Source organism: Equus quagga, chromosome 14, assembly GCF_021613505.1.
Source record: "Equus quagga isolate Etosha38 chromosome 14, UCLA_HA_Equagga_1.0, whole genome shotgun sequence".
Lineage (NCBI taxonomy): Eukaryota > Metazoa > Chordata > Mammalia > Perissodactyla > Equidae > Equus > Equus quagga.
Window position 1 is genome coordinate 22,954,381 of NC_060280.1, and position 70,336 is coordinate 23,024,716.

General features: G+C 43.8%; 4 protein-coding genes across 7 annotated transcripts; 1 reads left to right on the plus strand and 3 right to left on the minus strand.

Annotated features, from left to right (window-relative positions):
• Window positions 1–7,820: 7,820 nt before the first annotated feature.
• CNGA4 (cyclic nucleotide gated channel subunit alpha 4) lies at window positions 7,821–12,704 on the minus strand. Its single transcript, XM_046684797.1, is given in 7 exon segments — window positions 7,821–7,858; window positions 7,861–8,280; window positions 10,016–10,365; window positions 11,150–11,795; window positions 12,099–12,205; window positions 12,408–12,509; window positions 12,643–12,704. Coding segments are annotated over 7 exon segments (1,725 nt in total).
• A 4,018-nt stretch (window positions 12,705–16,722) lies between these two features.
• Window positions 16,723–40,566, plus strand: FHIP1B (FHF complex subunit HOOK interacting protein 1B). Of its 4 annotated transcripts, none has more exons than XM_046685394.1 (12): window positions 16,723–16,851; window positions 27,129–27,456; window positions 27,574–28,212; window positions 28,569–28,727; window positions 28,921–29,007; window positions 29,214–29,381; window positions 32,949–33,028; window positions 33,246–33,409; window positions 33,849–34,628; window positions 37,102–37,280; window positions 37,441–37,603; window positions 40,044–40,566. In XM_046685394.1, the coding sequence occupies exons 2-12, from the start codon at window positions 27,319–27,321 to the stop codon at window positions 40,403–40,405; spliced, it is 2,919 nt and encodes a 972-aa protein (XP_046541350.1). In that variant the 5' UTR covers window positions 16,723–16,851; window positions 27,129–27,318; the 3' UTR covers window positions 40,406–40,566. The 4 variants fall into 4 exon arrangements, with proteins under 4 accessions (XP_046541350.1, XP_046541351.1, XP_046541353.1 ...); XM_046685395.1 differs by having other exon boundaries at window positions 16,767–16,851; window positions 27,175–27,456; XM_046685397.1 differs by lacking the exon at window positions 16,723–16,851 and having other exon boundaries at window positions 27,133–27,456; window positions 33,849–34,046.
• A 137-nt stretch (window positions 40,567–40,703) lies between these two features.
• On the minus strand, window positions 40,704–49,035 carry C14H11orf42 (chromosome 14 C11orf42 homolog). Its single transcript, XM_046685400.1, has 3 exons — window positions 45,813–49,035; window positions 41,285–42,080; window positions 40,704–41,024 (listed from the first exon to the last, which is right to left on the minus strand). The coding sequence occupies exons 1-3, from the start codon at window positions 45,882–45,884 to the stop codon at window positions 40,894–40,896; spliced, it is 999 nt and encodes a 332-aa protein (XP_046541356.1). The 5' UTR covers window positions 45,885–49,035; the 3' UTR covers window positions 40,704–40,893.
• A 917-nt stretch (window positions 49,036–49,952) lies between these two features.
• Window positions 49,953–51,381, minus strand: LOC124252161 (olfactory receptor 52W1). Its single transcript, XM_046685399.1, has one exon. It carries the CDS (start codon window positions 51,364–51,366, stop codon window positions 50,404–50,406), a length of 963 nt encoding a protein of 320 aa, XP_046541355.1. The 5' UTR covers window positions 51,367–51,381; the 3' UTR covers window positions 49,953–50,403.
• Window positions 51,382–70,336: the final 18,955 nt, after the last annotated feature.

Sequence of the window (70,336 nt, forward strand, 5' to 3'; positions counted from 1 at the left end):
GAAGTCACCCTTTTCTGCAGACGATGTACCATCCTTATGGGAGTGCTGGTTTTAGTTAACACAGGAGTTAGGAGAGTGTTCAAAGAAGTTGAGGATTTAAGAGTTTGCAGATGTTGGAAAGGAGTTACAGAGGACAAAACTCCTCTGAGAAGCTTTCCTTAACTCCACAAGTCTGGGTTAGGTGCCTCTCCTGTGGACTTCTTTAACTCCTTGTACTTCTCATAGCAGTTCTTACAGTTACATGTCTTGCAATTGCCCTTTGTCTATATTTCAAGGGTCTGGCTCCTGCCCTTTTCCTCAACAGTTTCTCAAACCACTCTTCACACTTCTTTTATTACTTATTTTTTAGCTTTTCTTTTTGCCCAGAGAATCTTGAATTGCTTATAGCTTCAGGGTGCATTCCACATTACTCATCACCCTTGTCCCTTGCTCATATTTTCTTCTCTGACTAAATATAGATGGGTGATGGGAGGTGAGGGCAAGGAGATTGTGGGCATAGATTGTGGGCATAGATTGTTTCAAGGAGATGGTTTGTAAAGAGGAAAACACCAAGTGATAGGTGCAGTGGATAAGGGGGTGTGTACCACGAGCAGAGGAGGGGATGAAAATGCGGTGCTAAGACGGTCGAAGCTTATTTCTCAAAATCAGGAAATTCCATCTATGCCAGGGAGTAAGCCAGCATTTGGGAGGAATGGGATTGCTCAGAGCCAGGAAACAGGGGGACTTTAGATCAGAGCAAGGAGGAACTGGAAAGTCAGTGTGGGTAGCAAGAGGAAAGAGACCTGGACCCTTGTCCCAGAATAAACCAGAAACCTAAGAGGTCAAGGAAGCAAGGGTAAGGTGTCCCGAAGTAGGGCCAAGCTCAGTCCTGAGGGCAGCTGCCTTTCTGACTCAAAAAGGTTGTCAGGTTTTTGTTTTCTGTGTGTGTGTATTTGTGTGTGTGTGTGTGTGTGTGTTTTGAAGGAGGATGCAGGCCCACCCAGCTTGACTCTTGTAGCTCTAAAAATTTTCCCTTAGAGAAGTCTCAATCACCCAGCTACTGCCCCACAGGCCCAAATGTGGGCACATGATCCTTCTTTCAATATTCTATATCAGAGTTGAGATAAGAGGGGAAAGTTTAAACAACACTTCAGTAAATGTTCAGGGGAAACAACTAAGGGAGGAGAATGTAGTGCCTAATGCATAGCCAGACGACCTGCTGTATAAGGTAACACTTATTCTAGGTAGGTTGCAGGGCCACACCATGTCAGCACTTTACTCAGGACACACAGTGTTCACACACACAGTGGTATGAGGGTTGTGGAATAGGCTCTGCCTCCAGCATCCCTGGCTCTGACACACACATGCAGCTGGAATCCAGTCTAGGGGAGAAACTAGTCACAATTTAGTCTTTGGGGTGCCCACTTGCCCATTGGCTCAGCCCCTCCCTCTGTGTCTGATTAGGCTGCCTTCTTCCCACATCTCCCCACATCTTTCAAGGCCTTCTCTTCTCTGCATTTCTGCGATGTGCAGATATGCTTCTGTGCTGAGCTCCTGCCCACACACTCCCTGCCCACGTAGGAGGCCCTTCTCTTGGGACAATTAAACAAAGAGGGAGGGCACTGAGAAGACAGAAAGGCTGGAGCTGGAGCACCAGAGATGTTGCGCAGAGGAAAGAAACCAAGGAAAGGACTAGCTTTCCAGATCCTGGAGCTTGTGCTGGGGAGAGCAGAGGCACAAATCTTCGGGCTAGCTCCCAATGGGTGGTTACACATGACTTCAGATGTGGGCTCTCATGTCTGAGAGGTAGGTCAACAGGGGCCTGGATCCCCCAGGTCAGGGCATGACTTGAGGTCTAACAAAGCCACAGGAAGGCTCACGAGGGAAGTCACCCAGAGAGAAGGCTTCCATGAACACATCCAAGTTATCAGTCTCTGGGGACCTGTGGGACCTGCTGGTGAAGGGCAAGGGTGCGGACAACAGGCCAAGGTACTGAAACTGGAAAGGCAATGACAGACCTTAAGAGGGCCCATGCGTTCTGGGGTGAAAAGCACAAGGATTTTTCAAGGTGTTGGGGGAGACACTCCTGAATGTATCCAGCCATTTGATGGCACTGCCCCCAACAGTGCTGTCTCTGATTTGGCACAACTTCCTCTGTAATGTCTCTCAGCATCATCACTGCTGCATTTTAGTCTTTGTTAAAAAATCTGAAGAAAGGTTTTCACAAATCAGTAGAGACCACAATTCTGTCCCTGAGATTCCATTTCTCCCTGGATGAATCTCCCAGCTTTAAAAGGCAATGCCATCCTGAGGCCTGGGAGGGAGCCAGACAAGGGGAGGGACGGAGTGCCCTAGGCCCTCTGCTGGCCAGACCTGGTATTGCCAGCACAGCCCGGAGGCCCAGGGCCAAACAGAGCACCACAACCTGTGCTCCAGGGCCCTCAAAGGCACAACTGCTCCTAGAGAAATAGGAACAATGGTCATAGCTACCATTCATTATTAAGCAGGTACTGTCTGTCAGGCTCTAGTAGGCAGTTTGCACTCATTATCTCATTTACATTTTAATTCTCCAAGCATTTCTTTCAACAACCCTGAAAGATTTTGTAAGAGGCTGAGTCCCCCAGTTAGTAAGAGATGTTTCGGAACTAAAATCCTACTCCGATTGGCTCCAAGCATCTGACTGGCTCCAAGCTCTTTCCCCTCTCTTGTGCTTATAAGTCAGCCTAATACTTGCCCTGACTGGGCTGTGACTCTGACCCTGGCTCTAACCCAGCTAGATTATCCACTTTTGATCTGAGCCTCAAGCCAAACCCTCGCTTCAGCCTCAAACTAGAATCCACCCACCTTGCCTCCTGCTCCTGGCTCTTGATTCCTGGCTTCCAGTGTTTGCACTAGATCTTCCCTGGGGTTGGATGGCCCTTCTCCCTACTAATTTGATTTCCTTCCAAGCTCGATACTTTATTTCCATCTGTCTTCAGGGCTAGCAGCCAAATCCTCAGAAAGAAAAGGGTGAAGTGTGGAGGACCAAACAAGCTGTGAACACTGAGGAAGAGTGTATATCCCAAGTGTTAGCCGGGCGAGGTGTCCTGAGGTTAGTGACCCAAGGTGGGAAGTGGGTGAGGCCCTAGGTCCTGTGGGAGGGAAAAGAGCTAAGCCAGAGCAGCTGGGCTCTCAGCAGGAGGTCCCTTTGACATTCTTGACACCCATGTAGGAATCTAGCAGTGACTCCAAAACTCCTGCCCTCCTCTCACTGTATGTGTGCAGAAGGGAGAGCTGGCATTGGCAGCTCTTCTCCAGAGCAGTGGGTGGTCCCTTGTCTCTGGCTGCAGCCTTGAGATCACACTTCAGCACGTTGGGCAGGCTTGCTGGTGACTGGCTCCTTCTCCCCTGATTACCAGTGTTACTGCTTGCAACAGTCATTCTCAAGAAAGGAAGGAACTTGCCTGGCCTCAGCCTCAAGCTGAGGTAATCTCTTTCCTTATCTCTCTAAGAGAAGCAGTAAGACAGACCTAGGTTTTATGCCATCTGACTGAGGAGCCCTGTGATATTGGCCAAGTTATCTAACCTCCCAGAGCCTGGGTTTTCTCATTTCAAAATGGGGTAATAATAGAACTTTCACATTTGGTTGTAAGGGTTAATTGAGAGAATGCACTTAGCTCAAGGCCTGGCATGAAACAGCTTCTTAATAAATTGTATCTAATACTTTTAATTGTTTATGGGCTTCAGTTTCCTGATCTGGAAAAATGAGCATAATAATAATAATTTAAACTTCTTAATGTTTTTCTAAGAACCCAATGAGATAATGGATATAGAGCAGTTATGAATGATTCCATAACAGTGTAAAAAATTGGATATTTCCTTGATTCTCTAAATCAGACAATTCTCAGCTAACCTTTTAACCACCTACCTTATGGAAAATTTAATCTCACTTGTGTTTTGTGGCTTTCTTTCCAATCTGTTTTCCCCTAGTTGAGCATCTTGCAAAAGTCTCTGGGGGTTTTATGTTGGACAGAATAACTGGAGGTGGGGAGGGCCTCGGCCTTCAGACCATGCCTGTTATGCTGGTGTGCACCTTGTTCAGGCCTGTCCTCCCCCTTGAGGGTGCTGCTTTGAGGCTTCAGTGCCAGCTTGGACATGGTGATCTTTCCTGTTTCCATTCAATTCTTAATGTTCTCTATTCTGGGCCCCCTGTGAAAGTGGGGTCCAGGCTACTTTTCTCCCCAGAAACATTGTGATACGTAGAATTTTGGCTCCCATTACCTTTGTCCTCTGGTGTTATTCCTGGGATTTTGGCAAAAGGGGCTGCAGATTTAATTAAGATTAATAATCATCTGACCTTAAAATAGATTATCCTGGATTATCTCAATGGACCTAATCTAATCATATGAGCTTAAAAAACAGAGATCTTCCTTAGCCTTGTAATAGAAGGGAAAGTAAGAGATTTGAGGAAAGAGGAAGATTTAACTTGACTTTGTTGGCTCGAAGATGAAGGGCCCATATGTCAAGGAAATAAGGACCTCAGTCCTACAACCAAAAGGAATGGAATTCTTTCAATAACCTGAATGATCTTGGAATCAGATTCTTCCCCAGAGCTTCCAGAAAAGAGCCCAGTTGACACCTTGATTTTGGCCTTGGGAGGCCCTGAACAGAGGGCCCAGTTGAGCCACACTGTGCCTGGATTTCTGACTCACAGAACTGTAAGATAATAACGGGGTACTGTTTTAAGCTGTTAAATTTGTGGTAATATGTTACAGCAGCAAAAGAACACTAATACAGTGCTCAAGAATCCCATTCCTTTTCTTAGTCTTGGGGACTCTCCTCTCCTCAGGTCCTGAAGATTCTGTTTCTTCAACTCTAAGCCCTCACAGACGGTTGGGCACAATTCACCCCCTAGGTGAAGTGTTTGTAAAAGTCTAGGAGCCTTGCTTTTCACAAACAAAACCTAGGGCAGAGAGTTTCTGAAAATTTCTATTTTTGATGCTGCAATTTAAAAAGGTTTAAGTCTAGGGGATACAAAGATTTATGTAGTTTCTTATGATGGGAGGAGGGACAAAATGAACAAATTGGAAATGAACATCTCAATAAAAGTTCCTGACACGTATATAAGTACCCAGCCTAGTACTTAACATACAGTAACGAATATGCTTTGGAATTAAAAAAATTTGGATTTTTGTTGTTCCAGGAATTTAAAATTTGGGTTGCCTTCTGCTTATCCTGACCTAACTCTATCCAGTTTTACCCAAAATTATTAAAACATTATCTTCTGTGCCATGATGAAAAGCACTCCACAACTAAAGGACCCCAGCATGTGGAATTGCTGGTCTTCAAGGTGACTTCAGGTGTGGTGGCTCCACCATAAGGAATTTGATCTCTTCATCCTGGAACATCAGAAGCTGAGCAAGATGCACAGCTGTCCCCAGAAGAGTTTTGTTTCTGCATCCAAGATGAGCCAGATGGCCACTTATCACCCTCCTTGTGCTGTAGACCAGGATTCTATGGAGTGGCAGGGATCACCTGTTCTAAGAGACCTTTCTCTTGGGACAGGTGTGCATACTGTATTGTGTCAATGAAAAGCATATTCTCACCTCTCTAAATCCATCAGGTACTACTAAGATGGCCTTCATAACATACCCACCCATTCTAGCTCAACCTGATTTGAGGGCAGATATGGTAGGAAAACCTCTTGAGAAGCTGAACATATCTTCCTCCAAGTTTAGGCCTCTATCTGCTTCAACTCTCATCTCTTTGGTTGCCAAATATATATTTGAGTACCTGCTATGTGTCAGGTAAAGTTTTGGCCCTGAGGATACAGTGATGAACAAGACAGACTTTGGGCCAGCCCTATGGATCCCATATTTTGTAAGAAAGATAATCACAAAATAATCACATACTTTTAAGTGATTTAACATGCAATGACTCTGATAGTCTCTCCTGACACCTTGACTCCAGCCACAGCCTTAGTTTCTCTTAAAGAAAGTTTTGTTCCAAGTCCTTAATGTCTGAATGCATCTATGTCTCCTGCACCTACCATATGCAAAAGGTTGGTCAGCTTTGAGGAACCAACAGTTCTAGGGGAATGTCTCCATGACCACACATCAGCTGATGCTCCCACACATCCCGCCCTCACAGCACTGAGGGCCCTACCCTACATTCTCTCATACCACCTATAATAGTCATTTTTGATATTCTATAATTGCTGATTTGGCATCCTGAATTTATGGGCCAAGCTGATGACCAGAGTTGTTTACATCACCCCTGTGGTCTGGCTTTTGAAGGTGCTTGAAAATGATATTATGTACCTTCTAACCATAAGCTCCTAAAATGGTTTCACTTCCTGCCCAATAGGGGACATCCCCACCTAAAAACTTCCCACCACTATAGTAATAAAGGCTTTTTGTCCATGTTTTCCCCTTGCGTCTTCTGCCTCCTGATTAACCCTGGTGCGTTCCCATGTGGCCCTGTGTGGCGCAGTATGCCCCTCCTCTTGGGGACTATAAGTAATAAATTATTCTTTCAGTGGCATTGACCTGTGTCTTCACTCAGTCCTATTGATAAAGGAAATCCCAGGTACATTTTAAAACACCACCTGGCACAGCTCAGACCCAAGACTGGCTAGGCCCTGGAGGAGCTAACATTGTGATCAAGGTGAATATGATTCAGAGATGACATCAGACTCCTCCCCACAGACCCCACAACACCTTCCCTGCCCCAGACCTGCAGACCTCTTTCCAAGTATGCCAAAGTTACTCCAAAACTCCCCAAATACTAATCTTCAGTTCTCTTTAACCATGATATTCCACTCCACCCAATCTCTATTCTTTGGAATACCATATAGAGAAGGAGGGCTGGATTTCTGCTAGCATCAAGGCCAGCTTAAACAACTGGCATGGTAGGACAGGATCAGGTCAGTGGTTCTGGGAACTATTCTCCCCTTGGAATCAGTACTGAATGTGGCATAGCCCTGGTCCCAGGCTCCAGGGCTGGGCCAGAGGAAGGAAAAAGGAGCAGAGGTATCTGCTCTGGCTCACTAAGCTAGATCAAACTCCTCAGAGCTCACGAAGTTGGGGACACACACTTTGGTATGAGATGCAGTGGTCAGTGTGTGTACGTAAATAAGTCTATAAAAGCAGGTGCCCAATTACAGCAGTATGATGCATAAGCCTGTTTTGCCTTTGCTAAGTACTGATCCTCGATTCATCACGTACCCCATCCTCTTTGAATCCTACCCACCAGCTACTACACAGCCCATGCCCCTTGCCCGTGTGACCCAGAATTCAGACAGAATTCATCCTGGTCCACCAGGGCTTTGCCTTTTCCCATTAGGCCAATAAATGCTTAGTGAGGAGGCAAATACTTTATTGAAGTGCATCTTGCAGGGTATACTTGTGGACCTCCCATACGAGGGGCATTTAAAGATTGTCTTGGAAGAAGAGGGCTCTGGGTGTGGTTTTGTGTGTTCACAAGTGTGTGCAAACCTGTGGAGGGCATCTGTGTGTCTATTGGTGTATGATGCTCAGAATGTGTGTATTTATGAGGTGGACGACTGAATGTGTATATGTTACGAGGGTATAAGACATATCTATGTGTGTGAGAAAGCAAGTGTGCTCTGAGGAGAACTCCACAGCATTTTATATGGAATGCACAGTCTTGGGGCCAGAGTGTGTATGCTGGTGAGTGGGGAATGAATGTGTGCTATCCTCCTACACCCCTACGTGGGCAACTACAGACACAGTTTACTCCCATGTCTGTAACAGCAGACATGATGGCAGAGTTTCTGCAGGCAGGATTTCCTCTAACTCTGGATTTACTTGTAGGTGGGGGGCCTGAGGATAGAGATGGGGTCACTCTGGGCCTGGGGGACCCTCCTGGCCAGCCTGCCCTCTCTACTCTTGGACGTTCCCTCCTCAGTTTCACCCTCGTCATCAGCCTCGGCCAGTTCCTCAGGCATTGGCCACTCTCGAGTCTGCCACTCCAGCCGTTCGATGCGATAAGCAATCTTGAGTGCGCTGGACTCCAGCTCAGCCAGGAGGCGGGCAAACTTGGTCTGCAGATCATCCAGTTGCTGGTTGAGGCCTTGCAGACGGGACTCTGTGGCCTCCTGTAGGGCAATTTCAGCTGCTTCGGCATTTACGTCCAACTTGTTCATTTTGAGCAGGATCTCACGGCCCTTTTCCTCCATGACGGTCTGGGCCTGTGGATACTCGCTCAGTACTTCCCGCAGGTCCTCCTTGCTCAGGCAAAACAGGTCTGAATAACCTAGACTCTTGATGTTGGCTGTGCGGCGGTTCCCAGACATGTTCCCTGTGGCACATAGGCAGACATGTGAGAAGAATAATTAGTCAGGTTGGGTGTGAGGGGGCATTTCACTCCTGAACCAGGACCCCCACCTTCATATTTGCCCTTCTGAGTCTCTTTTTCTGCTTCATTAACTCTTTCATTCAGTAAAGAACTGGGGACTAGGCCATGTGCTGGGTGGATATCTGACTTGCCTCTAAGAATTCACAGTCTAGAGGAGGTAGACATTTAATCGGATAGTTACATAACAATATAGCTGGTGCAGTATAGACATATGCATCCGGTACTGTGGGAAGATAGGCAAAGAGCCCCTAACAAGCTGCAAGGTAGAGAATTTAGGGAAGCCTGGAGGAAGTGATGCCTGACTGAGTAGGAGGTAACTAGGGGAATAGAGGGAGGGAGGGAGGTATCTAGGCAGAGGGAGGAGCATGAGCAGAGGGATGGAGGTAGGAAAGTTAGGTGGATGCAGATAATAGTAAGTAGTCCAGAGTGGCTGAAGTGCAGGGTGTGAGGAGCGTGGAAAGAGGAGGAGAGAACCAAATCATGCCGAGTCTCATAAGGCATGGTAAAGAGTTCAGACGTTATGCTGAGGGCAGTGAGAAACTACTGAAATATTTTAATCAGGGGAGCTGTATGGTATCATTTGCATTTTAGAAAGATACTGGTGGGGGGCGGATGGGAAGAGAGGTTAGGCCAAATGCTGCAAAGTCTCATAGCTAGAAGGACCTTAGAAGGGGCAAGGGAGCCACTGTTTGTTGAACGCTTGCTGTGCACCAGGCACTGTGCTGGGTGCCTCACCCATACAGCTTATTTAATCCTCACAAATAACTCTTTGGGTTTTTAATATCAGCCCCATTGGATAGGTGAGGAAATGGAGGCCTAAAAAAGGGAAGTGACTTGTCTGAAGTCAGGTAGACAGTGGCCAACTCCATATAGGATGTGGAGCCTGAGGAGTCCTTAGGGGACAGATGTGAGGCCTTTAGAACAACTAGACAGTGGGATTCCCAGGCTGAGAGTATATCCAGCCTCAGTCAGTCACAGTGCACTCACCCCCTTTCATCTCCTGTAGCATCGGTTGAACAACTCCTACTGCACAGGGCTGATGAGAGGAAAAAATGAGCCAGTGTAGAGTACCTGGCCTGACCTAGCCTGGAGTTGATGGAGTACCTGGGGATTCCTTCCTTTCCACTTGGCTGTGAGAAAGTTGTTCCTTGTACTGACCCCAAGTGTGTGTACTTATTACCCATATGACCTAATTACCTGTGGACAAGTTCCCAAACTTCTCTGTGCTCCAATTTCCTTACCTTTAAAGTGCAGATAATAGTACGTACCTTATAGAGTTGCTGTGGGAATTTAATGATTTGGTACATGTGAAGCACTTTGAACAGGGCAGGTACTAAGCACACAATAAATATTAGCTGCTATTATTATTATTATTATTATTATTATTATTATCTCTGCTACCTTCCACCGGTCTGTTGGTGCTTCAGGTTGACACCTACAGAGCATGTGTCCTCTCTCTTCCAAGGACCCACCCTCCTCACTGACCTTGGATCAGCTTCTTCTCAGGGAAAAGACCCTCCATGTCCTGCCTCTCTCCTGAGCCCTCTGGTGACTCAGGCAAGTGCCAAGTTTCCTTAATCTGTAGGCCCTGATGTACCATCTGGTCTCAGTACTGGGGTCTGCTGTCCCCATACACCTCCCCTGGCCCTGTTCCCAGAACAAATGCTGGGGTACCCACCTTTGATGTTGATGATGCTGATCTCCCCAAAGTAGAGCCCTGCACCAAGCACAGCGTACTGTGTGATTCCATCATCTGCCACCACGGCAAGTTGACCTTCACGGATGATGTACATCTCTCGGCCAATGTCCCCCTTGCGGCAGACATATTCACCTGGTGAGTAGGTCTGGGGCTGCAGCTTCAGCACCAGCTCCTCTAACAGGCTGGCCTCACAGTTCTGGAAGATCTGCACCCGGCTCAGAGTAGACAGGTGTACAGACACGGCCACTTCTGCCCGCAACCGCTCGGGCAAGTGCTGTAAGATAGCTACCTCATTGGTCATCTTCTTGTTGATCTGCAGGTGCTGGTACCTGGGGACAAGGGCAGCACCAGTTCCTCACCAGCCCCCTACATGCCTGCCTCCACACCTTCCATCAGTGCTCAAGTTAGTTTCAACCAAGAGCCCAACCACACTGAGATCTCACAGGGGCATGAGAATACTTGACAGTTGGCTGATGAATACTTTCAGTCCGCAATTTCCTTTGCTGGTCACAGATAGGTTTTGACCTTTTCTTCCTCAGCCAGGGCGTGGAAGCCTCTACCAGCTGACAATGAATAAGATACTCTTTACCTCCTGTCAGGCTCTCCCCACCCACCAGTGAGTGATGTTTTGTGCCATCCCACTGACACCTACTTCAATCACCAAGCCCTGTCTTCTCTAGAGGCCCTCTGCTCTAGTCCCCAACTTGGTGTCGCTTCCTATTGTTCAGCCTACAGTATGGACTACCATAACATAGTCAACCATTTTGTTGTTGGCCATCCCCAGGGTGGGGAGGGATTGCCCTTCCCTGTTTACTGCTTCCAGGCCCTCTGAGCCCTACAGGCAGTGCCAGTTCCCATTCCCTGGTCTCCAGGTTATCCTTTCTCATGCATGAGTTCCTCTTCCTGTCAGTCTCTTACCCAACCCCTCCCTCTAAGGCCAGATCCAATTAGTGGAGGACATTCTTTTTCAAGCCTCACCCAGTGAACCCCCCAATGAATGCAACATCCTGACTGCCCTGCCTGGCCCCTCAGACAATAAGAAACCAGCCATCTTCCTCAGATTCTATCACATACACCTCTCCCTGTCCTGGGCTGGATCCCCATCATCCTCACCAGTCAATAACTCGCCGCTCCAACCGGCGGTTGACATGCTGCAGCTTCATGTACTTCTTCACAAGTGCATGGTCTGGGTAGAAAGCTGCATCTGCAGTGTTCATGTTGTAGATGACAGAGCTCATGCTACCCATGATGGTGGCAAAACCCATGACGGCCAGCAGGAAGTCTCCCACCATGAAGAGGTACTCCTCCTCCCGGGCTGGCAGTGGCGTATCGCCCACGGTGGTTAGGATCAGTGTGGAGAAGTAAAAGCTGTAGAGGTACTGGCGCCGCAGGCGCTCAAAGCCAGGCTGTGCGGGATCAGGGTACACCCAGGAGTCACGCCCGAAGCCCAGGTACCTGGACAGGGCAAAGTACAGGCAGCTGTTCCAATGGATGACAACAAAAATGTAAAGCATCAGCTTGGCAATGCGAAAGGCGTTTGGGTAAGCTGTGCGGGTCTCTGTGCGGTCAAAGGCCTCAAAGAGGCGGGGTGCCCTCAGAAAGCGGTTCAGCCTCAGTGTGGGTGTGTGCGGGCCCAGCTGCAAGTAGGCCACGTCTGTGGGCACCAGGGAAGCCAGGTCCACGAGGAAGCTCCAGGTGCGAGCATAGCGACTGGCGATCCTACTCTTGTCCACCACAAGGATGCCCTGTTCCAAGAAGCCTGGGGAGGAAGAGGGGAGGTCAGGCTGGGGTCAGCTGTAAGATGGAGTCAGGTATGTGGCTCAGTCAGGGTGCCTGCCTACTCCTGTAATAAGGGTGAGGGTGGGCAGGCCAGGCTGGGACAGAGGGACAGTCACGGGGACAGGGTAGTGGTGGGCATAACCTGTTCTAGGGTTTCTGTGGTGAGCATAAGGGTGTTGACAAGCATAGAGGCATGTGAAAGTGCCATCAAGGAGGGGGTCACTTTCTTGTTACTAAGAGGAAGGGAAGACAGAACAAAGGGTCAGTCCTGGGACTCACTGACCTGTGTGGAAGCGCACCACGATGTCCAGTAGGTACAGCAGGTCACTTATGTAGTCCAGCACTAACCAGGCTACCAGATAACCATGCTGCAAGTCAGGAAAGCAGGCTCTGCGTGGTGGGGAGAGAACGGATTTGTTTAAGGGCACTCTCCGAGTGTGAGGTCATCTGCCCAAGCCACACAGCACTCTGCCCTGGGCCCTCGCATAGGCCCTGCCCCTCCCCGGGGTCCCACCCAAAGGCCCGCCCTTCTCCTGGGTCTCAGTTTTTAGCTCTTTTCTCTGCTTAAGGCCCTCCCGTGGCCCCACCAAACCTGCTGACGATGATGAGGAGGTTATACATTACTGGGAAGACCATTGTGTTCAGCCACCAGTAGTAGTAATCCCCAGATGGGTCCAGGACAGGCAGCGACTTCCTGGGGACAACAGAGGAAGTCTGTTTCATTTATTCACCAGACATTCAATGTTGAGGGTCTGGGGGCACCAAGAGGAATTAGGCTTTATCTAGTGCAGTGGACAGATCTGACACCAGGGACCAGGATCTCTCACCTGGCCTTGGACGGAGCAGGGGGCCTGGACTCTGTTGTCTTCACTTTGATGTCCTGGTTCATGGTTCTGTGACCTGGTGCCTGGGTGTGAGATATCTAGGGCCTCTGCCTGTAGGTGGCTTCAGAAGGTGGGGGCTAGCGTCTGCCTGCCTGGAGGAGGCTGCCTTTGGTCTCCAGCTGCGACTTCTCTGTCTTTGGTGTCTGAAGCTCTTAGCAACACAACCAGGGCAAGCTGGTACTGAGGGGGTGGAGGCAGTGTGGCTCCAGCTCCCTGCCCTGTCTCCCAGGGCCTAGGCTTACACCTGCCCAGCTAAACATCACTAATGAGGTCCCTGGAGAAGGTGAGGGTGCATGCCTCAGGGGTAAGCCTGGGCAGTGTGTCACCTTCCCCGCCAACAAGGTGTAGTACATAGGGGCCCTCTAGGTCAGGAGATCTGGGTGCCAGTGTAGGCTCAGTCATTCATTCAGTTTTACATTGTGCAAGTTCCCTGCTTGGGCCTTATTCTTTATTCACTTAACAACTATTTACTGAATGGGTCTTTTGTGTCAGGTGCTGAACTAGTCTCTGGGGACGAAGAATGCGTGTCACATCAGATGTGAACTCTGCTTTTATTATATGCACCCTTATCTACATCCACATTAACCTTGCCTCTTTCCTGCTGGATGAGTGTGACAGGGGCCATCCTGTGGGGTTTTGCCCCTATTCCTTCCTGTTACCTCTAGGGCCTGATCCCACCAGCTATTCCACATGTTTCCTAGATCCTCAACCTCTTTCAATTTCCCTTTCTGTGAACATGCCTAAATCTCTCCCATACTAAAACAAACAAAAAATCTAAAAATTCTCCCTCAGCTTGATGTCCCTTTAACTACTATCATCTTTCTCAGTCAACAAGTCATAATCAGCACACCTGCTATGTGCCAGGTCAATATTGTGCTAAGCACTGGGGATAAAAGAAGAATGAAAAACATTCCCTGCCCTCCAGAAACTCACAGTCCTGTAGGGGAAATAGTCAGGTGTGCAGGCAATTACACGCCAGACTGGTGGGTACTCCTTTAGGTGGATACACAGAGGGCTATGACAGTACACAGGAAGGGAAAGGAAGGGTCCCAACTGAGCCTGGATTCTGTAGGAAGAATAGGAGTTAGTCAGGTATAGAGATGAGATGGTGAAGAGCACTAGAGGCAACATGCGTAGAATGTGCAAAGGAATAAAGATTTCCAAAAGCATGGGTGACAGGGAGAACATTAAGTGGTTTTTGTAGAGAACCTGAGGGGCCAGTGGTGAGAGATGAAGCTGAATGTTGGACAGACACCAGCTCAGGGAGAGTTTTGTCAGCCATGTTATAAATCTTGGATTTTATCTAAAGGCAATGGACAACTTGTGAAGTGTTTTGCACAGTTGAGTGATATGGTCAGATTTGTGTTTTTGGAGAGTTTCTTGGAAGAAACGTCTATAGTCCCCAACATTTTATCGAAATCCCCTTTTGCCATGGTTTCTGTGATACCATAATTTCTTGGTTTTCTGTTTATTTTTTCTTAGTGTCTTTCATAAGCTCCTCTGCCCATCCCTTCCGTGCTGATGTTTTTTAGGACTCTGTCCTAGGCCTTTTCTTTCCATCCTCCCAACTCTCTCTGGCCAATCTCAGTCACCCACAGGATTTCCTTTCCCATCTAATGACTCCCAAGAACTCTTTCTGAGCTGCAGACCTTTGTATACCACTAATTTCTCACTGGATGTCCCCACTTGGATACCCCACAGTCACCTTCAGCCCATTGGGTCTATAACTGAGCTCATTATCTTCCCCCATCTGCTCTTTCTTTTATAATATCTATCTTTGGCATTTCAGCCAAAATACCCAACACCAGTATTTATTATTATCGCTATCATTATTATTATTGTATGACATTTTGGCGGTTTTTAAAAATGGTCACAAATTCTTTGACGCTCCTCCCTTATGACTATTTCAACTAATAGAGTACAGCAGGAGTGATGTTGTGTGACTTCTGAGGCTAGATCATAGAAGGCCATGCAGCTTCCTTCTGGTTCTCTTGGAATGCCAGTTGTTTGGAAGCTCCCTCTCAGGATGCTCCCTCTTGGAATCTAGCTGCCACATTGTGAGAAGCCATAGCCACAAGCAGCAGTTGTGTGTCTGTACTCTGTTTGACAGCCCCACCTGAGCTCAGCCTTTGAGTTGTCCCAGCTCAGGCATCAGACATGTGAGTGAAGAAGCTTTCAGATGATTCCAGTCATCAGCCTCAAGTCACCCCCAGGTGTTCGAGCTTCTCAGATGAGTGTCTTGCTTGAATTTGCAGAATCTGTGAGCATAATAAAATGGCCATTGTTTTATACCACTAAGTTTGGGATGGTTTGTTACACAGCATAATAACCAGAACAAACATACATATAGAAAAGTGCACATTTTCTTAGTATACAGCTTGATAAATTTCACAGAGTGAACACACCTATGTAACCAGCACTCATGTAGAGAACCCCACTTTGCCTGCTTCCAGTCAATGCTTTTCCAAGGGTAATCACTCTCCTGACTTCTAATAGCATAGTTTAGTTTTGCCTGTGTTTGAACTTATATAAGCTAAGCATCAGTTTTTAGTCCTTCCTCTTTTTTCCCTCTTATATTCATCCAGTCATCAAGCCCAGTGACCTACCTTCTAATGTTCACATATCTATTTCTCTGCATCCGTACTACACTAATTTTGGCCCTATCAATCTGGCCATGTATAAAATTCTTTATAGTTCCCTATTATCCCAAGGATAAAATCTAAACTCTTTAACTTGACCTACAAAGCTCTCTAGTGTCTCACCTCTGTCCTTGTCTTCAGCCTTATCTCAGAATGTTTCCTCTGCATGTTCCCTAGGGTCCAGACATGCTGTACTGATTGTTGTTCCCAGCGCACCCCCTAAGAGTTGTCCATTCTTCCTTGCCTTGGTATGTGCTGATCCTTTGGGCCGAAACTTCTATTTCTTTTTCTTTCTAAATACTTTTTGTTTTGAACTAATTTTAGGCTTACAGAAAAGTGGCAAAAATAGTACAGAAAGTTCTTGTAAATTCCTTACCCATGTTCCCCTGTTATCATCTTATAGAACCAGAGTACAATGATCAAAACCAGGGGATTAACATTGGTACAACACTTCCAACTAAACTACAGACCTTATCTGAAACTTCCATTTCTCTTAGTGTATCTTACTCTTGTTTGTTTCTTAAGACTCTGCTCAGACATCATCTCCTCCTGGAATGCTTCCCTAAGCCCCTTCCCTCTCTTTCCCCTCACCCTCTGAACACACGTATGTTAAATCCTGCTCCTTAATGGTCCTGGAGGGCAGAGACCGGTTCTAATTCACCTGGAATCCCGCCTGACAAGGAGGCATTTATTCCGTGATCATTGAGTGACTGAATAAGACAGTATCCAAGAGATCACGGGGCAGCAGGTGTTGGGGGAAGGAAAGGGGGCAATCATCGCCCGGGTACTATGCAAGCTGTGCGGGCTGAGAAGGCAAAAATGAATTAGACTGTTGTCAATCAGCCCTCGCTAGAGCGCTTTTCCCCAGGCCCCGCCCACCTACTGACTCCGCCCTCAGGCCTACAGTTTCGTACTAGCCACGCCCCTTCCACGCCCAGTCTTCCACTCTAAGCACCTCCCAGGGTCCGTGGTCTCGTCTCTTCCCCTCTAGTCTCTTGCAGGCCCATCTTTCCCTAAGCCCCGCCCTCTAGTCTTTCCCTGTATCTTAATATCGCATCCCTCCTTAGAGCCCTCCTTCTGCCCTCTGGTTCGACCTTTCCTCTCCAGGCTCCGCCCCCCGCCCCGCGGGCCTCCGCCTCCCCAGAGGTCTTCCCCTATGACTCGCCTGAGTTCTTCTGGGGGGCGGGGTTTACAGCACGAAGGGGCGGAACCTTGGGAAGAGGCGGTACTCCTTGCTCCGAATACCGTCGGTGACACCGCCCCTGCGCCCGGCCGTTGCCAGGAAACAAGCATCGACGCTCCGTCTTTGGCCGGGCCCAGCCAATGAGCTGGCACGCTAGTGCCCAGTCGTGCGTCGCTGGGCGGTTACGTGTGGTGCGCGGGGGCGCGGGTTGCGTGTGGCGCGGGGCGGGGCGCGGCTGGTGCGCCTGAGGAGCGATGGCGGCGGCCTGAACTCACCTAGCCCCGCAGCAGTGTTCAGGCCTCGTCAGGGTCGGGGTCCTGGGAGTGAACAGTAAGCTTGGGTCGGAGGGCCGGAAAGGCGCGTGAGGGGATGAGGACAGGGGAATGACGGCACCGGTTTTGGTGACTGTACTGGATGTGAGGGGACAGGGTGAGGGGCTGGCGTGTGGTGAGGGGCCGAGTGTGAGTGTCTCAGGTGGCGGAGCGGAGTGAGAGCCTGGGGTGAGTGAGCAAGTAAGGAGCTGGGTTGTATGAGGGGCCGGGGCGCCTTCTGAGGGGTCAGGTGGAAGGGACTTGTGAACGCGATTTACTGAGGGGCTGGGGCTCCTGAGGGCAGGGCTGAGGAGCAGCCCTGGGACCAGACTGAGGGGGGAAGGCCTGTGCGGGGAGGGGGAGAGTGAAGGGCGAAGGCGGGAGCCTGCGGGCCGGTGGTGAATTGGTGAGGGAGTTGAGGGCAGAGCAGGGGAGGAAGGGATGAGGGTTATGAGACTGGGATAAGAGTGAGAGTTGCTCCTGAAGCCTCTTTCAGTGGACTGTCCTGCCCAGTGAGAGCAATAGTTCTAGACTGAGTAGGACAGCTTGGGTGGGAATGTCGTGCACTTGGCTCTTCTGCTCCCTTGGGCTCTACATATTTTGGAAGACAGAAAAATGAAGGCGTCATGAGAAATAGTAACTATGATAATGAAAATTATTTTCGAGGCTTAGTCTTCAACAGAATAGTCACTGGGACCTCTGTTCCCTCAAGTTCCTCCTTGGGACCGCAAACTCGAAGGTAGTCTCTCTCATGGAGGTTTTCTGGCTATGATTGCCTTTGCTTGTTTGCTCTCTGCCAGCTTCTGGGTAACCTTTCTCTGCTGCTGCTCCTCACCTGTGCTGAGCTGTGGGCCTTTGATGGTTGTCACCTAGTTGCTAATTCTACTTTCATGGAAGTCACATGGTTTGTTACATACAACGCTATATTTAGGCTCCCAAACAGGATGGGTTTGCTCTCATTTTCTTACAGTTAAGCCTTTTCAAAAACTACTTTATTGAGGTAAATTTGTGTACAATAAACTCATATTTAAAATGTACATTTGATTAATTTTGCCATGTTTACATCTCTGAAACCATCACCACTTCCAAGATACTGAACATTTCTACCTCCCTCAAAAGTTTTACCCATCCCTTTGTAATTTATTCCTTCCTCTATGACATGTTGTTGGGTTCACTTTATCAGTATTATGGAGGTGCCCTTTTCCCTGCCAACCCATATGCACATGAAAATTTTGAAAGTTCTGGAAAGCTGGGTTGGCACTCAGTGATAATGGCCACTTTCACACCACTAAATTTTCCTCTGTACTAACAGTCTGCCACAGAGCCTAGATAACTTCCCCAACCTCAGGAAAAGTTAGGCCTTTCCTATCTGGACCATTCTCTGAGAATTAGGGGCAGCTCAAGTCCCCATTCTGTTCCAGAGTCTAAGCCTTAGAATCAACTATTCTATCCCATGGTATTTTCTCTTTGCTTCTCTCTGGGGGCCAAACAGGTTTCCATCCTGATGGAACCCTTGGCAACCTGCCCAGATTATCAGAACTCCATAGAACCTACATGTATAATAACACAGTTTAGAGCAGTGATTCCTAAACACTGGGGTGAGGACCGTGTCAGTGCATGATAGTTTCCATTCATCCAAGGTGGAAGGAGAGAAAGACAACATATGAAACAAGAGTTTTCATAAAGATAAATTTATTCTAAGATCATCATTCCTATTCATTTTTTTGTTTTTTTGGCTGAGGAAGGTTCACCCTGAGCAACATCTGTGCCAGTCTTCCTTTATTTTACATGTGGGTTGCCCCCACAGCATGGCTGATGAGTGGTGTAGGTCTGTGCCCGAGATCTGAACCCGTGAACGTGGGACACTGAAGGGGAGTGCGTTAAACCCAATCACTATGCTATGGGGCAGGCCCCATCATTCCTATTCTTTTGGTGTTACAGTGCTCTCTCAGTGATGAAATAATGGTGATGGTAGATGATGGGTTTTAAAAAAACGGTTTATTTGCCAAAATAAAAAGTAATAATCCTTTTTTTAATTTTTAAGAAATTATTTGTACTGGTTCATGAAATCCTGAAATTTAGAGTGATGGTGGTGTGGCTGCTGTATTATCTTGAGAAAGCATGCATTTGTACAGTAATTCCATATAATTTCTGACATCTGAACAGCATTCATGCATTACATAGCAATTTCAAATTCTACTGGATTTACAAGGATACCTTGTGAAGTAGGCAAGAGCAAGAATTCTTATTTTATAGATGAAGAATCAAATTCAGAAGCCAGGGGTCACATGATAACGTGGCAAAACTGGACCCAAAATTTGGTCTCCTGAGAGTGAGAGTGACTTGGGAAAAGAAAGTTTGTAATAGAGAGTGAAGGTGATGTAGAGTAAAAAGCATATGATGTGTGGGAAGGGTTGTGATGACATGGAGGACATCATACTGGCAAAAAGCATCTTTTACGATTTGTAATTGTTATATTTCCAAAAGAGAATAAAGAGACTTTCAGGGGCCGGCCCCGTGGCTGAGTGGTTAAGTTCGCGTGCTCCGCTGTGGCGGCCCAGGGTCTTGCTGGTTTGGATCCTGGGCGCAGACATTGCACCACTCATCAGGCCACATTGAGGTGGCATCCCATGTGCCACAACTAGAAGGACCCACAACTAAAAAAAGTATATACAACTACATACTTGGGGGATTTGGGAAGAAAAAGCAGAAAGAAAAGAAAAAAAATGATTTGCAACAGTTGCTAAAAAAAAAAAAGAGACTTTCAGAGTGACAGGGATAAGGGTTCTGTTTAATAATGTGGCAATGACATAGGAACAGGTATACATAATACCTGGGTCACATTGTGTTAGTGATAGGATGAGTCAAGTCATCAGAGGATTCTTAGGGACTGTCCAGTTCTTGGTTATTCTGGAGAAAGCACTGGGTTTGGTAAGCTTCATGTTGCTGTATTGAACACTTTGTTGAAATAGTAGTACATTAAATGTAATGGATTTTGACTTATGACTTATAGCTGAGTGGTAGATCTGAGAAGATGAAACATAGATGAGGATGATGATGTAGAGATGGAAACATGTTTGGGTTGCTATGTGTTTATTTTTTCCATATCTGCCATGCGCCAGGCACTCTGCTAAGAGCTGGGAGAACAAATTCATTCATTCATTTATTAATTAATTTATTTATTCAGCAAATACTTCTTTAGCATATAGTCTGTGCTTGTGATGCTCACATTTTATGAGATAACAAGATAAATAAGACATGGTCCTCTGAGGTCTCAAGGAATTCTCAGTCTGATTGGGAGAGAGAGACACACATGAAAAGATAATTTTAATTTAGTGAAATAATATAAAATATAAAAATATATCATAAGAGGTGATTACTTTTCTAGTCTCACTCTCTTCCTATGTTCCAATCATGTATAGTGTTCAGTGATCTACTATATATCACTAGCAGTATCTCAAAATTAGCCAGTCCTGGTGGGCTAGTGGTTAAGATTTCGTGCTGTCACTACTGCAGCCTGGGTTTGTTTCCTGGTCAGGGAACCATACCACCCATCTGTCGGTTGTTATACTGTGGTAGCTACATGTTGCCATGATGCTGAAAGCTATGCCACCTGTATTTCAAATACCAGTAGGGACACCCATGGTTGGCAGGTTTCACACAGCTTCCAGACTAGACGCTAGGAAGAAGGACCTGGTCCCCCACTTCTGAAAAAACTGGCAATGGAGACCCTGTGAATAGCAGCGGAGCATTGTGTGATATAGCACTGGACAGTGAGAGGATGGTGAAAAAAGACTGCTTAGGGTTCAGCTCTTCTGTATATGGTTCCAATTCATTGCACTAACAACAAATCTCAAAATTAACATGTCCAAAACGGAACTCATTGTCCTTGCTCTGAAAGCCTGCTTTTGCACCATATGCTGTATCTTAATCCAGGCAAGGATTTCAGTTTCATCTTCCATTCTTTTCATTTCTTCACCTCCTGCTTTTAACCAGTCACTAAAATCTTAATACATTTCCCTCTCTATTGTCTCTCTTCTCTTCATCTCTACTGCTACATCTTCTCTGTTAAAGCTTTAGTTTACTTCCTCCTCATCTCTCATCTGGATTTTTTTTTCCCGACAGTCTTCTGCCTTCAAACTTACTCTTTTCTAGTCTGTCCCTAGAATGATTTTTCTAAAAATACAAATCTGGTCATGGAACTCCTCTGCTTAAATACTCTTGGCTCTTTGTGTTCCGTAGGACAACATCCAAATTCCTTAATATAGCATCGTTTGGCCTCAACTCACCTCTCCAACCTCATCTCCTGCCCTGCCACTCCCTATTCTGTATTCTAGCTTGGATAAATTGGTCAGTTCCCTAACAAACATGTTACTTTTTTGAGCCTTGAAATCTTTGTAGTAGCTGCTTCCTCTTCCAGGAATGCCTTTTGTTCTCTGTCCTGTGAACTTTCCTCATCCTTTAGAATCTAGTTCATTCTCACTTTTTCTTTGACATTTTCTTTGTCACCTTCACCCAACGGGTTGAGATAACCATGTGTGACAGGGGGATTCACTGTTGTAAAGGGGAGTCACCATGTGATTGAGGTTCATGTTGTGAATTATAAGGGCTCTGCTGGAGTTAAGTGAGGAGCTCTCTGAAAGAAACAGAGGTGGTGCTGGGGGGAGAGGAGGGAGTGAGTTGAGACCATACACTGATATCCCACTTATCTTATACTTAGAGGCTGAGGAATAGATAAGCGGGGAGGATATGCGTAAGCTGAACTCTAGATTCATAGGCTCCTATGAGGTGGTTTTTCTTTTTTTTCCCTTTTGTATTCCTTTGAGGTTTTAATCAGATCTTTTTACTTTCAGTATTTAGGATAACAGTCCACCCATACATGTTAGTAATCAGGCATCTTGTCTAGGTAGAGCCATTGTAGGGAGAGAGAAGCCTCAGGACTTTACTAACCAGTTCTTGGAAGGTCATTTTGCTGTCTCCCTGTCTGCTGTAGGTCTTGCAGGTGTATCCCTGCCCCCAGCTCCCTCCCTATCTTTGCCTCTCCTAGGGCAAAGGTTCATAAGGAGGCTGAGCCACTTCCTGCCCTGTGCCTGCTGTTCTGAGGTTAGTGGACACCCTTGCTGAGTGTACCTATAAGGTGTATTTTGGGCCCTAAGGTGAGTGCCTGAGCTTGGGCTTTAGAGGGTCTGAAAGATCAGCTCCTTCTTCCCCATTTTGCCCTGTAGCTGAGCCTGAAGTTAAATCTGGGAGGAGGAGTCTGCTTTTTTCTAGACTTTGCTATGGGAGGAAAGGGCAGAGTAATAGTGTGGTGATTCCATTCTCTTTGTCTTGTTCTGAACTCTGCAGGGTTAACAGGAAATGGGGGAGTCTAAGGTGAAAGGAACACCAAATTATAGCCACCTTTTATGTTTTTGCAGTATCTGAAGAGGTCCCAGGTTAAGTCTTGGCTTTTGAGTTCTGAGACACTGATTCCAATGTGGCCCTTGTCTTTGAGGTCTTTGAAAAGAGATGGGGTGGGTGTGAAGAAAGGCCCTGGAGGCCAGTCCCCTCTTGGGTCTGTGAGCAGGGCTGGTTGTTGGTCAAGCAGTGGAGCAGAAGTGGGCACTCCAGGTATATTGCAAGGTAAGAGCTGTTTGTTAATCTTTGGAATTGAGTTTTAGAAGCTGGAGGCAGTTTAGTTTTGGATATGTTAAGGCTTTGCTTTGCTGAGACTGTATGTTTGGCCCTTCAGCTCACCGGGGTATGTATGTGAGTTGGTAAAAATGGACATGTCAGAGCAGGTTAGATGTCTCCTCAGCAAGGGGTGAGGGCGCCTTGGTCAAACAGGATCAGGAGAGGGAAGGGGGAAAGGAAAATGTCATTTACAGAGCACCTGCTTTATGCTTGGAGTGCTACATAGGTTATCTTATTTAGTTCTTAAAACAGTAACAGTAGTTATTTTGTCAGGAATTTCTAGATGAGGAAACTGAGGCTCTGACGTGTGAAGTGATTTTTTTAAGGTCAGATCGCTGGAAGAAAATGGTGGACTGAGATTCAAACCTTTGTTTGAGGGACTGCAGAGCTCATGCTTTACCAACTGCTTTGTGTTACTCTTGCTTGACCTTAGGCCTCTGTTTGTTTTCAGTCCTCAAATAAGATATGATTGAGAATGTGTCTATAATCAGTAAGACTCTTGTATCATTCAGGGTCCTTGCAGGTAGCAGATGGCACAAATTAGGTTTGGGAAGAATTTAATAAAGGGACTGCATGCACAAAGGTATGGGCAGAGTTTAAGCAAACCAGCAAGGGATGATGCAGTATCCCAGGGCCAATAACAGTGAGAGGGGCTAGTAACAGGGAAGACTTCTTACCAGTATTCTCAGCTGTTGGCTTTGTCTTCCTGAGCCCATGCCTACTTGGGACCATAAGTACTTGGGCAGACAGGTAAGTAGCTTTTCCAATGCATCCTTGCTGCTGATAGCTATTAGTTTGTGTGACTGTGTTTGATGGTTTATAGGAAACTGTGTATGAAAGACTCAGCATCCATTCTGTGGCTCTAGCACCTTGTCATCTCCACACCTACTCTCTTGGGCGAGTGAGGGAGGGAAGGTTGAGTGGGGATGGGGTGGTAGATATGAACTTCCCTCTTTCAGATTTACCTGAAGAGGCACCCATCCTTTATCTATTACTGTTTTCCTCCTTTCTCAGAGAAAATGGTATACCTCTTTTTCTGAGACTGATCTTATACCTGGTTTTTCTGTCAGTTATCCCCATCTTTTTATCCGTAATATTACTTTCTTTAGACTTCTTTTCATCACTTGACAAACACCCTTGAAGCTCCGCATCTTAAAACTAACCCAAACAATAAAAACTTTCTCTTGACTATGCTGTCCCCATAGTTCTTTAAGCTATTGCCCTATTTTCATCCTTCCCCTTATTACTGAATTTCTTGAAAGTCTTAGACTTCTTTGGTTTCTAGTCATTCTTTAACAAGTGACTTCCTAAGTTTATCTAAAACTTAATTGCTAAAACTGACTGATCATTTTCAGTCTTCATTCTACTTAATCTCTCTGTAGACTATACACAATGAGCAACGTCCAGTTTCTTGAAACTAACTTTCCTTGGTTTCTTGATTATCATTATTCATTGGATTTCTTCTTCCATTTCTGGCTACCTTCACAGTCTTTAAAGACGCCTCCTCCTTTGCTTTTCTACATCCTGGTTTTCCTCAGGATGTCACCCTTGGCTCCTTTCATGATCTGCTGATCTCTTTGGTTAATTCCATCTACTTCCATAGCTTTATCTACCACCTATAAACTGGTGACTCCTGGATTTATATCTCTAGTCATGATTTTTCTCTTGAGCTCAAGTAGAATATTTCTACTTGCTTTCTGGACATCATGGATATCCTATAGGTGTCTGAAGACTTAACATTTCCCAAACTGTACTCATCCTCTTTTCTAAAACACCATTCCTTTTGTTTTGTGTTCCTAGTCAGTCTGTTAATGGCATTATCTTTTACTGAGTCTCCTATACTTCATATCTGGGTCTTCTCTTATCCTCCTTTCATTTGCCAGGTCTTGTTGCTTCTACTTTGCAATTAAGGTAAATCTAGAGATAGATTATCTGTGTTTGCAATCCAGTCCTGCCACTTACTAGTTGGCTAACTTTAGCAGTTTATTTAACCTTTCTAGGTTTTGATTTGCTCATGTGTAAAATGGAGATAATAGTACAGGTAGGGTTTTTATGAGATTTAAATGAGCTAGTACGTGAAGTTCTTAGAGCCCGGGCACATAGTAAGTGCTCAAGATATGTTAGCTGTTGTAATTATTTTAAATTGAGCATTCAGTTCCATAAGCATTCTTTAATGCTGGGCAATATGTTGGCACTGGGATTTCAAAGAAGATTGAATGATATGGTCCCTTTTGTTAAGGAGCTTGCTGTTATTGGCAGAGATATCACAGGTATAAGTAATTCCAATATCATATGGGACATGCTAAGATAGAGGTGAATCTCAGATTGATCTTTTCTAATCCGGCTCTTACCTCCTTAGTTCACGCCATCTTTTTTTTTTAAATGGACTGTTGAAGTAGATTCTTATAAATTGTCTACTGCTGTCTGTCTCTCTGCTCCACCTTGTACTGTTATCTGACCTATATTTGAAGATAAGTTTGATCTTGCCATTTCCTTGTTTAAAAACCTCCTTTGTCTCCAGTATGTCAATGGATAAAATCCAAACTCCTTACCGTGATAGTCAGTGATGTTTATAACCTTCACCCGTATTTACCCTTCCACTCAGTATCATATCCCTCTTCTCTAAATAGTCTGTGATTAAGCCACACTGAACTTGCAACTTCTTCAAATTTGTCATGCTCTTTTACAGTGCCATATTTTTGTACATACTGTGTTTAATATGAAAAAGGCCTTTCCCTCTGCTCTCTACGTGGCCAGTATCTCATTGTTAAAGATTTAAGTCAGATATCACCTCCTTTCTGGAATTCTCTTAGAGTCTACCAGGCAGAAAGTTACTTTCCTTTGTGCCCCTGTGACACTTTTGTGAAGACCTCTGTTTATATGTTTATTGGAGTTTTTGTTTATGCTCCCCCCTCCCAACTGTTTTTATCCATCTTCATATTTCCAATGCTTACTTAGCCCAATACTTTATTAGTATGGATGTACATTGAGTTAATCATTGACTGAGCCCTGCCTGCTCTTTAGGACTGGCCCCATGCTGTATAAGATTGTCTCCTGTTCTACAGAAGATTTCCTTAAGCATAGTTGCTATCTTTCTTTAGCTGTGAACTGGTAATAGTGAGAGAGATTATCTGGGTGGAAGGGGGTGGTGGTTAATATAACCCGAGGGCAAAGTGTGGGACTGTTGCCAGGTCTCTGGGTTCCTTTAGCCCTTGTTGAGAATAAAGAGGAAGGACAACTGAACCACACCTTTCCTCTGAAATTTTGACACTCGTGATAGACAGTACTGCTGAGTGGGTGGTGTGTGTGTTGGAGAAGGAACTGTGAGCCATGGCCTACCTAGGCCAACAGCTATTTTGGTACTTTTTCCCTTTCTTTAGTGAGGGTGTCATGTCATGTCCCTGGGGGTGAGTGTTGGATGTATCTGATAGGAGTGGAGTATATGTGTGTTATATGGGAGTGTGTCTAGGTGTTCTTTGCTAGAATGAAAATTGATCTGCTTTTTTGGTTGGCTCTGGATTTCCACCTCTTAAGAGTGTTTATCCAGTTAAAAGTCTCTTAGCTCATTTCTTACTGGGTGGGCTCCTGGGGAGGGACCTGTGATAGGTAGAAAAAAAATTCTTCCTCAATAGTCCCAGAGGTCTGGAGTCAGATCAAGACTTGGTTTCTTATTTGTTTTTTTGTTTGATCATTCATTCTTTCATTCACTTAAGCATTCACACATTCAGCAAATATTTATTGAGTCCCTAGGCACTGTTCTGGGTACTAGGGATACAACAGTAAATAAAACAGACAAACCCTGCCCTCAATGAGCTTACATTCTAGTGAGGAAGATAGACAAATAATTTCATGTAGTGACTGCTAAGAAGAAAGTAGGATTAGGAAGCTAGAGAGTGAAGGTGGGAAGATGTGCTATTTAGATAGAATGTTAAGTAAGGCCTCTGAGGCGATGGCATTTGAGGAGAACTGAGTGATGCAAGCAATGTGAAGATCAGGAGAAGAGCGTTATAGGCAGAGGGAACCGAAAGTATTCAAGAAGGCCTGTGTGAGTAAAGTGTGAATGAGAAGGGGGATGGTAGGAGGTTTTATAGATTACATTATATGGGCCATATAGGCCAAAGTAAGGGATTTGGATTATTGCTGTGATGGGAAATCATTGCAGGGTATTCAGCAGAGGAGAGCTGTAATATAATTTGGGTTTTAAAAATATCACTCTGGGTGTTGTGTGGAGAATAGACTCTCGGGGGCAAGACTAGAAACATGGAGATTAGATTGAAAGCTATTGCGATAGCAAGACATGTTTTGAGGGTAGAGGTGATAGAGTTTGCTAATGAACTGGATATTAGAAATAAGGAAAGAAGAAACAAGGATGTTGCCCAGGTTTTTGGCTTGAGCACGTAGGTGAATGTTATATCATTTATTGAGATGGAGAAGTCTGAGGGAGTAACAGGTTTGATGGTAGAAATGAGTTCTGTTTTAGACGTGTTAGGTTTAAGATGCTGACTCTGTGTGTGCTTGTGTATGTGGAATTTTCAGTGGAGTGGTGTTTCTGAGTTCTTCTTGCTGGGGAGTGGAGAGAGGCAAACTTTTGTTGATCTTTTCCATTCTCTCTCTTTGAATTAGATTGCAAATCTGGACTGAACAGTGACCTCTGGGCTTGCTATTCCAGCCTGGTGTATCTTCTGGCTCCATGGCCAGCTACTGGCTCCTACAGACCAGATGAAGCAGACTAGAGACACAAGTGGAGAAAGCCTCCAGCTGGCAAATTCTCAGAGTTTGGCCCTTTGGCCGCTGGCTCTGCCCAGCCTTCCTCATGGAGAGGATGAACTGGCTGAGCAGACTGGCCTCCCGGGGCCCTGGGCACCGTGTACCTCAAGGGGCCAGTCCTCAGACCCCTGTCATGGCTGACCCTGAGACCTGCCTCATGGTCTTCAAGAATCACTGGTCCCAGGTAGAAGGCCTAGTCTACTGGCTGCCCAAGTCCTCCTAACTTTCTGTGTTCTCTCACCATCCTATTTAGTCACCTTATCATCTTAGATTATTTCTGTCTTTTGTCTTATTTCCCTAGGTTGTGCGAATCCTGGAGCGGCAAGGCCCTCGGGCAGCTCCTGGGGGTGCTGATGATCTCAGTGCTGTGCGCAACCACACTTACCAGATGTTGACATTGCTGGCAGAGGACCGTGCAGTCCCCTCAGCCCCCACAGCCCCTGGGCCTCTGCTGGAGTTTGCTCTGCGCGAGGATCTGCTAACCCGTGTGTTGGCATGGCAGCTTCAGTGGGATGAGCTTGGGGATGGGGTTGAGGAAAGGCGGGCTGAGCAACTGAAACTATTTGAGATGCTAGTGAGTGAAGCTCGTCAGCCACTGTTGCGGCATGGTCCAGTTCGTGAGGCTCTGCTGACCTTGCTGGATGCCTGTGGCCGCCGTGTGCCCAGTAGCCCAGCACTGGATGAAGGCCTGGTGCTACTTCTCAGCCAGCTGTGTGTGTGTCTGGCCCGGGAGCCTTCATTGCTCGAATTCTTCCTGCAGCCACCTCCTGAGCCTGGAGCTGCCCCCCGTCTTCTCCTCTTTTCTCGCCTTGTCCCCTTCGTCCATCGAGAGGGTGCTCTGGGCCAGCAGGCCCGTGATGCCCTACTCCTGCTCATGGCTCTGTCAGCGGGGAGCCCCACTGTGGGCCGCTACATCGCAGATCACTCTTATTTCTGCCCGGTCAGCACCTCCTGGGGTGGGGGGTAGGGTGTGGTGTGTAGGTACTGGACGACATTTTCTATCCAAGAGATGTGGAAGGGCTGTGTAATAGGGCCCTCTCCTTCAGGAAGTAGTGTGCTGGGTTTGAAAGCGGCACCTTGAGTTGTATGGGGACAAAACATAGGCTTAGCTGGATAGAGCAGGTACTAAGGCTCTTCATGGGCCAGTGTTCCACCATCACACTGGCTAACTAAATGCCTGCTCTGGTAATAGCTCTTCCCCCTACTCCCATCAAAACTCTGGGTTAATAACTCCCCTGTTCCCCCTTTTTATATTGTCTGAGCTTTTGGTAACCTATCCTTGGGGATGGCCCCTAGGTGCTGGCCACAGGGCTGAGTGCCCTGTACTCCTCACTGCCCCGAAAGATTGAGGTTCCAGGGGATGATTGGCACTGCCTGCGACGAGAGGACTGGCTGGGAGTGCCAGCCCTTGCGCTCTTCATGAGTTCCCTAGAGTTCTGCAATGCAGTCATTCAGGTGGGACTGGAGTTCCCAGGAGGCCTGGCCCTTGGTCATTCCGGGGACATGGGGTGGGAAGGGGTGCATTCCCTGGAGTTCTGCTATCGTGCCATCTTGGGGGTAGTGTGCCTACTTATATTCTACCATTGTATTCCCTTCTAGACAGTGGTCCCCCTCACAATCCACCTTCCTCTTTCTTATGCCCCTACAGGTGGCGCACCCTCTGGTGCAGAAGCAGCTGGTTGATTATATCCATAATGGATTCCTGGTGCCTGTCATGGGCCCTGCCCTGCACAAGGTGAGAGTTATGGGTGGCAAGACAGATTAGGGGCTAGGCTGAGGGGTGCTAATCTCAATGCCAGGACCAATGTGGGAGGCAGTGGACTGGGTACTCCTCCCTTCTTCCCTGTCTGCTCCTGGTTCCTCCTTAGAACTCAGGGAAAATGATGCAGTGTATGTACAGGGAAGCCCTAAATTTCCAAACTTTCCCTTCCCTTCGTCCAGACCTCTGTGGAGGAGATGATCGCCAGTACCGCCTATCTGGAACTTTTCCTACGGAGTATCTCAGAGCCTGCCTTGCTCCGTACCTTCCTGCGATTCCTGCTGTTACACCGGCATGACACCCACACCATCCTTGACACCCTCGTTGCCCGTATTGGCAGCAACTCCCGGGTATGGCCCCTATGTCTGTCCTGGCTTACCTGGGTGAGCCATCTTCGCTCTCTGACCTTTGTTCTGGGAGGGTGTTTCTGCCCTCCTTTAGTCTTTGTCTCCAGCAATCACTTAAAGTTAGGTTGCATTTACTTTCTAGCGTTAAATTTTTAACCACTTTGCATTTTAATCTATTCCCCTGCTTTGTAATATATGAATCTGGAGCATAGTTACCTTTTCTGGATGACGTTGGGTGTTCATGATGACTATAGGTTTTGCTATTGTGCTATACTCGTAATGTCACATAGGCTTGAGGTTCTCTTCAACTGTATATCGCTCTGTGGCCTGCCTTGGATGACTCGAGATCACTTCTTCAGGTTTTGTGTATGCTTTGATAGGTGATCCAGCTGCTATGGGTGTGGTTATCTTTTCTGCCCTTTGGATTTGCCACATTTGAACTGCTATAACTTGGGGCACCCATTTTCCCATCTGCCTACTTTCATTCCTTCCTCCTGAACATTTTATTGAATGTTTACTCTGTGCCGTACTTTTTTCTTGTAACTGGGTATATACTGGTAAACAAGATAGACATGGTTGCTGACTTCATGGAGCTTCCTTTATAGAGGAGGTAGACAAGCACACACATTAATAAAAATTGAAAATTGTGGTTATTTTTATGAAAACCCAAACAGAGTGCTTAGACAATAATAGGGTGGTTGCAGAAACCTCTCTGAGGAGGTGACATTGAGCTGCGACCTAAAGGTCTTGAGGTTAGCCTATTGAAGAGCAAGTGAAAGAACAGTCTAGGCAGAGGGAGCAACATGCAGAGGATATCAGATGGGGAAGAGCTTAGTGTTTTGAGGTGGTGAAAGACCAGTGTAACTGAAGGTGTAGTGAGCAAGAGGGAGAAGGGAATGAGATGAAAGTAGAGAGGTAGGTAAGATTCAGCTCATGCATGGCCTTGTAGACCATAGTAAGAAGGTTGGATTTTAACAGCAGAAATGAAATAGGAGTAAGTAGTCTCCAAGTAATAAAGACCTGAAGACTTTCTAGGGGAGTAAAGCATTAGTTTAGCCATGGACTTTATGGCATTTATTTTGGCTCTGGAACCATTTTTGTTTCCTTCTTTTATTACAAATACGTGAAGTTCCCTGGGTCCTTGTGTTTAAAATAGAAGTTCTTGAATCACTAAGTGTTGTGGAAAACTATTCTAGATCATTGAGGTGCCTGGTGGTAGGGTTCAAGGTAGGTGAGATTCTAGATAGTTATGTTTTGTATAGGTGAGCTTTCTGAATAGCTAAGTTAGGGTATATTCCAGACTGACTCTGATTAGACCAGTGTTTCTGAACCAGGTGTACACTTGAGAATTTGAAAATGAAAACAAGTACAACAGATTCTAAGCTCTGCATTAGATCTCTTGAGTTAACAATCATTGGGAGTAGGCCTAGGGCATGTGTATTTTTACTGTGTTCTAAAAAGTAATTATGATACATGCCCTGGGTTAAGAATTATTGATGTAAACCAATAGGTAATAGATGTCAAAGCTTTAATTTTACAAAGATATTAAAAAAGTTTTATTTCTCCTTATGCTGAAGTTAGACCATGGTCTTATGTCTGTTTCACCTCTTGGAATGCCCTGCTAATGTTTTGGGACACTTGATTTCCTTCTTGAGGTTGATTTTTTCCAGTGCTGGGCTCTATCCATCTTGCTTTTGTCTTAATCTTATCCTAACTTCTTTGATTCTCCCTCATTGTTGTTAGCATTTATTTCTATTAGTCTCTCATTTGGTCCTCTGGTGTCAGGAGCCTTTTGTGTTCTTGGGGTATTTCTTCTTGGTTCCTGGTTCTTGGAGAAACCAGATTTCTTCTGATTCCAGGATGCTCGTGTTAAACTTGCAGATGCTTTCCTTTCCACTGTCTGGCCCTTTGAAGCTTGATTCTGTTGGCCTGACTTTGTAACTTCTGTAGCCTGTCTTTTGTGGCTTAAAGTGAATCATGCTGGCTAGCTAGTCTGTCTGCCTGTCTGTCTGTATTAGTTTCCTGTTGCTGTCATAACAAATTACCACATACATACTGGCTTAAAACAACATAAATTTATTATCTTATAGTTCTGTACGTCTTATGTCTGATGTAGATCTCACCAGGCTAAAATCAAAGTGTCAGCAGGCCTGTGTTCCTTTCTCAAGGCTAGGAGAACATCATTTCCTTGCTTTTGGGTTATTGGTAGAATTTATTTCGTTGCAGTTACAGGACTGAGATTTCCATTTTCTTGCTGGCTGTTGGCTGAGGATCATTCCCAGCTTCTAGAGGCCAACCAAATCCTTGGCTTGTGGCCTCCTTCTTCCGTCTTCAAAGCCATTGTTGGTGGATTGAGTCCCTCTCATGCTTCGCATCGCTTTTCCTTCTTTTTGACCCAGCTGGAAAAGGTTCTCCACTTTTAAGAACTAGTGTGATTTGATTGGGCCCACCTGCATAATTCAGGATACTTTTCTCATCTCAAATTCCTTAACCTTAATCATATCTGCAAAGTCCTTTCTGCCATATAAGGTAAAATGTTCATAGGTTCTGGAGATGAGGACCTAGACATCTTTGCAGGGACCATTTTTCTACCTACCATGCGACCTTTCAGTGAATCTGAATTTTTTCATTGCCATTTAAAATGGTCATTTAGGGTAAACCTGCTGAACATTCATGTTGTCTTAACTGTGAACTGCTGTCTCAGCTCTTTCTCACTATGGGAAATTCTTCCACAATCATGTAGCAAATGATGAGCACCTGGACTGTGCAGGCAGTACCATAGACTAAGACCCACTAGTTGCCTTCAGGGAGTTCAGGGTATACTTGCCATAATGGAAGTATAGAGAAAGTGCATGGGGATTTAGAGGCATGAGGAAGAGCTTACGTGTGTCTGTTCTCTTGGCTTAGCTAGGGACAAACCACCCTTCTTCCTTTTCTAAAACAAGAGGTTTCCCCTGTTCTGGACCCACATACTTTTTCCTTTTCCTGTCAGCTGTCCTTGAGTTTTTCTTTATCTTGCCTTCTGAGAGATACAGTGATGTTGGAGAGGTGACTCAGATGCCATATTCATAGCCCTACCCATTTCCCCTCTGGGATTCTTCCAGGTTCCCTCTGGTTTCTTGTTGATAGGCATTCAGTTACTGTGCTGCTACAGTCTCTGCTGATGGCCTTTCACTTAGTTATCCCATTGCTGTTGTCTCCTGTTAGTCATTCACCCAGTCCCAGTATTTTCTAGGGTCTCTTTTTATGGATATTCATTCCATTTTAGCATTGCTGGAATCTCTGCTAACAGGTATATGTAGCCAAAGAGTCTTCTGACATGTATATGGTCTGTAGAAATACACTGAATCTGACACATGGTTCATTCCTGTCTGAATAGTGAAGTCTTGCCCACAAAGATCATGTGATCATTCATTTAATACTTGAATGACAATTATGTGCCAAGTCCTGTGCACATTGTTCCTCTAGGAATGGTTGGTTGGGTCTGGGGCTGGGGGGTTCCCATTTGGTAAACATCTTGGAGGTAGAGAGCTCTTATGGTGACTCCCTCCCTCCTCCCCCACCCCCCAGCTCTGCATGGTCTCTCTGAGTCTCTTCAGGACCCTACTGAACCTCAGCTGTGAGGATGTCCTGCTGCAGCTGGTTCTCAGGTACCTGTGGGGGCAGGGCTGAGGGATGGCTGATCCTGAACCATCAGGGCCCTCTGGGCCTTGTGCATTGCTGGGGAGATGGGTAGTGTTGGGATTACTCATGTGTTTTCCTCTTGGAGCATGGCTTAGCCATATAGTTCCATTGGCCTGATGTTCTTGCACGCCCTGTCCTTCCTTCCTGATCTATCATGTATCCCTTTTCTGCTGTCATTCTCAGGTATCTTGTCCCGTGTAACCATGTGATGCTGAGCCAGAAGCCAGCTGTGCGTGATGTGGACCTGTATGGACGAGCAGCTGACAAATTTCTCTCCTTAATCCCACGCTGTTGTCGGCACCATGCCCCCAGCCCACCCCATGCAGAGCATGCCTCGTGGGCACGAGGTGGGCCTAGCAGAGAGGCAGGGAGAAGGGAGGACACCACGAGTATGGCCTGGGTTTTCAGGGAGCCTAGCAAGAAAGTGGGGCTAGGGTGAGGGGATGGGGGTGGCTGTAAATGGCATTCTCTCTTTGGGGAGGTTGATGAGGGGTCTTATGAGGTGGATCCTTTGCTCCACCAAAGAAATTTGGCTTCTGAGCCAAGCTGTCTTCTTCACTCTAGTCCCATACTCTTCCTGTTTCCATTGTTTCTTTGATGGTGGTGGTAGTGAGAGAGGGTGGTGAATGAAGAAAAGTTTAATTTGGAGGGTGGAGAGTCAGCTGTCTGAATAGGTCCTGTGTTTCTTCTGCTTCATTGTCTTCTCTCTTAGTCTCCCGAGATGTCTTGTCCCTCCTTCTGGACCTCTGTCTCTTTGATTCCTCTTATTTTTTTCCCCCTTTACAGGCCCCGGAAGCCCAAGTGTTGACTCCTCTTCTGTGGTGACAGTGCCCCGGCCCTCCACACCATCTCGTCTGGCCCTCTTCCTGCGACAGCAGAGCATGAGTGGCTCCGAGGCGCCAGCCCCAGCCCCTCACTCACCAGGGCTTGCTGCATCCCCAGCCTCCAGCCCTGGGCGACGGCCCAGCCCTGCAGAGGAGCCTGGTGAGCTGGAAGACAATTACCTGGAGTATCTGCGTGAGGCGCGCCGTGGTGTGGACCGCTGTGTCCGAGCCTGCCGTACCTGGTCTGCCCCCTATGATGGCGAGCGGCCCCCTCCTGAGCCCAGTCCTATTGGCTCCCGGACTAAGAAACGCAGTCTACTGCCTGAGGAGGGCAGGGACAATGTGGGGGATGGGGAGGAGGAAGAGCTGGGGAGTGAGGGGCTGGCTGGGGGTGCAGGGGAGGGCCCTGGCCACCTGTCCCCTCCCCAGCTCAATGGGGTACCAGGACCATGGCCTGAGGGGGCCAAGAAGGTTCGTCGGGTGCCGCAGGAGGGAGCTGGGGAACTGCTAGAGTGCACCTCCGAGGGCATGGCAGGACTAGAGGGCTTTGGGCAGGAGCTCCGGGAGCTGGAGGTGGCATTGAGCAATGGGGGAGCTGGCTCAGGGCCCCCCCTAGAGGCTCCACTACCTCTTGAGGAGGAGGAGGCCTACGAGAGCTTCACCTGTCCCCCTGAGCCCCCTGGCCCCTTCCTCAGCAGCCCTTTGCGGACTCTCAACCAGCTGCCAAGCCAACCCTTCACTGGTAAGCTACTTAGCCTAGGCCATCTCCTTTGTGTCCTCTTTGCATGTTCTCGACATGTTTGTGCTGGTTTCTGAGACTTCTTGGCTATGTCATTTCTGTGTACTTGCCTAGCTTCTCATCCGTTTTGCTTGGGTCCCTTCCAGGAACATATAATGTCATACTTGTGTCTGTCCGTCTGTATGTCTTTCATGCTTGTGCTGGTTTGAGTGTTGACTTATGTCTGAGCCTTGTGTGTTTATCCTATGTGCATGTTCCTCCTCTTCCCCAGTCTGGCCATTTCCTGGGATTTGTGATCAAGATATTTTGTGTTTGGTGTTCCATGGTGAATCACAGCAATATATCTGAAACATGGAAGACATATGTGCTATCCTGTACGTGAGGCACCTGTAAACCATGCTGTTCTATGTTGTTTCCACCAGTATAACTGTCTAGGTATTGGGTCTCCTGTCGACTCTTTTGTGGCCCAGGATCAGCTCTTCTGGTGTTCTTCCCCTACTCAGCCCTGGCCTCCTTTTTCCTAGCCTCTTCAGAGAAGGACTCAGTTTCGAGTTTCTCCTGTTCCTTGTCCTTGTTGGTTGCTGTGGCTGCCCAGTAAGACTTTCTTAAGGATTTATAGTTAGTGATAAGGACTGGAGACAGAGTGAAGTACCTCTTTCAGGGCAAATGACAAAGCATGGTCCTGAGCTCCTCAGTTGGGTTCTTTTGGTCTCTTCAAAAGACCCTGGAGCTGGACCTGACCCGAACTGCTGGGCTTTAACTCTTCTTTGTTTTTGTTTGAGAGCCACCTCTACCTATTCCAGCCCTCATCTCGCTCTTATTCTTACTCCATACCCTGCTCTAGGGGGCAAAAAACAAAAAAAAACACTTCTGGGAAGCAGTATAGTGTTTTGAGTTAGATGTACCTTGAGTTAGCCTACCATCTATGTCATTGACGCGTGTAAATTACTTACTATGCTGCTGGTACCTTGTGAGAACTCAGCATGTGGTAGCTTTTTACTAGGATTATTATCTCTTGGGTACATGGCAGATATAAGTTGACTAAGGCAACCACCCGTCTTCCAATTGTTTGTAGTCAAGTTATCATGCCTTGATCAGTACATGTCCTAACTGGGCCTGGGATATGCTGCCATCCTGTTTTGCACAGCATCAGGATTTCTGCCCTGGAGTCATGACAACTCCCTCTTGCAGACTACAGAAAATATCTTCCCATTTATTTAGCCTTTTCTGTGTTCCTTCCTGCTCAGTACCACTAGAAGGTGGTGTACAGGTTTTACCACATGCTTAAAGCATTAATTAAAGCTCTGTCCTTTTTCTTCTTTGTAAACTCATCTGAGCTTTTTGAATTTTCTCTTGCAAGAAAGTCCCAGAAAATGAAGGGAACAGAGGACAAAGTTGTGGGGTATCTTAGGACCCTGTTAAGCTAGAGTTGTTTTGGAGCTAAGGATAGTCATGTCCATCTAGAATGGAGAATGTTCTAAGATTTTTTTCAGGATTCATTGCCCCTTGCCCTTCGTTGTTCTCCTGTCTCAATTCATAGTGCACATCTTAGGTACACTCCCTTTCCCCCACAAATCCCTGATCTCCCTGATTAGACAGACTGTAATGGTTCTAGAGTCTTAGTGCTGGTGATCTGGCTCAGTTGAGGCCAATTCTCCCAGTAGACCATTCAAATCCCTTCTGTTGCCTTCTCCCCTCATCAAAGAATCTGCCCCGAATCAGTTTTCTCTGGCCCTGAATTAAAAACTCTTTTTTTCCAATAGATTCTATTCTACCTTCCTGGTTCCCATCTCCTAAATAGAGCTGATTTCTTCTTTGGTTCTCCAAAGATTTCTCTCCTAACTTAAATTGGCCCATATAGTCACCTTCTTTACTTTCGCTATGCTTTCTTTCTGACCTGGGTCTAGTATTATCCTCTGTCTTGGGTGTAACCTGATTCTTCTTTTGGTCCTAATCACTTTCTTATTTGTTCTTTCTTCTGTTGTGCCTCTTGGGTGAAACTTTTTAAAAAACTGAGAAATATTATGTAGCTTATAGTTGTTATTGAATAATTTGCTAGATCTGCGGCTAAATGCTTTATATCAATATCTCTTTGATTCTCTTAATAACCTCATGAGGTAGGTATATTTCTTATTTTATCAAGTAGGAAATTATGCCTGAGAGTTTTGATTTACCTAGTAACTTAACTAGTAAAGGGTAAAGCTGAAATATGAAACTAGGTCTGTCCGACTCCAGAGCCTACAGTCTGACTCTTCAGCTTGAGCATGTGTGAAACTGGCATCTGAACTCTTGTGGGTCCGTGTGGTGTCTGCCATTTTATCTCCTGTAGAATAGGTGATCACAAGATATTTAAATATACTCAGAGACTGACATACAAATAATTGTCATCTAGTGGGGGAGGGCATCTCTTGTTTGGGGAGGAATGCGTGTGATGTGCATTGTGTTCAGGCCTTGTATCCTTGTGCCCAACCCCCAGGCCCCTTCATGGCTGTGCTCTTTGCCAAACTTGAGAACATGCTGCAGAACTCCGTCTATGTCAACTTCCTGCTGACGGGGCTGGTGGCCCAGCTGGCCTGTCACCCCCAGCCCCTGCTCCGCTCTTTCCTGCTCAACACCAACATGGTCTTCCAGCCCAGTGTCAAGTCCCTGCTGCAGGTGTGCGATGCATGCATGCATGGGTGCGTCCAGGCTCCATGGTGGGCCAGGCCCACAGTTGGAGCGGCCCTTGAGGGTGCTGGGAACAGGCCCAGTGGGACTAGAAAGGACTTTGGCAGTCTAGAGCCACCCAGAAATGTCCTGATGTTGTGCTTCATAGGTGCTGGGCTCTGTGAAGAATAAGATTGAGAGCTTTGCGGCCTCCCAGGAGGACTTCCCAGCACTGCTATCCAAAGCCAAGAAGTACCTCATTGCCCGTGGCAAGTTGGACTGGGCTGAGGGCCCTGCAGCAGGACCTGCCCCCCGCCGCTCTGATCCCCTAGGTGAGGCCTACCCCACCACTCCTCTCCCTACCCTCCTTAGACAGCTAGTTAACCCAAGTTAATTGAGCTCTTACTAAGGGTGAAGCCTTGTGCTGGGAACTGAGGAGTACAGAAAATTGAGTCTTGGTGTTTGTCCTCCGGCTTCTGGTCAGAGGATAAAACATAGTTCTGTCCATGTATAAGAGCCAAATTAGCAGTACCCACAAAAATTGCTCTAGGAGTTGGGGATAGGCAAGGGGACAGAGTAGTCTCTAGGTTGAGATATTGTTACAGCTTGGTTAAGGACATGGCGTTTGGCATGGGCCTTGAGAAATAGGTAGGAATTGGGTAGGACAAAGGAGTGGGATGGCTTTATTCTTTTGTTTAGGGGCCAGCATGAATTATTTAGTTGGAGCAGGGGATTTGGAAGGTGGTGGAACAGTTGGCAGGAAGGCTGGAAAGGTCTGGCCAGAGCAGAAGGTTCTCAAAGTAGAAGTTGTGCCTTTTTTTCGGCAGTGAGAAACCATTGGTGGTTCTTAGATCTGGGAGTGGAGAGATTAGTGTGTTAATTCATGTGCTAGGTGAATTGGAACTAGGAGAACATGGAATCACGAAGAGCAGTCAGGAGGCTTCTGCCCTAATGCAGATGTGACCTGTAAGGCTTGAATTAGAATAGTGGAAATAGGAAGAATATGATAAGGTGGAAATGGAAAGGAAGTATTGGCAGAATTTGGCAAGTGGTTGTGGAGTATAAAGAAGAAGGAAGAGTTAAATATGACCATGAAGTTTTAAATTTAAGCTTTCATCAACCAGTATCTGAGCACTTGCCATATATGCTAGGCATTGTCTTTGGTATAGGGGACTCAGGGAAGTACAGATGTGTGGATCTCAGATTTCAAAGAGCTGGCAGTCTAGAGCGTGACTAGAGGAATGTTATAACCAAAGTGCAAGGTCCCAGAGGTGGTGGAAGTAGTGGGATCCAGAACACCAGGAAGGGATTAACTTTGGACAGGAAGAGGTTGTTTCTTCCCCTTTTGAGGCAAGTGAGATATCAAGGGAGGAAATGATATGTATCAATGGGGTTGTGAGGTGTGGAGGGGAAGGTTAGGGAATTGAAGTCATCTTTTATTTGCTAATCAAAGTAGGAGGCAAAATAATATGCTGAGAGCAAGACAGCAGAGGTGAGATGGGGACTTAAGGAGAAAGTGTATGGTTTGGGAAGAGAGGACTGGAAGGGTTATTGTACAGCTGTGAAGACCCACCTGGAGTTCTTAGCATGATTTCCTCATGATCCAGTACTGCGAATATTTGTTGCTTCCACAGTCCTAGTACTGTGTTCACTATGGAGGGCCCAGGGATACAAAGGTAAATAATCAGAGTCTGAGCCCTTAAGCTCTCAGATTAGTATATGAGGTAGAAGACATGTAAACAAGTTATTAAAATACAATGTGATAGGGTGGTAAAATGGGAAGTCAGTGGAGGGCAAATCAGAAGTTTCTCGGAGAGGTAGGCCAAGGATGAAAACAGTGGGAAGAGCAAAATTAAGGCAGAATGGGTGTGGAAAGAGCCTGGAGGGTTCCAGGAAGAGCAGAGAGGTGTGGATGCAAAAGCAGGGTAGGGTGGTGGGAATTTTGAGAAGAGTTTAGAGGAGGTAAGTCTGGTTGTGAAGCGTTCTGAATGTCAAATTTAATAGATATGTCTAGTATCTCTCTGAAGCAAATATTGGAGGTAGAGAATGGCAACCGTATCATGATCTAGAGACTAGATCCCTAGAGTCTAGGCCCTAGATATTGGACTGAGGTCTATAGGCAGGAATCTTGAAGAAAATTAGAGAGAGGGCAATATTTTAACTGGTTCATTTGAGTCTAAGCTGACATGAAGTTGTCTGGCCACAACCAGTTGGAGTGTAACTTCGGTGGGTATAGAAAGGGGACTGGTGGAAAGTGAAGTGGTAGCACAGGAGAGCAGATCTTGGAGGGATAGTGGGGTATGAGAGAAATGATAAAGTCACTGAAATGTGATTGCATATATAGCCCCTATGGGTATTGTGGGTGAGGTGTTATAGATAGGTAGGGGGAACGTAGAAGTGATTGACTCTTAATTCAAGAGGGTGATGGAAAGCAAGAAATAAGGGCATGTTTTGGACTGAGGAGAATTAGCTAGGTGATGGTAGAATGGAAAGGAAGGAGTAGTGAGAGAATTCCTTAGGCTGAAGGGGCATGGAGAAGGAAGGGATCTTGTATGGGAATGAAGTGGCTGAAGTGTTGACTGACTGAAAAGACTGAGGATAATAGTTGGCTGGCTGGGGAGACTGGATAGAGGGAAGAAGGCTGGGCAGGCAGCATTTTGGTGTTAGAGTCCTAGTGGAGAAGTCCATGAACCTAGGAGGTGGGGAAATCTCTCCCAGACAAGGGAGTTTGCTCGACCCCAGCCCCTTCATAATACCCCTGTTTGTTCCCAGTGAAGAGCCGGAGGCCATCCTTGGGGGAGTTGCTCCTGCGGCACGCACACAGTCCAACCAGGGTCCGGCAGGCGGCACAGTCGGTTCTTCAGCCTGGGAGAGACGGCGCAGGACTTGGCCTAGGTGGGGGCTCCCCTGGGGCTTCAACTCCGGTTCTACCCCCCCGGGGTGGGGCCCCTGAGCGCCAAGGTGAGGCTCTACGAGTCAAGAATGCTGTCTACTGTGCAGTCATTTTCCCTGAGTTTCTCAAAGAGTTGGCTGCCATCTCCCAGGCCCATGCTGTCACTTCACCTTTCTTGTTGGATACTGCAGAGGAGGGATCTGTCCCTCCCGTCTCAGGCTTTGGGCCCCTCAATCCTTAACTTTCTTCCATGGACAATCAGAGCCTTGAGTGGCCTGGGCTGGGGCCAGGGTGCAGGCTCCTTTTTATGTTTGGAGGCAGTGGCAAGAGGACTTTTTAATTTATTTCCGATGAATGTTTTGTGGAGAACTTGTTGCAATATGTATAAAAGGGAAATCTCTATTCTGTGCTCATTCTTCTTTCCCACCCTTTTTTATGGGACTGGGGCCCCAAGAAGGTTGTCTGTAGATGGGGAGGTGGTCAGGGGTATTTTCTCTCTGGTGAAGACATTGATGCAAAGGTTTCAAGGTGCTTCTTATCCCCTTAGAGAGTGAGGAGACATGAAGCCTAGGGAAAAAAGTAGGGACACTCCCCTTTCTCCAGACCCCAGAAGGAAGAAGCAGCATGGGCCCAGGATAGTTTGGGGGAACAGCAGCTCATGTTTATTGGGGACCAGTATCCCTATGCCAGATCTTAGGGGTCTCACCCCCTGCATCTCTCGCTTCAGCTTCAGTCGTCGCTGTCGAACTCCGAGGACAGACCCTGCAGCAGGGGCAGGGACATGGAGTGCCGGTCGGGGTCCCCGGGGCCCCCACCCTGGACTCCTGGTGGAGGGCTGCGGGGGCTGAAGAGCCAGTTCTCTGCCAGGGTTGGGGATAGTCACAGCTTGACTCATGCCCTGGGCTTTCTGCCTCCCTAGTCCCTCCCTCTGGTACTCTACGCTCTGCCCACCCCCTCACCAGGACCATCTCATCCTCCCCTGGCTAACTCCATCCTCCTCACCAGGGTCCAGTGTGGAGTTATAGGTGCCCCACATAGCCCGCATTCCTGGGCTATACTCCCCATGCTCATTCCCTCCACCTTGTTCCATCCCTCTCATCTTCATTTCTCCTAGCAGTACCTGACAGCATCTGGGGTCCCCTTCGGAATGGGTTTCGGCCCTTGTAGGAGCATCTGGTGGGTCTGCCCTCTGGCCCTTCCTGGGGAGGTGGTGTAGGTGGGGCTGGGACAGGTAGAGGCACATCAGCAGCTTCGAGGGTATCGGTAGGGGCTGATGGGGCCAGAGATGGCATGATGCTGAGGTTGGGTCTGACCCATTTGGCCCCATGGGGCAGTGGGTCTTTGGTCAGGGGCTTTTGTGGTCCTAGCACCCCCTTGGGCTTCAGTGAAAACTTGAGGCAGGAGAAGGCAACAGGCAGTGACCGTTGTAACCGGAGTAGCTGGGTCTCATGGGCTGTAGGCAACACCCCTAGCTGCAGCCAGGAACAGCAGAAGACCTGGTAGATGACATAGATGCTGTGGGTGCTTCGGAGCCAGGGAAGAGTCTGCTGTAGGCTCACCTGCCCTGGTGGCAGCAGCAGGAAGGCCACCCTCTTGCGCAGGCCGCCCATATGTAGGCGGATCCGGCAGGGCTGCCCATCCAACAGTCGCATTTCTTCATAGGCTATCTCTGCTCGACCGTTTGGTGAGTATTCCCGAGTGCAGTGGGCAAAGGCACCCTCAGACCCTGCCTGCTCCAGGAGATTTGGTAGAGGCCCCACTGGTTGTAGTGCTCGCCGTCCCTGCCGACCTGGCAAAGCCAGGCGGGAGTGGGCTGGGCGGGACTGCTTCACTAGCACACCCAATAGGTCATAGCAGGCTGCATCCGACAGGAAAGGTACTGCCACTACATTGGACCCGAAGCGTTCTTCGATAACCTGCAGGTAGCCAATTTATAGGTCAGAGACTGAGTTAGGGTCAGGAGTTACCTGGTAGCCTGCTCTAGATTGACCCTCCCACTGTTTGATTACATCTCCACAATGTGCTCAGACTGTTACACAGTCATGCGTCGCTTAACAACAGAAATACACTCTGCAAAATGCATCATTAGGCAGCTTTGTTGTGTGAACATCATAGAGTATACTTACGCAAACCTAGATGGTATAGCCTACTGCACATCTAGGCTATATGGTACTAGTCCTTATGGGACCACCATCACATATGCAGTCTGTCGTTGACTGAAATGTCGTTATGTGGCGCATGACTGTACTTAATACTTATCTTCCAGTTCTCTCCTGTAGCAAAATCTTGAATGTCTACTACGTCCCAGAGTCTGCTAGATACTGGGAATACATGAAGGAGTGAACCTTTATCTTTTTCCTTATGTAGCTCAGTCTAATGGAGGAGACAAAAACGTAAACAGTAGTCAGCCAAGTAAAATAATAGAAAGCAAGCTGTGGAGGAGATGAGAAGTGATTTAACAGCCTTTGTCTTTGATAGAAGAGGATCTAAGAAGGTTTCTAGGTGGTAATACTTGAGGTCTCAAGGAATTAACCAGGTAGGAGAATGGTCGGTCCAGGCAGAGGGAACAGCCACTGAAAAACCTGAACTTTACAAACTAAGAGGGGCATATTCATGAACACGTAATTTTGTGTTTCAAATGTAGGGTGTGAAGAGGAACAGGCACATAGGAACTTGACTATGAAAGGCCTTGTATATGTGTTAAGTGATGGGAATTTTATCTTGAGGACAACAGGAAGCCGTTTGAACAACTCTGGTTAGGAGGGGCAGGATCTGATAGACATTTTAGAAAGCTAGTTTTGAGTAGGAAGGCATAAGATAAGGAGAAAGAGAAAAATCAGTTAAGAGTATTGTAATACTCCAGGCAAGACATGGTGAGGCTCTGAACTAAAATAATGGGGGAAGATATTTAGGTTATAGAATTAGTAGAACTTGGTCACTTAAGGGGTGTGGGAAAAGGAATCTCCAAGGATTATTCTTAGGTGATTGGTTAGATGGGTGATGTCATTAACCAAGAATGGGCACACAGAAATAGGTTTGAAATGTCCCTTCTTACACTGTCTATAACGCCTTAGTATACACCTTCAGCCCTAATTTCAGGGGATAGTTCCTTAAGGGACTTGAGGCCGCATCTCTGTAAAGCTAGTTCCAATATGCTTTTAGGGATTCCAGTTCCTCTTGGTTTTGTCCTTCTTGTGTCTTGGCCTTTTTGGGCTTGGTAACCTCGTTCCGCAAAGTTTAATTTCATGATCAGCTGGGAAACCCTGTAAGATCCTCTCTAGTAATTCCACTTAGACCTGATCCTGACTCATCCAAGATATTGTTGGCTGAGACTTCTGGCTCTGCATTCTGCTAAGTAGCACACAAAATTCCCTCTTTGGGCCCCATTCACGTTAAGAGCCCTATTCTTAAAATGCTGTGTACTCTGCTCTCCCCCAACCCCCTAGTCCCACATGTCTGTGCACCTACTGATGGCATTGCTCACTTTGCTGGCCTTCTGGTAGAATTCACCAGTGGTGCCTTAAGGCTGATCTGCTTTTTGCTACATAAAGCTATTTTGGAAGTGCTGCCCCCTGCCATAAGAGGAGGGTAGCTAACTGATGGAGTTATGTCTGCACTTTGGATAAGTGGAGGTAGCTTGAAGATTACTCTCTTTTGTCACTCAGCCAGGGAAATAACTGGTGCTCTTTCTTGATCTGTGTGGAAGAATTTCCCATCATTCTTTCTCCTTTGCTTCCTTCAGACTTGGAACACTTACATTTGAGTGGGGCATCAGGCTGAGAAACAGAGTTCTAAGAAGGGCCAGTTGGGTTTCCAGGGGTGAGAGCAGAGCACCGGTGGGTTGGCTTTTATTTTTAAAGAATGCTCTGCCCCATGACAATGAAAGCATAGTCACCAAGCATAACTTCAGAATCCTACCGTAGCTGTTCCTTTGGTGCCTAGGATCCTATACAAATAAGACAAATGGGAGTATCTCTAGGCGAGGTCCCTCTAACAGGAGTGTGACATTTAAAATAGCTGGTTCTTATCGTCCAAGTTTCTGCTAAAAGGTGAATTCCTGATTTAGGTGGAGAGTCTTTCCCAGAATATTGATGTGAATTTACCATGGAGGTTTATTACGTCCTCTTCCTTACCCTTGAGGGCCCTAGTGATTATCCTAAAATAGGAAAAATAAGGTACTCAGTTCTTTGCTAGGGTGACTATGTTTTTGGTAGAGTTGCTGTTTGAGACCACTACCTGTTCCCACTGCACTTTTACTTCCCGGTGGAAGTTCTGTGAAATTTAGAGGCCTGCAAATTTAGCTATCCCAGGGGCAGCCCAGAAAGGTGATGGTGGAACTTCTTGGATCTACCTTGGCTGGTTTGAATTCTGAATAGGGAGCTCTTGAGCTACATTCTATTTAGCCAAATGTTCTACAAAGTGCCCAATAAACTGTCAGCAGTTCTGGAGAGAGGAAAACAGGTCACTCAAAGGTGTCCTACTCCTTGAATTTGCCACATACTGCCAGTGATTTAGCTTGTGTGTGTCTCTCCCCTGATTTTCCTGACAATTTTCCATTTAAATAGCATAGGGTGTTTTTCTGATCCTCAGAGATAGTGTAGCTTTCTAATAGTTGAAGATCCCATTTACTTTCACTCTAATTCTGATTGGTCTAGTACAGGACCAGCCTTTTACATGCTGAAACTAGTTATTCTAATTGTTGGGACAACCTTAGCTCTTCTGTCTTTGCTTCCCTGGGAAGCTGACTTGTGGTGAGCAGCCGCTTCGTTTTGAATGGGAGCTATGTGCCGTTAAGGCTGCTTTGAGTTTGGTAGGCGCTACTTCAGGATGGTTCTTTTAAACTTGGTGGGCTGCCTTCTTCTGTAAGTGCTTTAAATTCACTCTCCTTCAGATCCATAACCAGAGCCTGATCCCTAAATTCTCTAACTTCAGAAATTTTTGGCCATCTAGATTTGGTGGGATTTGTCAGATACCAGCAACTCAGATAAAGCTGACATCTGCCTGGTCCTTGAAATCTACATATTTGGCTAAAAACGGAAATTTCTCATTCTGTGGAAGTTGAAGCTTTAGAAAGCTTAAAAGGCCTTTCATGATCAGTCCCTATACCTCTTTGACCTCATTTTCACCACTACTACTTTGAACCCTGCCCTAGAAGACTATTTGTAGTTCACAAATACATATTTTTCTTTTTCCTCTCCTGACTTTTGCATATTCTTTACCTTTAATTAGTATGCTGTTCACTCACCCACCCACCTGCTCATTAACTCATTTAGGTGTTTATTAAGCACTGTTTATGTGCCAGGTATTCCTCTTCCCTCTGTGTGAATAACTCCTACTTGCCTCGCTAGAATGTCACTCTCTCCAGGAAGCCTTCCTGACCTAAGTCCTACCCCTGACTTTAGCACTTCTCTCTGCTCTCATAAGTCCTTATATGTTGCCTTTCAAGGAACCTTTCTGTTTTTGCACTTGTGATTAAATTGGACAGTTTGTGCAAAGCACTTAGTGCAGTGCCTGGTACATAAACAAGCACTGAGTAAATGTTAGTTATTATTGTTTTCAGGCTTTCCACTCCATCCTACTGATAAGCTGCTCAGACCCATCTAGGTTACACTTTGTTACTTCCTGTTTAACCTTCTTACTTTACCTACCTTATCCTTGATGAGGGTCCAGGTGGCATCAGCTTCATCCAGTGTCAGCAGGTGGGGGGTACCAACCAACATGGTGGGGTGTGGGAGGCGTTAGGCAGGGCAGTGGCTGCTGGAGGAACCCCAAGCTGCCCAGGAAGGGGAGGACCCAGGCCTTAGGCACTGACCTACTATAGCATGAGGTCATAAAGCTCCTGCTGGGTGATGGGACCTTGGGCAGGGAGAGGGCAGTCACTTTCCTAGCCTCACTATACCCATAGCCTGAGTTCATACTCTTGAGTGACCTATCCATTCTGATTTAGGGGAGGAAAATGCAGGTATCTGTTAGGGTATGTTTGTATATATATATGTGTGTGTGTGTGTAGTTCTTGGTCTGAGTTCTTGTAAGGAAACAGGATCAGGCCTCTCCTCCCTTCAGCAGCCTCCTGGAAGCAATTTGCTCTGCTGTTTGTCACCTGTAGATAAGTCCTTTGTGAGGTTGGATCAGAGTCCTGAAGGACATGGGAGAAGTATAGATCAGGACTTAAACCAAGAAAAAGTGGTGGTTCTCCACCTTGGATGTACTTTGAGTTTACCTGGGATCTTCAAAAATTACTGATGCCTGGATCCTACTTCCAGAGATTCTGATTCAGTTGGTCTGTAGTATGCCTGGGCATCAGAATTTCTAAAAGCTCCTGAGGCAATTCTAATGTGCATCCTAGGTTGAAACCCATTATTAATGAGTGGGTTACAATTGCAATGAAAACCACATGTGTGTGTAGGAGGGTATCATGCTGAGCAGTGACAATGTGGAGAATAGTCTAATTGGGATGATGTTACCTTAGTAACTGGAAAGAACTTTCAGGAAGCTAGAATTACCCAGGTAAATTTGAGGAAATTTTTCTTCATCCTCTACCCCCTATCCTAGGCAAATCTGTGTCTAGTGGGTCCTCTCCTTTTACAACCCTGATCTATGTGTGATTTCTTCTTGTGTCTCTGTAAGGGATCGCAACCTGATGTTTTGCTGGAGAAGAAGAGTGGTTTTTCCCTGGAGAAGACCCACTCTAGAGAGCCTTTCTACTCTCCCACTGTGACCCTTATCTGTCCAAATAGTCCTCTCTCAAGTCCCTCTGGAGAGTCTCCTGTGTGCCTAATGACCTCTTTGTGTATGGGGCGCACCTTCCCCCATCCCAGCCCAGGATGTAGAGGTATCCCACAAAGTTGGCCAGATGGAAGTGCAAAGTGTTGTAATGAGAAAGAAGTGGGCAGGATGAGAGGAGAGCTGCAATCGACCAAATCAGAAACCCCAAGTTGCTTGTTAAGACAAGTGAAACCAAGTCTTTTCCTCCTAATGCCCATTTAGCACATTTTTTTATTATGGTTAACAAGGAGAGGTCACCTGGTATAGTATAGTTAGCACCTCTTCTCCCTCCAGAAAGGAATTCTGGGTGAGGTAGGCAAAGGTAGAGAGAGAGAGACATACACAAGGACAAGAGATACAGACATAGGGCAAAGCTGATGGTGCAAGGAGACAGAGATGCAGAGGTACAGAGACAACGAGAGTTATTGATAAACAGAGGCAGAGAATGATGCATGTTCATATCCTAAGGGGGGTTCCAGAATGAAAAAGGGGTGGCTGAGGTAGGTGTGGAGATGGGACTTTGGTGAAACTTGATGAGGATCTCTTTTGGATTTTTCATAGAGGGGGCTCACAGGGGAAGTTGAATACCCATGAACTCCTCTGCCAGAAGCCCATACCTTCTCTTTTCTCTCTTTTGCTGTCTGATTACCACGATTCTCTGGGCTCCCTAAATTTCACACTACCCTACCCTGACATTAAGTAAGTCTGTCTCTCCTTTTGGCTCATAGAGTCAGACTAAAAGTTGCTGAAGGAAAACAGATGACGACTGAGTTCTGGGTGGAGGTGATGAGCCCAAGGGCTGGGCTGTTTGGGCCATATCCTGCTTGTTAGTTTGCCTCCAGTGTGGCATGTTCTGGGATCTCCATGGGGAGGGAGGTGCAGATTTCCTGCAGCATATCTGAGGGGTGAAGAGAGTGGAGAGCATGAGGGGAATAAACAGGTGGGGGCTGATTATCCAGAGAACATGAGGTTCTCTTCAAGAACCTCTAGGGCAATATAGAATAGTGTTGATAACAAAGAGTTTAAAGTAATGAAGAGCCCCAACAAGTCTCTTCACTTCTTTCAGGCTGCAGGGACAATCGTCCAAGTCCCTAATCCCTTATTTGACACCTTTAGGGACAGATGTATTTTGGAATTCAGAACTTTTCAGATTTTAGAAAGGGAAAATAGTGCCTTTATCATATATAAAGGAATACCCTAGTGAGATTCAGGGCAGTGCCTATAATCAAACATCAATATTTCTGCAGCTAACTCTATGAATATTCACACTAAGTGAAATAAATAAATACAAGAAATACAATTGTGATGGTTCAGGTCAGGTTTTGGGCCATAGTTATGAAAAAACTATTGTTTCATCTGAGATTTTTTATTTTGGAATTGTAGATAAGGGCTTATGGGTTTATAATTGTTCTCAGGTGGTTGTGAGGAGTAAGAGTGCCAGTAAAGCCTTCTAAACACACCACATGGTAGGTATGAATGCAATCTCATTCCAAAGCAAAATACAAATGTCCAAGCGGGTGGATCTTTGGCTTGAAGGAAGAAAGTTCTTAGAATGAACAATGTATAAGTATGAATCAGCTGCCTTGGGGAGTTGTGCACAGCCAGGTAGTGAAGGTGCCTTAGAAGAGAGGCTTCCTGTGGTGGGAGGGTGACAGAATTCATTGCTTATGAACATTGGCTGCACATGATTTCTTATTTCATGTACCACAGGGGAAAGGCAAAAACTGGTGGCGCGTGTATGTGGGACACAGGAATGTCACACATATAAATTCTTTATAATATATTTCTTTATAATAATGTTATAATAAATATCTTACTGCATACATCTTTGTTCACATCTCTATTTTGTTGGGATGGATTTATTGAAGAGGAATCCCTGAGAGAAGGGTATGGACATCTTAAAGACTTGTGACCTGTTAGGATTAGAATTTTGTCACAGTTATCCACAAAATCATTGCCTGGAGGGCTTTTTAACTCAGAATGTCATGAAAAAGATTAGTCTTGAGAATGACTGAGCTCATACTCAAGGAAAACTGTAGATTTCCTCCTTGTCCACTTGGCTTTAGTGTGACAACACCTCTGAAAACCACGCAGAGCTTCTGGGCTATCTCTTCAGTTCCTTATTAATGAAGACCATGTGGCCCTGGAGAAGGCATCACCAGCTTTTTCAGATCTGCAGCCTCTTCTGTGTGGTCTCCCATGGTGCTTGGTCCAGCTATCTCTGCTAAGTGGTCAGCATTACACCTGGCTTCAGGTCTTCATGGCTAACTCTAATATCTGCAGTTATGATAATTTTCCCAGAGAACTTGTGTCTGCCTGTGCAGCATGCAGCTTTCTCTGACCTCGTAACAGTGTTTCTCTGCCTTTTCTCTGAGATTATACTCCTTCTGGACTCTATACTGGTGTGAAAGATCTTTTGTGCAATGTCCCTTTCTGTGTGGAATCTTAGCTGAAAGTGCATCCCATGTTGGGCAACATCCTGACACTTTCTGTTTAATATCTTTGTTCTCTGGAAGCCACAGCAGTGTGAAATATTCCTATTTCATCATATTGCACCAACATCATATGCTTTTAGTGATTTTGGCCAGGACAAATAGGGGTGCTGATGAGGATTTTATTTTTGGGAATTCTACCTTCTTGGCTGAGGATGCACAAAAGGGCAGATGGGTAAGAGACCACAGTGACTTGGGACCTCAGGCAAGCACGTGAAGTGGTTATTTTCTGGGATATCAAAATTTCTTTCAGTTGGATGCCTGACCCCTGAAGCTGCAGGCTCAGGGAAAGAAGTTCTAGCCATTAATTCTTAAGACTGGCAGGAGAGTGGGGGTTGGAGGATAGCAATTACATATGAGACCAAGAGGGTTCTCTGAAGTGGCAGTGTCTTAAAGTTCAGTACCCTGGCCAAATTGGGACCCAGGGCACATTATCCAGATTCTCAGAAGGTGGGGGATATGCCTGTATAACTCCTTCCATAAGGACAGGCTGAAAACAGAATCTGGCTCCAGGAATAGAGAGGGCTGTGATCCCAGGCAAGTACCTAACTAAGCATTTGCCTCCAGAGGCAGTGTCACTCTTCCCAGACCCCCAGGTCCAGGATCTGTAGAGGAGCTTTTGTATGGGAGCATGGGAAGACTTAGGTTAAAATGATGGTGGGAGGGAGCAGGTTTCTTTAAGTTAAATCTTGTGTACCATGATTCCCTGATAATTCCCTGATCTCTTCTTATTTTCCCCACATGGTAGCATGTAGTCCCCTGCTTCCTGCCTCATCCCAAGCAGGATACATGGCTAGACCAAAGTCTACAACTGCCAGTGGTACACGTAGTAGAAGCTTCACAGCAAATATCTATTGAGTGGTTATCACAGTCATATGCAGATAATGGGACAAAGATGACATAATCCATACCTCTAGACCCCAGACTCTCCTTTGAATGTCCCCTCACCTCCACCCCCAGCCTCCATTGTTTTCACTGCCTGTTAGAACTGGCCTTTTCTGAATGTGAAAGTTTCCAGTAGCCGGTCCCTGATCTGCTTGGTGCGGGCCCCATAGATGAGAGGGTTGAGGGCAGGTGGCAGCAGCAAATAGATGTTAGAGAGAAGGATATGCACGGGCTTTGGGACAGTGTGACGACCAAAGCGGTGTGTGAGGTAGGAGAAAAGACCAGGCACATAGAAGGCCAGAATGACACAGATGTGGGAACTACATGTACCAAATGCCTTGGCACGGGCCTCTCGGGTAGGCAGCCGCAGCACAGCATGAGCAATGAGCCCATAGGAGCCACTGATGCCCAGAATATCTACACCTGACACGGCCAGGGAAAGTGCCAGCCCGTACAAGTTGTTGGCCCATGTGTTCCCTACTACAAGCTCTGCCACTGCCATGTGTGCACAGTAGGCGTGGTCTATGGTCTTGGCTCGGAAGTGCTCAAATCGTGCCACCAGCAGAGGGAAAGGCACAACAATAGCCACAGCTTTCAGTGCCAGTACCAGGACTGCATAGCCCACACGGGCTTTGGTGACTAGAATAGGGTAATGCAGTGGACGCCCTACTGCTACAGCACGATCACAGGCCATGGCCAGCAGTACACCAGATTCCACGGCAGTCAGCGCATGAACAAAGAACATCTGCACAAGGCAGGCAGCATATGGCACAGGCTGGGGCCCAAGCCACAGCACGGCCAGCAACCCTGGGGCTATAGATGTGGCTAAGCTCAGGTCTGTGGCTGCCAGCGTGGCCAGGAGTAGAAACATGGGCTGGTGTAGTGTGGAGTCTATCTGCACCACTGCCAGCACTGCTCCATTGCCCAGCAAGGCCAGCAGATACATGGGCCCGAAGACCAGTGTCATCCAGGCCTGGGCATCCCCTAGCCCTGGAATGCCAGCCATTATGAAGAAGCTTGGGCGTGGGAAGGTGGAGTTGGGCTGTGGAGCTTCTGCCATCCTGTGGTGGGGGCAAAGCTTTAGGGCTCGTGGAGGCATGGCTCCTGATAGGGGAAGAACAAAGGGAGAGATTTTGGGTAGTGCAGGGCTGGGAGGATCACAGGGTTATAAGATTTGGTTGGGGTTTGGATGGATAATTAAGGTCACAACCCTAGCTAGGATGACAGAATCCTTTGTACCTGAAAGCCCGTGAGTGTTGTAGGGGGGAAATGGGGAGACAGTGGTAGTGAGGAAGTGGGGGCTTAATGCTGCAGTGGCTGGTACAGCCAGAAGCCCTCCAGTTGGAGGTCAGCTGAGTGGAGCTGAGATGAATGTTTTTCTTCCTCAGAGTCCAAGTAGAGTCCAGTCTCAGTCTCAGTAGATGGGGAGAAAGCCAGTGCTGGGTGGGATCAGGCCTCAGGCTGGTCCTGTTCCTGACTACATGTCCTTAGGCACAACTTCGGGCCTCAGCTTCAGCTCTGCAGTGAGGATGGGCACAATGATCTTAAGTGTTGCCCAGCTTTAACATTTTGGGCACCAACCCTCCAAGAAGAAAGGAAGAGAGTAGAGAGAAAGGGAGAAACAGGAGGGAGAGGCACATGGGACCTAGTGTGAAGCTGGAAGTCTGATGTGACAGGAGAAAACCTGGTGGGTCTTTGAGGGTGGGATGCTTACGTTATTCTTAACTTGATGCTGAAGTAGTGAACTTGAACGCTGGCTGGAGAATTAAAGTTGGGCTGGGGAACCATCGGAGAAGGAGAGGTGGCAGCAGAAAAAGGAACTTGTCTGTCTCTTTTCCTTCTTCACGACTCAGAAGGGGGTCCCACTAGAGTCTCATTCCTGGGTGCCAGAGAAAATGGAGGTGACAGACGGGGAGGAATGCCATTTAACCCAGAGTAGCAGCTATATGAGGAAGAAACATCTCTGATGTTGGAGGATGCAGGGAGAATAGGACCGATGCCTCCCAGAATCTCGCCCATGACAGAAGCTTAATAAATGTTGAATGGATAAATGAAGGAGGAAGAAAGCACCAGCAGAAGACTTGGCTGGGGAAAGATCCTGAGCACTGTGTGTTGAACACGCAGCTTCTCTTCCCTTGACCAGTGCCTGTGGGGCCCTTTATGTGGCTGTTCTACCTTCTTCCCTCAGGGCCCTTCCCCCTCCCACCTGTGCCACATTAACTCTTCCCTGTTCTGCCTCTTTACTCAGCGATGATAGGCTCATTAACTCAGGGAGTAGAGTAAGGCAGAGATGCGGGCAACAAGGAAAGAGACTGACTTATGGGAGTGGAGAGACCTGGGAAAGAGCAACACTTCCTCTGTGAGGTCTTTACTGACTCTGAAGTCTGGAGAAAAGACCTCACTTTCTTTATTCTTTAATAGCTTTATTCCTTCTCTGTTGTAATTACTTGTCCCTCTCTCCCCAGCTAGACTGAAAGAGTTACAGGGAGTGCTTCTTATTAGCCACAGTATCTCCACTGCTCATCACAATGTCTGGCAGGTAGTTGTCTATGAATGAATATTTGTGGCTTTTAATTGTGGGACACTGCTGGCCCAAATAGCATTTGCTGACTAACAGGGTCTCCTACAGCTTCAGGACTGTTAGGTATCCATGGAAATCAGAAAGAGTCACCATCCACCACAAGTCCACTGAGTATGATTCTGCTACAAGAAGATATATCCTGAAAATCACTATACTATGCAAGATAATACAACAAAACCAGAGGGCCTATGGGAAAAATGGGAGTAGGGCACAACGTTAAGAACTTCATCAATGACACATTTGAAAAAGGATAGGAACCTAATAAAAATGGTAGCACAGTTTTACACATGTTAAATAGAAAGTATATGGATGCACCAATAAAAATGACACTTTACCTTGAAAAAGATCTGGAATTTTTCTTGTGGAAGTGAGTGTTGGAAGCAGCTTGGGAATTACTGTGAAGTAGTAGAAGGAAAGATTACTCTGAAATTGTGTGGAATATTGTAACACCAGATGTGGATGGTGTGGCTCATAATAGAAGTGGTGAACTGATGCAGCTGATAGATGTTTGCATGTGTGCATGTGTTCATGCTGGGTTTTCCTACGAGGCTCAGTTCAGCTGAGTACAGTTTTCTGCATTCGCCTTGTTTCTCACAGATGGAATCACACATGAGCAAAAACAAAATTCACATTGTGCTCATTCCCTCGTACATATGTTGGTTGGAACAAATTTGCATTTGAAAACCAACTTTGTAGCAGAACTGATTTAAATCTCCTTTGCGCCTGACCCTGTGGTGAGGATACAAAGCCAATATAAGACCCTTGCTGCCATCAAGGAGCTCACTGTCTGGTGGACACTGTGATCCAAACATTTTTTGGAAGGCTATTAAAGTCACTGCATTGACTCAGGTCAGTACCAGATATGGTGGGATCACAGAGGAAGGGGCCTCTCTCTCTTCCTGGGGGAGTCAGGGAAGTCTCTGAATGATAGTGATGGCTAACAGTCCCATGGGGTTTCCTATGTGATGGCACTGTGCTAAGCCCAGTCTCACAACATGCATTTGCAGTAGGCACAATTATTTCCCCCATTTTACAGACAAAGAGCTAAGGGGAATATCATTGGTTTTGTCTCTAGAAAAGTTCCTTTGTTCGTCTCCCAGGCCCCAGTCCAACATTATAGGAGCTCTCTGAACACATGGAGGGTCACCTGGCTGGTGTTTCCCTGTGACATTGGTCATTAGAGGAGGGGATCTGACAATAAACCTGCGACCTGTGGGGCTATATGCCAGAACCTACTCTCCAGAGGTGGATGCCAGCCCTCTGTGGGGAGTGGGGGTAGAGTGGGAGGAGGAAGAGAGGCTCATTGGACCTCTCAGTTGCTTCTGGACTGGCATAGAAAATAGGATAGGAGGACTCTGGAAATTGACCCTGATATTCTCACTTCTTTGACTAATGCAGCTACCACCAATACCTGCTATAGAACAGGGTTCCAAGAGATTAGCTTGTGTCTTTGTGGGCCTGTTCTATAGTTTTCTACTTACAATAACCAGTGAGCAACAACATGTAAGAGCAGATTATTCATTTACACATTAGATTACAGATCAGAAAATCTTGGGTCCTAGTGTTGCCACTCAAGGGTGAATCCTCTTCTAGAACGCTCCTAAGGCAAACTCTGTTGTCAACTCTAAATCCCCAGGTCAGTATGAGACCCCTCTGTGACTAGTAGAACCCCAGTAAAACTCTGGGGCACTAGAAGTCCCCAGTCCATAGGACGGTGGATGTTCTGGCACTGAGGTGGTAGATTTGGGAGAGGAACTGTTGTTCCTCTCTATTATAGAAGTCATGTTCTAGTAGGGATATGTAATTGGTCAGATCTAGTTTTTAATGAACTCTACCATAATGTCTGCTCTCCTTAGCCATTTTCCTTTCCTCTGCAACTGGGTCAGTCCTTTGGGTTGATTCGTTTTTGACCACATACGGCAGTGACTGTAGTCTTCTGCATGCTGAGGTCATAGTTCCCATCCTTGTCTCCCAGGCAACACTGTAAGACAGTAAGATTGGGTTAGGATCTTGAAACCCCCCCTTAACTTATTCAATCATTCTTTTCCTTCAATGTAAGACATGGAAGAGGCAGTTTTTGACTAAGAATCTCTGGCTAAGGAGAGCATTGCTGAGATGGTCTGCCAAAGACTTTCCCTGCAGAAGATGAATAGTTCCCTCTAAAGGTTTTCTAGCATTTAGAAGAAACTTCTGAATTAACTACTTTGTTGGGGCCACCTTTGAAGAAATTAATTCTTTGAAGTTCTTTTCTGAGATAATAGGTAGTGCCTTTTATCTTTTCCCATCATTACCTCCCTTCCTCTAAGCTCACATTTCATGGATGACTTATAAATGGGAAAAGTGCTAATGTCATCCACAGGATTCAGCAAACATTAAGAACTCATTACATGCCAAGCACAGTATTATGGATGAGGAAACAGCTTCTCTTATCATTACATTCAAGCAGCCGTGGGAGCCCATCTTCTTAAGAGCTCATGTATTTGTCTCCTTCTGTCCCCACTGGAGTATATCCTATTTTATAACACACAACCTTATCTTAGAATATTGCAGCAGCCTCATAACTGATGCCCTTGTCTCTTATATACTTCTTCGTATTTTCTTTTTTGTTATACTTTTTGAGTAGTGGCTAATATATATAAAAATACAAAGAATAAGAACAAATGTACATATATCAACTCATCCAGAATTGACAGTTACTAACATTATGTCCCACTTGCTTTTAATTCCTTTTTAATAAAGGCAATAAAAATTACAGATAATAGGAAAGTCTCTTATCTCCTATAGTGTTCCATTCTATAGAAGATGACAATTATTGTGAATTTAGTGTAGCTTTCTAATTCAGTTTTTAATGCATTTGCTAGTTGGTACTTTTAAATATTTACATAAATTATTTCCTACTGTTTACAGGAAATTATGTTTTGTTTTATTTATGCAGGTATACAGATCTTTATCATCCTAATTTTAAATTGCTACATAGTTTTATAGCATGTGATTATGCCAAATATCATTTATTTATTTATTCATGGACTTAAAATTGTTTCTGGTTATTTTGCTATTTGTACTGCTATTAACATCTTTATACACGCCTGCATTTTTGCACGTATGAAAGCTTCTATAGAGTATGCATCTAGAAGTGGAATTGCAGAGTCATAGGATATGCACATCTTGAGCAGATATCGTCAAATTGCTCTTCAAAATAGTTGTTTGTATTCCCACTAGCAGTATATGAGAGATCCTTTTTTTTAACATCTTTGACAACACTTTATATTATCAGGCTCATACATTTTTGTGAATCTGATTAATAAGAAATATTAGCTCATTTTAATTTACATTTTTCGTATATTTGTTGTTCACTTAGATTTCCTCTTCTATAAATTGCCTCATCATTTTCTTTGCCCATTTTTCTATTCAGTTGTCTTTTTTCCTCCTGTATTTTTTTGTAGACCTTTTCTATATATTCTAGATACCAACCCTTTGTTTTATGTTAGAAATATAATCTTCTAGTCTGTTAATTATCTTTTAATTTTGTTTATGATGTCACTTGTCCTCCAGAAAGTTTGAATTTTAGTTGAAAAACACACCTAGGCCATGTGGTTTTGTGTATTTTTTAATAAATCTTTTCCTATCCTGAGATTGTAAAGATATTATTATACGTTTTATAGTGTATAGACATTTTTACTTTTAATTCTTTTAATCCATTTGAAATTTATTTTTGTGTGCATGACATGAGACTAATATCTAATTTTATTTATTTATTTTTCTTTTAAGGAAACTCAGTTGTCACAGTACCTTTATCCACTGATACGCAATTGTTATACACTAAGTTCCCATATATAATAGATTTGATCTAGTCTCTGTTCTTTATTGCATTAACATATTTGCTAATTTCTCACCAATATTAATTAGTGTAATTGTCTTTGTACCTGGCAGGCAAGTAACCCTTTCTTATTCTTGTCTTTGTATATATATACATTTACATGTATGTATACATCTTTTTTTCCCCAGAGACATCTTGGCTCTATTTGTACCTTTTTTCTTCCACGTGGTCATTAGAATCACTTTTTTAAGTTCCATGAAAAATCCTAAGGGCTCTTAACTGGGAATTAAGTTAGTTTTATAGATTAATTGAGGAGCATTAATATCCTTCCAATATTGAATCTTTCCATTCATAGCTTTTATCAATAAAGTTTAAAGATTTCTCCATGAAGATAATGCACATCTTTTGTAAATAAATTCAAGGTTCCTTATAGTTTTAAAAATCAGTTTTATTGAGGTAAATGCATCCATATTAAATGTATAATCTGATAAGTTTAGACAAATGTATACACTTGTATAAGCACCATCCCAATAAAGAAATAAAACATTTTCATTATCCCAAAATGTTCCCTTTTTAGTCTTTGCAGTTAATTCCCTGTACTCCTGACCCCAGCCCCAACCTCAGGCAGCTAATGATCTACTTTCTGTCCCTATAGTTTAGTTTTACTTTTTCTAGGATTTTGTATAAATGAAGTCATGTAGTATGTACTATTTTGTGTGTGGCTTCTTTCAACATGTTTTGGAGATTTATCCATTTTGTGGTAGGTATCGGTAGTTCATTCCTTGTTACAGTTGAACAGTATTCCATTGTATGACTCTTTCACAACTGTTCCTCCATTAACCTTTTCATAGACATTTGGATTGTTTTCAATTTTTTTTTTACTATTATGAATAAAGCTGTAGTGAACATTCACATACAAAGCTTTGCGTAGAAATATGTTTTAAATTTCTCTTGGGTAAATACCTAGCGATGGGATTGCTGTATCACATGGTAAATGTATGTTTAACTTTATAAGAAGCTAACAAATGCTTTTCCAAAGTACTTGTACCACTTTGCATTCCCGACAACATTGTATGAGATTTCTAGTTAGTCCACAATCTTGTCAACACTTAGAATTGTGTCCCAAGTTGTGATTTATTGAACACTTAACTGTGAGTCAGGCGCTGGACTAAGCACTCTACATATATCATCTCATTCAATATTACATTCCTGTGAGGTAGGTACTATCATTACTTCCATTTTACAGATAAAATAACAAACCATGGGCATGATAGCTAACTTCTGATCACAAAACTTCTAATGAGTCTGGATTTGAATCCAGATCAGTGTGAGTCCAAAATGGATTCTCTTAATGACTATATAGTATCAGGGTTATGTTGGCTTCATTCAACTAAATCAGGATGGTTTGCGTCATCTTATCCTGAGTAATTTCATTTCTTCTTAGCCTGCATTTCCCCTTCCTTCCCTAGGCCAATGCACCAATTCAGGGTTGAAAGAGCAGCCACATTGCTTTGCCTGGAATCTGTAGGCAAATAAGATGGCTTTTCTCCTGACGTCCAAATTTACTTGAATATTCTTACATTCGCCCCAAACAATGTCTTCTTTGTATTTTCCATTATAGTTTCTGTAGATGATGCATCTAGGACTTTTCTGCCTCTCCTCTGTAGTTGCTGCTGTGAATTTTATATCACATGACTCTCCACTCCCATACACCGACAACTGTGACTTCCAGCTTCCCTAAAGACACACAGTGTTCCGTAATTCCCTGACCATCATCTCTTCTCCTCTCCCTCCCCTTGTACACTGAAAGCAATTTGAAATACCCTGTGGAAGTTGCTACACTGTAAAATTTGTCACTGGCCCAGGCTGAGGATGTGCTGCAAATGTTGGTTTTGTCTCAGTTTTCACATTACTCAAATCTGCCTCCTCTGCAGTGTGAACAGTGCCAATGCCACTTTCTGTGTTGGCCAATCACTTCTGTGTATGTGTTCCTAGCCAATTTTTCTTCCTCTTTGTTTGGAGGGAGCAATGTCGTAGAGTTGTCTGATAGTCTAAAGAGATTAGGCATGGACTGTCTCTTGAGTCTGGACAACATGTTGTCACAGCATTATTTTCCTCATTCTGATGTTTGATTTTGTACTTAGTCTGTTGTCACTGAACCTCTCAGCTTCTCTCCTTGGGGTTTCAGCAATTTCTTTGCAGATAAAAACTGCATTTGCCTCATTTTTCAAACTTTGTACCATTTGAATATTGCTGTGCTAAAAGAATCCTACAGTCATATTAGTACTGCTCAATTCTTTGACTCTCATCTTATTAGGTTGTTTGCCTTTTCCCAAATCTAAAAATATTTAAAAAATCTTTTATTATTATCTCTTCTAAAAATACAAATTTCACAAGTGTTTACTGTAACCAAAATTAAAAAGATGTATAAAGAAAAAATTTAATAATTTTTCTTCGTCTTGTCCTCTTTCTAACCCCTGCTCCACTCCTCAGATAATTTTTAACATCCTGCATTCTTTACACCTTTCTCCATGCTCATATGCACTTATTCAAACACATAGACTTTTTGTTTTTTATTTTTATAATTTTGAGATCAAATAGTAATATATTTTATGCAATCTTCTTTTATTCACTTGACAAACATTTAATGGAGCATCTACTTTATACCAGGTACTACACTTAGGTGCTTAACATTAATATATTGTATATTCTTCAGGTCAATAGATAGAGTACTAATGTATTCTGTTTAAATTGCTATCTATACACTTACACACACACATACACCACACATACATTTTTGATTTTGAGGTAATTATATATTCATAAGCAGTTGTAAGAAACTATACTGAGAAATCCTGTGTAGCATTCCTGCAGTTTCCCTCAGTAGTAACAAATTGCAGAGCGATAGTGCAATATCACACCCAGGATATTGCCATTGATACAGTCAAGATACAGAGCAATTCCATCACCACAAGGATTCCTCTTTTTGTCCTTTTATAGACACACACTGCTCCTTCCCTCCCTCTGAAACTCCTGCTCGTAAATCCTAGAAACCAATCACTTCTCCATTTCTAAGCTTTTGTCATCTCAAGAATGTTATATAAATTGAATCAAACAGTATATAACATTTTGGGATTTTTTTTGACTCAGCATAAATCCTTTGAGATTCATCCAAGTTGTTGTGTGTATTAATAGTTCATTCCTTTTTATTGTTGAGTGATATTTCATGGTGTGGATGTACCACAGTTTGTTGAGCCATTCATCTGTTGAAGGACATCTAGGGTGTTTCCAGTTTTTGGCTATTACTAATAAAGTTTCTATTAACAATCATGTATGAGTTTTTGTGAGAACGTTTTCACTTTTCCGCAATAAATGCTCAAGAGTACAATTGCTGGGTCATATGGTAGTTGCATGTTTAGTTTTATAAGAAACTGCCAAACTGTTTTCTAGAGAGAATATACCACTTACATTCCTAACAACAATTTATAAGTGATTCAGTTTCTCACATTCCTGTCAGTGTTTGGTGTTGTCACTATTTTTTATTTTTGGCTGTTCTGAGAGGTGGGTATTGATATCTCATCATAGTCTTAATTTGTATCTTTCATGGCTAGTCATGTTAAACATCTTTCAGGTGCTTATTTGCCATCTGTATGTCCTTTTCAGTGAAATGTTTTTTCAAGTCTTTTGTAAATTTGTAATTGGATTGTTATTTCTACTGTTGAGTTTTGAGAGTTCTTTATATATTCTAGATACTAGTGTTTGTCGAACATGTCGTTGCAAATATTTTCTCCCAGTTTGTACCTTGTCTTTTCATCCTTTTCACAGGATCTTTTGCGGACTGTTTTAAATTTTGACAAGTCCAACTTACCATTTTTTCCCCTTTTTGTCGACTGACCTTTTGGTGTCAAGTCTAAGAACTCTTTGCCTAGACCTAGATCTCAAAGATTTTCTCCCATTTTTTTCCTAAAAATTCTATAGTTTTATGTTTTTCCCTTGTCTGTGATCCATTTTGATTTAAATTTTGTATAAAGTATAAGGTTTAAGTTGAGGTACATTGTTTTGCATATGGATGTCCAATTACTCCAGCATCATTTGTTGAAAAGGCTATCCTTCAGTGAATTGCTTTTGCATCTTTGTAAAACATCAGTTAGGGGGCCAACCCTGTCGTGTAGTGGTTAAGTTTGTGTGCTCTGTTTCAGCATCCTGGGGTTCGCAGGTTTGGATCCAGGGCATGGACCTAGCACCACTAGTCAAGCCATGCTGTGGTGGCATCCCACATGAAATAGAGGAAGACTGGCACAGGTGTTAGCTCCGTGGCAATCTTCCTCAAGCAAAAAGGGGAAGCTTGGCAACAGATGTTAGCTCAGAGCCAATCTTCCTCATACACATACACAAAATCTGTTGGGCATATATGTGTGGGTCTTTTTCTGGGTTCTCTACTCTGGTCTATTGATCTTTGTGTCTATCCCTTTGCTAATAGCATAATGTTTTGATTACTTAGCTATATAGTAAGCCTTAATATCAGCTAGTTATTCTTCCTGGTTTTTCTTCCCTTTTTCTCAAGATTGTTTTAGCTATTCTAGATTCTGTGTCTTTCCATGTGAATTTTAGAATAAGCTTTTTATGTCTACAAAGAAATTCTTGCTGGAATTTTGGTATAAATTGCATTAAACTTATAGATCAATTTGAGAGAATTGTCATCTTTAATGTATTGTATCTTCCAGTCTATGACCATGGTATGTCTTTCCATTTATTTAGGTCTACTTTGATTTCTTTCACCAGTGTTTTGTAATATTCAGCATATAGATTCTATACATGTTTTAAGTTTACCTAAGTATTTCATTTTCTTTGTAGCGATTGTAAATTGTATTGTATTTATTGAGGTATTATTGACATATAAAAAAAGTATACATTATTGTACTTATTTAATGTATACAACTCAGTGAGTTTGGGTATAAATAGATGCCTGTGAAACCATCCCCACTATCAAGGCTGTAAACATGTCAATTTCTTACCAAAATTTTTCCCTTCCCCCTTTATTATTATTGTTGTCATTATTTTTGTGTGTGGTAAGACAGTTAACATGTGATCCATTCTCTTAGCAAATTTCAAGTACACAAGATAGTGTTGTTAGCTATAGGCACTATACTGTATAGTAGATCTCCAGAAATTATTGATCTTGCATAACTGAAACTTTGGATCCTTTGACCATCACCTCCCCTTTCCCCAGTTCCCAGCCATTGGCAACCGCCATTCTACGCTCTGCTTCTATGAGTTTGACTATTTTAGATTTCACTTGTAAGTGAGGTCATACAGTCTGTCTTTCTGTGTCTGGCTTATTTCACTTAGCATAACGTCTAATCATTTTGTTGCAAATGGTAGGATTTCCTTCTTTTTTAAGGCTCAATAATATTCCATTGTGTGTATATGCCACATTTTTTTCATCCATTCAATGGGCATTTAGGTTTTTTACACATCTTGGCTATTATCAATAATGCTGCAGTAAACATACGAGTGCAGATATCTCTTTGAGATCCTGATTTCAATTTCTTTGGGTAAATACCCAGAAGTGGGATTACTGGATCATATGGTGTTCTACTTTTAATGTTATAAGGAAACTCCGTACACTTTTCATAATTGCTGTGCCGATTTACATTACTACCAACAGTGCACCAGGGTTCCTTTTTTTTCACATGGTTGTCAACACTCGTTTTTAAAATAATAGCCATATTAACGAGTATAAGGTGATATCTCATTGTGGTTTTGATTTGCATTTCCCTGATGATTAGTGTTGAGCACCTATTATGTATCATTTGTATGGCTTCTTTGGAGCAATCTCTACTCAGATCCTTTGCCCATTTTTAATCAAGTTGATTCTTTTTTTGCTATTGAGTTGTATGAGTTCCTTAAGTATTTTGGATATTAACCTCTTATCAGGTATATGGTTTGCAAATATTTTCTCCCATTCCATAGGTTCCCTTTTCATTGTGTTGATTGTTTCCTTTGCTGTGCAGAAGCTTTTTAGTTTGACATAATTCAAAACTTGTTAATTTTGCATTTGGTGCCTGTGCTTTTGGTGTCATGTCCAAAAAATCATTGCCAAGACCAGTGTCAAGGACATTTTCCCCTATGTTGTCTTCTGAGAGTTTGTGGTTTCAGGCCTTACATTTAAGTTTTTAATCCACTTTAAATTGACTTTGTGTATTGTGTAAGATAAGGGTCCAGTTTCATTTTTTTAAGTAATTTTATTGGGATTATAATGATTTATAACGTGTAATTTTGAGTGTACATTATTATCAATTCCTGAATACACTTTATTGTGCTCACCCCCAGTAGTCTAATTTTTATCCATCACTGTACATATGTACCCCTTTGTCCTTTCGCCAACCCCCTAATCCCCTTCCCCTCTGGTAACCACTAACCTCTTCTCTTTATCCGTGTATTTGTTATCTTCCACATATGAGTGAAATCATGCAGTATTTGTCTTTCTCTCTCTGGCTTATTTCGCTTAACATCACACCCTCCAGGTCCATCCATGTTTTTGCAAATGGGACAATTTTGTCCTTTTTATGGCTGAGTAGTATTCCATTATATATATATACCACATCTTCTTTATCCATTCATCTGTAGAAGGGCACTTGGATTGTTTCCACATCCTGTCTATTGTGAATTGTGCTGCAGTGAACATAGGGGTGCATAAGTCTCTTTGGATCATTGATTTCAGGTTCTTTGGATAAATACCCAGTAGTAGGATATCTGGATCATATGGCATTTATATTTTTAATTTTTTGAGGAATCTCCATACTGTTCTCCATAGTGGCTGCACCAGTTTGCATTCCCACCAGCGGTGTATGAGTGTTCCCTTTTCTCCACATCCTCTCCAACGTTTGTTGTTTTCTGTCCAGCTTCATTCTTTTGCATGTGGATATCCAGTTTTCCCAACATCATTTATCGAAGATGCTATTTTTTCTCAATTTGGATTCTCGGCACCCTTTTTGAATATTAGTTGACTGCATGGATCACACTGTATGCATGGGTTTATTTCTGGACGATCTATTCATTCCATTGTTATTTGTGTTTGATTACTATACTGTACTGTTTGATTACTATAGCTATATAATATAATTTGAAATCAGGAAGTGTGATGCCTCTAGCTTTGTTCTTCTTGCTCAAAATTTCTTTGGCTATTCAGAGTCTTATGGTTCCATGTGAGTTTTGGGATTGTTTTTTCTATTTCTGTGAAAAATGCCATTGAAATTTTGATAGGGATTGCATTGTATCTGTAGATTGTTTTCAGTAGTATGGACATTTTAATAATATTAATTCTTCCAATCCATAACCATGGGATATCTTTCCATATATTTGTGTCTTCTTAAGTTTTTTTCATCAATGTTTGATAGTTGTCAGTGTATAGATTTTTCACTTCCTTGGTTAAATTTATTACTAAGTAGCTAATTCATTTAGCTGTAAATGGGATTTTTAAAAAAAATTCTTTTTCAGATTGTTTTTAGTGTATAGAAATGCAACTGATTTTTGTATGTAGTTTTGTATCCTGTGACTTTATTGAATTCATATATTAGTTGTAACAGTTTTTTGGTGGAGTCTTCAGGATTTTCTACATATAATATCATGTCATCTGCAAACAGAAGCAATTTTACTTCTGATTTTCTGATTTGGATGACTTTTATTTCTTTATCTTGCCTGATTACTCTGGTGAGGACTTTTAGTACTATGTTGATTAGAAGCGGTCAGAGTGGGCACCTTACTTTTTTTCCTGATCTTAAAGGAAAAGCTTTTAACTTTTCCCTGTTGGGTATGATGTTAGCTGTGGCCTCATCATTTATGGCCTTTATTATGTTGAAGTACATTCCTTCTATACTTAATTTGTTGAGAGGTTTTTTTTTTTTTTATCATGAATGGATATTGAATTTTGTCAAATGCTTTTTCTGCGTCTATTGAGATGGTCATATGATTTTTATCCTTTATCTTGCCCATGTGGTGTATCACATTTATTGATTTGCATATATTGAACCATCCTTGCATCCCAGAGATAAATCCTACTTGATCATGATGTATGATCCTTTTAATGTGCTTTTGAAATCGGTTTGCTAGCATTTTGTTGAGGTTTTTTGCATCTATGTTCATCAGGGATATTGGTCTGTAGTTTTCTTTTCTTGTAGTGTCCTTGTTTGGTTTTGGTATCGGGGTAATGCCAGTCTTGTAAAGTGAGTGTGGAAGTATTCTCTCCTCTTCAATTTTTTGGAAGAGTTTGAGAGGTTTGGTGTTAATGCTTTTTTAAATGTTTGGTAGAATTCACCAGTGAAGCCATCTGGTCCTGAGCTTTTCTTCATTGGGAAGTTTTTGATTACTGATTCAATCTCCTTATTCATTATTGGTCTGTTCAGATTTTCTATTTCTTCCTGATTCAGTCTTGGTAGGTTGTGTGTTTCTAGGAATTTATCAATTTATTCTAGGTTATCCAATTTGTTGTCAAAATTGTTCATAGTACTCTCTTATAATTCTTTGTATTTCTCTGACATCAGTTGTAATGAATCCTCTTTCATTTCTGATTTTATTTGAGTATTCTCTCTTTTTTTCTTAGTGTAGCTAAAGGTTTGTCAATTTATCTTTTCAAAAATGATCTCTTAGTTTTGTTGATCTTCCCTAGTTTTCTAGTTTCTATTTCATTAATTTCTGCTCTAATCATTATTATTTCAATTAATTTGGGCTTAGTTCTTTTTCTTGTTCTTTTAGATGTAAATTTAGTTTATCTATTTGAGGTCTTTTTTCTTTTTTTCTTAGTGTGGATGTTTATTGCCATAAACCTCCCTCTTAAAACTGCTTTTGTGCATCCCATAAGTTTTGATATGTTGTGTTTTCATTTTCATTTGTCTCAAGATATTTTTTGATTTTCCTTTTGATTTCTTCTTTGACTCATTGATTGTTAAGGAGTGTGTTGTTTAATTTCTACATATTTTTGAATTTTTCCTTTTTCCTTCTGTTATTGATTTCTAGTTTCATAGCATTGTGGTCAGTAAAAGTATTTGATATGATTCAATCTTCTTAAATTTGTTAAGACTTGATTGTGACCTAATATATGACTATCCTGGAAAATGTTCCATGTGTGCTTGAGAAGAATGTGTATCCTGCTGCTATTGGGAAGAATGTTCTGTTTATATCCGTTAGGTGCTTTTGATCTAAAGTGTTCTTCAAGTCTGTTGTTTCCTTGTTAATTTTATGTCTGAATGTCTATCCATTGATAGAAATGGGATATTGAAGTCCCCTACTATTATTGTGTTATCATCTGTTTCTCCCTTCAATTCTCTTAATATTTGCTTTATATATTTAGGTGCTCTGATATTGGGTTTGTATATATTTACAATTGTTAAATCCTTTTCATGAATTGATCCCTTTATCATTGTATAATGACCTTCTTTGTCTCTTCTGACAGTTTTTGACTTAAAGTCTATTTCGTCTGATATAAATATAGCCACCACTGCTCTTTTTTGGTTACATTTGCATGGAATATCTTTTTCCATCCCTGCACTTTAAAGATAAAGTGAGTCTCTTGTAGGCACTGTACAGTAGGCTCTTTTTTTTTTTAAAATCCATTCAGCCACTCTTTGTCTTTTGATTGGAAAATTTAATTCATTTACATTTAAAGTAATTATTGATAGGTAAGGACTTTCTGTTGTTATTTTATTAGTAGTTTTCTGTTTTGTAGTTCCTTTTCTTTCTTCCTTCCTTTCTACCCTCCTTTGGGATTTGGTGATCTTCTGTAGTAGTATGCTTTGATTGCTTTCTCTTTTGTTTGTCTGCTACATGGTTTTTCTTTGTGATTAACATATGGCTTACAGAAAATATCTTATCGTTATTACAATCTATTTTAAACTTATAACAACTTAAGTTCAATCATATATGAAAACTCCGTACTTTTACTTCTCTCCTCTACTATTTGTGTAATTGATATTACAGTTTATATCTTTTTATATTGTGTGTCTATTAACAAATTATTGTAGCTATAGTTATTTTTAAAACATTTGTCTTTAAACTTTTATGTCAGATTTAAAAGTGATTTATATATCACCATTACTATATTAGAGTATTATGAATTTGGCTATCTACTTCCCTTTACCAATGAGTTTTATACTTTCATATGTTCTCATGTTGCTAATTAGTGTCCTTTTGTTTCAACTTGAAGAGCACACTTCAGCATTTCTTGTAAGGCGAGTCTAGTGCTGATGAACTCCCTCAGTTTTGATTTGTCTGGAAAAGTCTTTATCTCTCCTTCATTTCTTAAGGACCACTTTGCCTGGTATAGTATTGTTGATTGGCAAGTGTTTTTCTTCAGCACTTTGAATATCATCCCACTCTCTTCTGACCTGCAAGGTATCTTCTGAGAAATCTGCTGATAGCCTTATGTGGATTCCCTTGTACGTGATGAGTCATTTTCTCTTGCTATTTCTGAATTTCTCCCTTTGTCTTTGACCTCTGAAAATTTGATTATAATGTGCCTCAATGAAGACCTCTTTATGTTTTATCTATTTAGAGTTTTTTGGGCTTCATGGATCTGGATGTCCATTTCCCTCCCCAGATTTGGTAAGTGTTCTGTCATTATTTCTTTAAGCAAGCTTTTTGCCTCTTTCTTGTACTCTGCTCTTTCTGGGAGTCACATAATACATATATTGATTCACTTGATGGTCTCCCATAGGTCTTGTAGGGCTTCTTCCCTCCTTTTCATTCTTTTTTCTTTTTGTTCCTCTGACTAGATAATTTCCTCTTTAAGGCATACATTCTTGTATCTGTCTTCGAGTCCTTTGATTTTTTCTTCTGCTTGATTTTGTCTGCTGTTGAAGCTACTTATTGAATTTTACAGTTCAGTCATTGCATTCTTCAGCTCTAGGATTTCTGTTTGGTCCTTTTTCATGATTTCTCTCCTTCTGTTGAACTTCTTATTTTGATTGGGTATTTTTTTCCTGGTTTCATTTAGTCATATATCTGTGTTCTCATGTAACTCACTGAGCTTCTTTAACACCGTTATTTTGAATTTTTTATCAGACAATTTGTAGATCTCCATTTCTTTGGGGTCAGACTCTGGAGATTTATTTTGTTACTTTGGTGAGGACATGTTTCCTTGATTTTTCATGTTCCTTCAAGACTTTCATTGCTGTCTTCACATTTGAAGAAGCGGTCACTTCTTCCAGTTTTTGCTGACTGGCTTTGGGAAAGAAAGACCTTTACCAACCTATAGATTCTGGAGGTCTCTGAAATCTTTTCTATGGACATGCCTGCTCCACTCTTCTTGGTCCTTCTTGAGAGGAAAGTCTTAGGATTGTATGCTTTCTCTTGATACTGTAAAGTCAGGCTGGGTGCTGAGAGTCTGCCATTTATTTTCCTTAGGGCAGTACTGTGAAGTGTTGTACACCTTCTCTCATACCAGTAGAATCAAGCCAACTGCTGATATCTGTGTGCTGTCTGTAGGAGCTCATACATACCATCTGTGGAGGTTCACATGCACCATCTGCAGGGGAGTGCAGGGTGCTGGTTATTGGTGGTGGTAGTACTCATGAAGTGCTGGGGATGCAGTGGCTACTTAGGGTGGTCTACAGGTGAGGTGTCCTATAGGCTTCATGGAAAGGCTCTTGGTAGAGATTGTGAGCCAGATAGTAGAATTTGTGGCTGTATGCCAATTATTGAGAGCTCGTCTCCCTGTTCCTTGCTCCTAGCTGTCCCTAGATTATTAGGCCATGCTGGTCTGGGTGTTCTGGGTGGGACAAGACAGTTGGGTCTCTTGGGCAGTCTCCTACAAGCCTGGGGAAGCTGAGCACTCACTTCACTCTCATTTTCCCTGTGGGAGAAATTGTGAGCTGAGGAGGTCTCTGTTGGCACTGAGCTGTGCTGCTTTGAGGAAGGAATGATGAAGATAAACTGAGACTATTCTTCTTACCATCTTTAATGAATCTATTCTTACATATTTTGCCCCAATGGTGTGCTGGAACCTCTCAGCTTGATTCCTGGGCTCCCATAAGGGTAATTTTTGTCTGTGAATGATTGTTAAAATTAGTATTTTTGTGGGGGTTTAAGGGCTTAAACTTACTATTCCACCATCTTGTTGATGTCACTCAATAGTATTGTATTTTTTATTTTGTTTTTCACATGTTTGTTGATAGTATATAGAAATGTGATTTATTTTTGTTTGTTGATCTTGTATTTTATGACTTTGTTGAATTCACTTATTAGTTTTAGGACTATATTACTATTGTTATTATTTTTCAGCTTCATTGGGATTTTATATCTAGGTAGTCATGCCATCTGAAATAGACACAGTTTTATTTTTTCCTTTCCCATTGGTGTGCCCATTATTTCTTTCTCCTGTCTTATTTATTAAAGTGGTTGGAACATCTGTATGATGTTGAATAAAATTGGTGAGAGTGGATATCTTTGCTATGTTCCTGACCTTGCAGGAAACGCATTTAGTCTTTCAGCATTGATATGATGTTAGTTGTAGTTTTTTTGTAGATGCCCCTTATCAAGTTGAGGCTCTTTCTCTCTATTCATAAGTTGCTAAGAGTTTTTATTATAAATGGGTATTGGATTTTACCGAAAAATTTTTCCTGCTTCAATTGCTATTATTATATTAGCCTGTTGATATGATGAATTACACATATTGACTGCTGAATGCTGAACCAACCTTGTGTACCTGGAGGAAATCTCACTTAGTTGTGGCATATAATTTTTAAAATATATTATTGGATTTGACTCGCTAATATTTTATTGAGGAATTTTGACAGATATTGCTCTATAGTTTTCTTTTTTGTACTGTATTCATCTAGTCTTGATTCAGGGTAATACTGGCCTCATAAAGTGAGTTAGGATATGTTCCCTCCATTTTTATTTTCTAGAAGGGATTTGTAAAAATTGGTGTTAATTCTTCTTTAAAGTTGGTATAATTTTCCAGTGAAACCATCTGAGCTTGGAGATTTCTTTTTCAGAATATTTTTAATTAAATATTCAAATTTTAAAATGATTATAGGATAATTAAAATTATCCGTTTCATCTTGAATTTTAGTACTTTATCGTTATCAATGGAATTAGTCCATTTCCTTGAAATAGTCAAATTTATGAGCATAAAGTTGTTCCTTATTATCTGTGGTGGTAATAGAATTTATAGTGATATATCTTCATTTCATTCCTGATATTGGTGATTTGCATCTTCTCTTTTTTTATCTTTGTTAGTCTTGTTAGAGGTTTATTAATATTATTGATTTTTTTGAAGAACTAGCTTTTTATTTCATTGATTTTTCTCATTTTCAATTTCATTAATTTGTGCTCTAAACATTGTTATTTCCTTCATTCTTCTTGATTTGGGTTTATTTTTTTTTCCTCCTCTAGTTTCTTAAGGTAGAAACTTAGATTCTTGATTTGAGACCTTTATTTCTAATGTAGGCATTTAATGCTTTAAAAGTTCCTCTTGTTTATTGATGAAAGAATGGATAAAGATCTGATTGCACACACAATGGAATATTATTCAGCCATAAAAAGAAGGAAATCCTGCCATTTTCAACAATATGGTTGAACCTTTAGAGCATTATGCTAGTGAAATAAGTCAGACAGAGAAAGACAAATACTATA

Excerpts from the sequence above, each read along its gene's own strand:
- FHIP1B (XM_046685394.1), top strand. The coding sequence starts at position 27,319 with ATGGAGAGGATGAACTGGCTGAGCAGACTGGCCTCCCGGGGCCCTGGG. Across the intron at positions 33,029-33,245 it reads CTGCTGCAGCTGGTTCTCAG|GTATCTTGTCCCGTGTAACC; the intron begins GTACCTGTGGGG and ends TGTCATTCTCAG. Across the intron at positions 34,629-37,101 it reads GCCAAGCCAACCCTTCACTG|GCCCCTTCATGGCTGTGCTC; the intron begins GTAAGCTACTTA and ends CCCAACCCCCAG.
- C14H11orf42 (XM_046685400.1), bottom strand. The coding sequence starts at position 45,884 with ATGTTGGTTGGTACCCCCCACCTGCTGACACTGGATGAAGCTGATGCC. Across the intron at positions 42,081-45,812 it reads GGACCCTCATCAAGGATAAG|GTTATCGAAGAACGCTTCGG; the intron begins GTAGGTAAAGTA and ends GGCTACCTGCAG. Across the intron at positions 41,025-41,284 it reads GGGACCCCAGATGCTGTCAG|AGAACTGGCTCTTCAGCCCC; the intron begins GTACTGCTAGGA and ends CAACCCTGGCAG.
- LOC124252161 (XM_046685399.1), bottom strand. The coding sequence starts at position 51,366 with ATGGCAGAAGCTCCACAGCCCAACTCCACCTTCCCACGCCCAAGCTTC.